This window comes from Notolepis coatsorum (assembly GCF_963971535.1).
Source record: "Notolepis coatsorum genome assembly, chromosome: 11".
Taxonomy (NCBI): Eukaryota; Metazoa; Chordata; class Actinopteri; order Aulopiformes; family Paralepididae; genus Notolepis; species Notolepis coatsorum.
The window spans coordinates 74,106,113-74,178,201 of NC_140175.1; the positions used below are offsets into that span (position 1 = coordinate 74,106,113).

The following is a 72,089-nucleotide window of genomic DNA, read 5'->3' on the forward strand; positions in this document are numbered from 1 at the left end:
TCTGGTCTGCATCCCCTTAACAATTGTATGTATTGAGCTGTACTGTACTGTACCCATTCTGCAATCTGTTAATAAACTTTTCAATCAATCAATCAATGAGTAGGGTAAATCTGCAGAGCCGCAAGCCCAATCGTGTAGACTGAGTAGGGTAAATCTGCAGAGCCGCAAGCCCAATCGTGTTGACTGGCCTTTTTGGAGGAGGCCGTACTCTACTGCGGAAGTTGTAATTTAAAACCTCGGCTCCGGCACACGTCGGGATGTGATCTTGGGGGGGGGGGGTGATCTTGAGGGAGGGGAGGGGGGAGGGGGGGGGGCAAGCAGTAAACCATGTAAACGCTGAAAACCTGGGAAAGCCTTTTTCTCCCCTCGGTGTGCTGACGCGGACAGGGACGCGCTGTGCAGAGTGGAGAAAAAGAAGAAGTCACCTCCACCATGTTGCTCCGGTTTCTACTTTTAGGGGCCATAGTTTCCCGAATAGAAAGTTACTTTTCGGAGGAGAAATTTCCAGAAGAGTCTAAAATGCAGCTGCCCACCATTGTCATCGCTGTTATAGCCAGGAACACGGCGCATTCTCTGCCCTACTACCTCGGGGCTTTGGAGAGGCTCAACTACCCCAAAGATCGCATCTCCGTGTGGTATGTGGCTGTGTGTGTGTGTGGCTGTGTGTGTGACTGTGTGTGCTATCATTCTAGTTCGTTGCTGAAGTCCCCTTACTTTCAGGTCGTTCTGGAAAAGTAATTTGCGTTTCTATTGGATAGTGAATTGAATGCAGCACCCTGCTCGCCCTCTTCTCCTCCTGTCCCCTCCTCTCCTCTTCACCCAGTGCATTCCACTCTTCCCTCCTCATACAGCAGGATATAGTTATATATTTTCCACAACCTACTATCAAACCTACATACCCGTATTGGTTAATTACCAAAAGTTGTATTTCGGCATCAACGTTTGTAAATGATGATATATGGTATAAATGGCTAAACCTACATATTGTTGGCTTCCAGACGATAATGGCCTTAATTATGGCTTTCAAAATATCTCTCTGAGTCTCGTAAGAAAAACGGATGCATGTCCTCACTACAAGTAGATACTCGTAATGTCTTCTCTGGCCTTTGGAAAAAGTATTTGGGGCAGCTGTAGGCTAGCTCATTCAGAACATTGCAGTCAGGGTACTGACTGGTAATAGATCTGTGCCCTGGCTTCCAGTAAGCAGTAGAATTGGTTCCCAAACTCTGCTGCTGGTCTACAAAGCCCTAAATGCCTTGCACCACAATACACTGTGTCTCTGATATACTTACTATGTTTGAGCCATCGCTCTCTCTCAGGTCATCTGGTACTGGCCTTCTAGGCATAACAACAAGAGTCAAAATTAAAAGCTAGAGAAGCTGCCTTTATTCTCAGTCTCTGGAATAGCCTGCCAGATGAGCTGGGATCTTCCCAGAAAATATATTTTAAATCTGGGCTTAAAACTTATTTTCTTATGATTTTCACTAGGTTTTTATCCTTGATATAGGTTCTGTGTGTGTGTGTGTGTGTGTGTGTGTGTGTGTGTGTGTGTGTCTTGCATGGAAGGGATGTTCTTTACATTTCAGATTTGCACTGTACAAAGATGGACTCTATTTTCTATTCTCTTTATTTTCATACATTTTGCAATATATCTTTGATCATTAATTGTAGTATTAATATTGCTGGTTTATTGTGAAGCACTTTGGGTTTCATTGTGTATGAAATGTGCTATACAAATAAATCTGACTTGAATTGTGGCTTCTGTTGGCCATTATCCTCACTGCATGTCTCATGCGTTAATAAAGGCTTGTGCATTTAGCCTATAGCCTTCTATGGAGTGCATGCCACAATGCCTATTATGATGGAGATTGAGAGACATATCCTCTGCTCTTATAATGTGTACTTGTTCTGTTGTGTTTGTATGTGTCCTTTATTTATTTTTTGTTGTGTGTTATGTGTTCTGATACTGTATTACATTGCACAAAATGTGGGACCCTCTCGAAAACGAGATACTGTATCTCAATGTGGTTTTCCCAATAAATAATTTCAATATAACCCTTTTTATACTACTAATTAGTTACTATCCAATATCCATGGCAGGTATATAGTATCTAGCCCACTAGTGCTTCTGCTGCTGCTACTGCTGCTCCATGTAGTTGTTATTATGGTTAGGGTAAATGGTTATGTCTCTACAATGAGCATGAACACATGGCTATATGTGTGTGTGTGTGTGCGCGCTACTAGGCAAGGAACCAGGGTTTGGGGCAAAACCGCCTCTACAATTGGGGTTACCAAGGTTAAAAAAGGAGAGAAGCTGTAAACAATGTGAAGCTTGTTTTCTACCCCCAACATTCACTTGTGGAGGCAGAATCCCCCCAATAGACAAGATTAGTGTCATACCTTCAATTGTTTACCTACCTTTTTTCATTCCACTTAAATATAATGAGTGTTCTGATGAACTACTAATGTTCCTGTACTCCCCCCCCCAGGGCAGCCACCGACCATAATTCTGACAACACCACGGCCATCCTGAAAGAATGGCTGACTGTCACACAGAAGTTCTACCACTATGTAGAATGGAGACCCATGGACCAGCCTGTGTAAGTTCACACATTCTTCGTCTATATTTCCACTGCTGTACGGAAATCTGCTCTGCAATGGAAAGTGTCTTTCTTTCCATGAAGCCATTTGGTCATATTATCAGGAAGGCACTGATGCCTCTTTCACTGCCGATACCAATTCCTAAACATTTACATAAAACATAAACATAAACACACAAAACATAAACACTCGGTCAATACAGACTTCTCATCCAAACCATTGACCATATTCACCCAGCAGCCATTTTATTCTTATGTCATGCTCTGGTTGGGATTTCTTTCCACCCTGTTCCCACTCTGGGTGAATATGGTCAATTGCTTGTACTTAATGGTATGAACTTAGACCATTCGTTTTGGGCCACTCGACGAACATTTTTGAGACATATTCCATTTTTCTACATTAGGGGGATATAACATGTGTTTGCCAGAAAATGCAGAAAATCAAGCCACATTGCTTTGATTTCTATTATTACTTTTTTATTGGATTTGAATGTTTAGGAAATTCTACCCAATACTAACGTTTTTTGACTGGTATTCAGTGTCAGTATTTATCTGTATTTGTTATGATCCATTTTGGATAAAACATTTATTTTAACCACTATTTATCCAGGGATGTTTGACGGTGAACACTTTCCCAGCAATACCGTCATACACTTCAGCCATAGAACACGAGAGGGAGAGTGTAGTAAATTACATCACGGCTGTGGTCGCAGGTACGAGTCATGATGTTAAGTACTATAACACACGTAGTGTTAGGGAGTAGTTAACTACATGTAGTTCAATAAAGTTTAACTACATTTCATAGTAGTTGGGTGTGGTAGATTAACTACATTAAAATCTCTAGCTTCTTCAGTAGTTATCTACTTTTGGTCATGTAGTTTAGGTAGTTAATTACAAACAACATATGTCCATTTTCCTGATTCCACCTCAACAACCGCTCCCTGTTCCCTCCTCAGGCTGCCTAAGTGAGGCCTACCCTGGTCCCTAAATCAAACACACCCACCCTTTACTCTGTGTCACTTCAGTTGTAGAGTACGTCTGTGTAACTATGAGATTCCAGACACAAATTTTCATCAATGTAGTTTACATGTAGTTTAACTACTTTTTCAAAATAGTTTTAATTTGACAAGCTACAGTTTTCTTGAGTAGTTGAGATTTAGTTGAACTACTTTTCATAGTGAAGTAGCTAGTAGTTTGGTAAACTACAGTTTCAGAGCAGTTTCCCCAACATTGAACACGTGCCCTTGATTATTCTATTGCTTGTATACAACACTTTTTATATTTGATTTCACACTGTGAACAAAACACTGAGGTAACAAGTTTTGATTTATTACGTTTATTCAGCGTTGCATGCGGTGCTAATTGGCTAAACACGTAAGACATTGCTCTCAGCCAATCAGATTGCTTGATCAGAACCAGCTGTTGTATTGATTCACATTGTTCCTTACTGTCGCACCTGGTGGCTGCCCAGTACAACTACAGTCCTCGACCGATGGTCACCGAGCAACTCCTCTTCATGTTCATTGCTCAATATAATATAATTTAGTTCTGGCTAGAAATAACACAATCGTCAACACTAACATGGGCGGGTATTGAATTAGAGGTCTTGTTTTTCTTTAAGTTAACTGCCTTCCAAAACTGAGCCGCGTTTGTGTAGGAACATGTAATTCAATCAAAATAGTAATCTGATTTTGACTTTGTCATAGCTGTGGTACATCTGTTTCTGAGCTGTTTAAAGGCAAGCCAGTGTTGTGGATCACCTGAGTTTCTACTCTAGCACGTGACCAGGCCTTATTCCTGTCATTAAGCAGAGTTCATGCAGGAACCAGGGTGCTATTCTATCTTTAACTCATTCAGCGCCAGGGATTAGACGGGTCCCGTTGTAGCTATGCCACTCTTTAAAGATAGGAGTTTGATTGATTGATTGATTGATTGAAAACTTTATTAACAGATTGCAGAATGGGTACAATACAGTACAGCTCAATACACACAATTGTTAAGGAGATGCAGACCAGAGAAAGACTTTCGTCTTGTTTACATCAGGGTCCCCCATTTTCAATTCATCAGGACATATATATACATGACATACAGATAGACAGTACTGCTACATCTATACATTTATGACATACCAGATTTGCAAATACAGTACTGTTTGTGATACAAAAAGAGTCCAGAAAAGAGAGTATATACATTTGACGTAAAAACTGTACATTGTGTACAAGTGCGTCACCTTGTTTGTAGAGTTATATCTATATTCTATATTATAGCTATGGGGACAATACTATGGTCATTTGACAGTGACTTTCTTCCGGCCAAGATGCAAAAAAGAGAGATTTTCCATGCATACGTTCGAGCCTTAGCCCGTGGTGAATATAAGTATAATTTCAGAGTGGTCTGGGGTAATTCCCGAAAGGCTGAGTTATAGCCTTATACATTAATTCTACTATAAGCTTTGGCGTTTCTTGCCTGGACACGCTACTATTCCCAAATCAAATGTATATAATGGGTATATAATGGGTATTATGTTGCATCATGAATGCATGAAAGGGGGGGGGGGTCGTTTCTGATTCTTTGACTGCCAGTAGAGGCATTCATATTGAACACTTAAAACGCTGATCAGCTGGATCGGTATAAAAACATTGCACGATCAAGCTAGAATTGACGTCAGATAGTCTTTACCTGTGATCGGGAGTATTCCAAAAATAATATTCCAATAGTTTGATCGCCATCTGGTCCATCTGATCTCCATCTGGTCCACGACATAACCCACCACGACATATGGATCGGGGGCATTTGACGCGCTTCAATGCAATCGGGACAACCGCTCGACTCGCCCGACCCAGAAAACTGCGCCCGGAGACATGTTACACTGAGTGTAACACAGGGTCTGGAACAGGGTTTACTGCACTCTTGATACTGCCACCTGGGAGGATCTGGCCGGTACTGCACCCTCGGGGTCGCAGTATGCCTTCTAGCGGCAACATACGGGTCCCTGACATTGAATAGAATATTAAAATCGGAAAAAAAATAACGAGTATACGCGTTGTTGGTGTTCAAAGGATGGCGTCCAATAACGAGTATACTCATTGTCGGCGGAGATTGAGTTAATTATGAGTCTCTTGAGAGGAGCATGTTTATTGATCAAAGAATTAAAAGTATTTGTGACGAGGTCAATGGTCACCTGAACGTCGGTGGACTCTGCCGTGCAGTGGATGTTGCTATGCATAATATCATTCATGAAATCTTGTTCATTTAAAATTGTGTAATTCCTTTTCATGACCATATGTGACCTAGTTTCTTCCATTTTTGCACTCCTCACACATGCAGTAGGACAGTGACTACTATTACCTAGATCAAAAACACCAGTGACCACAATTTTGTCAATTCTATTGGAAAAATATCAATTAGTGTGGATTTTGAGCAGTCTTTCAACTTGGTTCTGATCCGTTCTGTTATCATCTGGGTTAGGTTAGGGCCCTAACTGGATCTTTAAAGCAATACATTTAAAATTCTTTGGTATGGAGACTGCATCTAAAATGGATACCGATATACTCGCTTTGACATATGCGACCACTCCACCCCCTGCCAGCTCGATCCACCCTGTACATAATGTGGCACATTAGAGCTATATCTGAATCAGCAATGCTTTTCTTAAGCCATGATTCACCAAGGACAAGGATATCGGGGTCAGACTGTAAAATGGATGTATTCACATAATCTATTTTAGGCTTCTGATATTTAGGTGGATTATACCCAGACCGTTCCTGCCCTTAAAGCTGGCTGGGTCAAGTTGGGGCCTAGTGACAGGGACAGAAGTGGTGCTAATAGGCTGTAGAGGGAATTGTTAATGATTTGAAGCATTAACATTACGAGTGGAAAGAGGGGAAAGAGCATCGTGTAGCAGTGAATGTGTTGAAGTCCGAACTGTTTCTAAGTTAGGCATAAAAGAAAATATTGTTTGGTTCCTGTTTGTTGTCAGTTAAGGCCATGGTAGGGAATTTATTTAATTTAATTCTTTCCCACAGCGACTATGGATAGGGAATTTCTTTATTTAATTAAAATGTTCACAACAACATGGATGCATGTACTCTGCCAGCATGTTTAATATCCATAATACTAAAGGTTTGACTAAGATTTTTATGAAACTTTATTGTTTAATTATTATTTTCTTTTTTTAGCTCATAAAATAAATGGGGTCGCACCTAAATCTGCAGGGTCGGTCGGCAACCGGAACCAAACCATTGTTTTTTTTAGGCCTTACCAGGACATTTGTGGTCAGATTTATAGGACCTGTAGTGCCACAGCCATCACAATGGATCAGACTCACCTCGCTTCAGGCACAGATCAACTTGGCTGAGTATACTTCAGTGAGTCTTGGTTGTGACTAATTTAGTAGTCATCCTGGCTACACATTTTTAAGAATCCCTGCCAGAGAGTTTCACTTTTCTGTCTGCAATCATGCTGTACGCGTCCTTTGGTGGATATCTCACTCTGAGAAGAAACTTGTCAAGTAAATTTAGGAAAACAACACTTCCCCCCCCCACATTCACATGTTCTCATTGACAACAATACAGGGTCATAAAACTCACAAAGGACCATGTAAACATTAAACTTTAAAATGTTTTATTTAACCTTTATTTAATCTGGAAGTCCCATTGAGATACAAGATCTCTTTTGCAAGGGAGACTGCACAAGATAACAGCAATAAAAGGTGCGATAAATCACACAAGAACACAATAGAAGTGCATGTATATATAATATACAATACATCACATAAAACAAAAAAAAATAGCCTACATAATAGTAAAAGTGTATGACTGAGGGTAATACAGTAATTTTGCAGTGGGGACCGACTACAGAAAGCAAACATTCATACAATTGACAGCATCAATGTTTAACCCTTATATCAGGTAGGCAAATTAAGAACATTATGTATAGTATGTAAGTATGTATAGTGGAAAAATAAACTTTTCACAGAGATTCACCTGGGGGTCATCACAGGAGAGCATGAGATTCACCTGGCGGTCATCACAGGAGAGCATGAGATTCACCTGGTGGTCATCATATGAGAGTCAGCATGAGATTCACCTGGCGGTCATCATATGAGAGTCAGCATGAGAACAGCTTGCAGTTTTACCCTCCTTGATGTTTCCCGGTGCTCAAGGAATGATGTGGCACACATGTTTCTGCTTGCCTGCTCCACTTACTGTGTGTGTGTGTGTGTGTGTGTATGTGTCTGTTTGTGTGGTGTGTTACTAAATGTTCTTTTCTTTCTCTCTTTCTTTCTTTCTTTCTTTCTTTCTTTCTTTCTTTCTTTCTTTCTTTCTTTCTTTCTTTCTTTCTTTCTTTCTTTCTTTCTTTCTTTCTTTCTTTCTTTCTTTCTTTCTTTCTTTCTTTCTTTCTTTCTTTCTTCCTTCCTTCCTTCCTTCCACTATCTCCTATGCTGGTGCTATGGTAATTGTTGTCCCATAATATAGATACTTCTAGACCTAAGAAATGCCTCTGAGGGTGGCTACGTGGCGTAGTGGGCAAGGCACTCGCCACGAATGACGGAGACGCTGGGCTTGCCTGTTCGAGCCCAGCGCTCCACATTGCTTTCAGTTTAGCTGGTCGTTCATACTAATACACATTGGCCGTATTAGGGGGTGGGAAACTGATGGGTGGGGATCGGGCGTTGTGGACAGCGACTCCTACAGGTCGGTTGGTGCACCTGCGCAGTAGAATCAGGAAGTGTCGGGGGCAGCGTGAGCCTCCCACGCGTTACTCCTCGCCACTGAGAGATCGAGCTGCGCAGGTGAAAAGATGCGACTGCTGTTACCTCAAGTACCGGAGGGGACTTGTGCTATGTATGACTTAGTCCACATTGCAGCCGGCTTGTGGGAGGCAAGAAACGGCGTTCGTGACAGGGGAGGGTTGAATTGGATGATACGAAATTGGGATGGGAGAAAATATAGAAAAATGGGAGAAAAAGTGGATAAAAAAAAAATGCCTCTGTCTCTGCAGCAGCAGATCTCCACACAGTCCTTTATAGAAACCATAGAGAGCCGCATGACTGTGGCATCTGTGTAATTTGAACTATAGCATACAATATCTCTGCCACTGAAATAGAGAGTTAAAGGACAGGTTCACTTCTTTTGAACTCGGGGCCATTTTACATCATTTTACTGATCGCTTTAGTATTGAGAAAGTTAGTACTGTGCTGCATCCTCTCACCTGGCTCCAATCCAATGGGTGTTTCAGCCTTCAAAAACCACAACACATGTTATTTTCCAAAACAGGAAGCTCACAGTATAATCAGATGTTGATTTTCATGTGTTCTACTGTGGAAATGGTTATAATGAGTTCCATAGGCCTTGTACTGTCTTAGTAGTCCTGTTACATGCATAACTGGCCTACGAAACTCAGTGTTTCCCATTAATTACCTAATTGGTCCCGCCACAGTTCTATAATGAACAAAAAGAAATTATTAATAATAATAAAAAAAAAAAAACTTTAAATACTTTTTTAAATATAAAGTTTGCCAATAGGAGGCGGCTGGGTGGCGCAGCGGACATTGCGCTCGTCACCAACGCAAGAGACACCGAGTTCAAATCCGGCTGTCGGCGTTGCCTGCGGCTTGGTCTGGCCATCATACTGGCTCAATTGGCAGAGTCAGCGGGTGGAAGTCGATGGCTGGTAATCTGGACGTTGTGGACAGCGACTCCTACAGGTCGGTTGGGGGACGCCTGCACAGCAGAGACAGGAAATAGCGGGGGTAGTGTGAGCCTCCCACACGTTACACCCCGCCAATGAGAGTCCTCGCTGGCAGGTGAAAAGATGTGACAGGCTGCCTCCTCGTGTACCGGGGGGGACACGTGATGCAAGGCTTCTATCCTCCCTACGACCGACCTGTGGGGGGCATATGCGAGCAACGTTCAAGACAGGGGAGGGGAGAATTGGAAACAGCGAAAATTGGGATGGGAGAAAAATAGAAAATAAGGAGAAAAAGTGGATACAAAAAAAAAAGGTTTGCCAATAGGGATGTATCGGTAGTATTGGCAGTGGTAGTAGTCGTAATAGTAATCCAGTATATCCTTTTGTTTTCTAAAAAAATAAACCAGTTCAACACAGGTAACTACTTTTGCTTAATTTCTTTGATGGCTCAAATGTATGCTCTAGTCGATTTTATGTTTTGAGCACAAAGTTCATCATAGATCTAGCCTCTTTATTTTGCTCTCAAAGTGCACCAGATTGATTAATTTAACTTAAAAACAAAAAAAAACATGCATGCCCCCTGACCCCCCTAGAGGGCCAGAGGTTTACCCACCACAGTCTCACAAAATCCTGTGGGAAACACTGCTCATACCTTTGCTTCAATATGCGGTTTACAAGCATTTACACTTCATACATAATAGTATGAAGACAGATTCAGATTCCTTTTATTGTCACATAATTCGGTACCTTTTACAGCAAAAAAATAGTGACTTACTCTTTGTTGTGGTTCCTTGGCCGTAGAAGCATCCAATATAATATAAAATATACTCAAATAAAAATAGCATAGAATAAAATAAGATAATTATTAGGGCTGCGCGATTAATAAAATAAAATAAAACCCCCAAAAAAACAGATCTTGATTCATAGACCTATGCCATCTCATTTCAAAATTATGAGAATTAAAAATTTTCTTAAAATGTAAATAATATATATTTTTTTACTTTACTTATTATTATTATTGTTTTTTAAAACTTTTTCTCCTCCTGTTTTTCTCCCATCCCAATTTAGCCGTGCCAATTCCCCCCCCTCCCTTCCTGGTCGTTGCTCGCATGTGCCCCCCACTGGTCGTCTAGGGAGGGTTGATGGATACTATCACATGTCCCCTCCGATACATGCAGAGTCAGCCAGCCACTTCTTTTCACCTGCCAGCGTGGACTCTCATTGGTGAGGTGTAACGTGTGGGAGGCTCACACTACCCTCGCCATCTCCCTTCCTTGCTGTGCAGGCGCCCTGACCGACCTGTAGGGGTCGCTGTTTACAACGACCAGAGTACCACCCACCGGCTTCTCTCCCGCGTGTAGCTTAATCCCAGCGGAAGAGTGCAAGAGCGCTTCCGCATTCTTCGCCGCGCATGCGCATGAGGTCCCTGCTTAGTTCAGACGCCCCATTCAACACGGTTAATCACAGATATAATATATATACGCGATGGACGCAGCAGGCGATCTTCTTGCTGTCATTACATCCATGTATGTGATTGATTGATTTGATTGATTGAAAAGTGTATTAACAGATTGCAGAATGGGTACAGTACAGCTCAATGTGCATCTTCTCTTCTGTGTTTGTTTCCTTATTTGATCAATCGCAGAGAGTGCTGGGCACTCAGTTACCAGGGCGCGCGCGGTCTCCTCACCCGGGGAAATAACACAAACAATTATGCTGAAGCAGCTACGACTCCGAGTACCACATAACCGCATCGCTGCTTCAGCATAATTGTTGTTGTTGTTGTGTTATTTCCCCGGGTGAGGAGACCGCGCGCGCCCCGGTTACTGAGTGCCCAGCACTCTCTGCGATTGATCAAATAAGGAAACAAACACAGAAGAGAAGATGCACATTGAGCTGTACTGTACTGTACCCATTCTGCAATCTGTTAATACACTTTTCAATCAATCAATCAATCACATACATGGATGTAATGACAGCAAGAAGATCGCCTGCTGCGTCCATCGCGTATATATATTATTATTATATTATATCTGTGATTAACCGTGTTGAATGGGGCGTCTGAACTAAGCAGGGACCTCATGCGCATGCGCAGCGAAGAATGCGGAAGCGCTCTTGCACTCTTCCGCTGGGATTAAGCTACACGCTTCCCTCCCGCTGAATCTGCCAATTGAGCCAGTATGACGGCCGGCCAAGCCAGAGGCAACGCTGACAGCCGGATTCGATACCAGTGTCTCACGCGTTGGTGATGAGCGCTTATTCCGCTGCGCCACCCAGCCGTCTTACTTTACTTTTTTAAATGATGACAAAAAATAAGAATCGTGAGAGAATCGTGATCTCAATTCTTAGAGAGAAAAATCATATCATCACATTTTAGCAAGAATCGTGCAGCCCTAATAACTATACAATTCTAACAAAGGGAAAGTGAACACATTTGATTATACTGTGACATGTGTCATGGTTTTTGAAGGCTAAAACACAGACAATGTTTAAATGGGGCCTTCTTTAAAGGTTTACATCTCACCAGCATAGCCTGCTCTGCCTCTTTCTGCCCCCTCCAGGTCCTACGCAGGAGAGCTTGGTCCAAAACACTGGCCCAATAGCAGATATGAATATGTGATGAAGCTCAAACAGGCTGCACTCAACTTCGCTAGGAAACGCTGGGCTGATTACATCCTGGTACGTTAGGGCTGGGTTGATACGATATATTCTTGGAAAATACATGTTAATCCAATTGATCATCAACTCGGACTGCACAGTAATGGGATGTGTGATAACAGTATCAAAACTAAACTATTTTAAAATTTTGACATTCTCAAATAAATATTTTTAGACACCAATATGACTTTGGGTCAGATAACGTAAGGTTATCCTATAACCCACCTCTGTATCCTCCTCATGAAGAGGAGGCAAAGAGGGACCACAGCTTGAGCAGATGCCATAATACCGCGCAGGCATATCACGGTCAGTGCCGTAACCGTCCTGCCAGGACGGAACCTCCGGAGCGCGCTGAGAATATCCTCTCGCCGCCGCTCTGAGAGGGATGCCCATATAGACCTTGACCTTAGAAATAAGCCCAAGTACTCCACACGTTGACTGGGAAGAGAAGCACTCTTGATCCAGTCTACAGCAAAACCCAGGCTGGTGAGGAATTCCACCACCTGCCTGGTATGAGACCTGGCGATCTTCTCTGACCGGCCGAGGACCAGAACGTTGTCCAGGGTAGAATAAAATTCGTATCCCCTGACGACGCAGAGGCCCCAGTGCGGTCTCCACGCACTTGGTGAAGATGCGAGGAGCCCGAGAGTAGCCGAACGGCAGCCTCTGGTACGCTATGCCCTGAAAAAGGAAACGTAGGTATGTCCTAGGAGGGAAGATCGGGATGCGAATACGCATCCTTCAGGTCTATGGAGGTGAACCAGTCTCCCACCTGACAGCGCTTAACAGGTGGGTGACGGTCAACATTCTGAACCTTCCATGGGACAGGTCCGGTATGGGTCTGATTTCTCGTGCACCAGAGAATACCGGGAGGAAATGCCACTCATCGCGTCCTCCCATGGGACCATGACGACGGCCTGCTTCGCCGCCAGAGAACGAATCTCCTCGGCCAGGGCTGTCACTGATAATAGAGTCTGTACCAAACCCAAAAACGGAGGGCGGGGGTGTGTAAACTGTAACACAAGCGCCGCCCTCAGCGTTCTCTCCATCCACACCGACATATTGCTACTACTGCAGCCATACGTGGTAAAAATTCCAAAGCGCCCCCGCCGCCAACTGCCGCTGGTCCGCTAGGAATCGTAGATGGGTGGCCCGGTCCCTCCCGCTGTGCGTTGTCAACCCTGGTCTCACCAACCGCGCAAGCAGGGTGTCCTCTGAGCCGGGATATCGCACCCTGACTCTACCAACGAGGCAATCGCACCCAAGGGGGGGACCCCGACAGAAGGGGCGGTCTGATACGGGGGGAGCGGCCATCACCCCTGGTGACATAGGCTCCCCCGCTGAGCATCTTCCCGGCTTAGCTTGCTGAGGACAGCCTGCTCTGCAGCTGGACATGCATGGTGTGTGGTCCTCACACTGCCCGATAGGGTGGGTCTCTACACACCGTAGCCCTGTAGTGATATTACTACCACCCAATTACGCGTGCCTGACTGACCACCGCGGGATCGGAAGTCCAGACGGGGGAGGCACTAACGTAATACCCGGCCTGGCGAGGGCGGGGCTGGGGGGAACCCACGCTGCGACCTCCTGGGCCTAGAGTTCCCCCTCTGACAAAATTTTTGTAGATACAGGGAACCCTGCTCCGTCGACAGATACAACACCAGGCTCACCAAACACAGACGCAGGACGTGTGGTGTGGGAGCCGCTTGACAGCACAGCATTCTCATAGACAGACCCAGGCCTAGCTAGCAACTGGGTGTCAGCCCCTGTCTCCATGAGAAGTGAAATGTGGGGCCGCTTGCGCTTCCCTGGAAGAACGCGGCCCACAGCCAAAGGGGACAAATCAGAGCCCTAAGTCCCGTAGCGTAGCGGGGGGGAGTAACCGGAGAGCGTGCTAGACACAGCTAGATGGCAACGTTTTTTTAGGGCGTGCCCATCTAATATAGCCGATCCCTCGGCCGCCGAGGCTGTCGGCCTTGTGATCACCTGTTTTCTTTGTGTCCAGGGTATCTCAGGCGGGGGAAACATGGCCGGGGGCCTCGCCGCAGCCGCTGGCGAGGCCGTGCTCTCACCTCTGGCTGCGCGGTGTGGGGCGGCGTGGAGCCCAGGTCAAATACCGCCCGCGCCCCGTGGACAGACCAAGATCCACCCGCAGAGAGGCGAGCCCTGAGGAGACCCCTCCCCTCCTCAAGGGGAGATTGCTCCAACCAAAGATGCCTGTGAACAACCGTTGACCGCATCCTAGCCCTCCCTGCGGTTATAGCTTGCGGCTGGGTCAAAAGCTGAATAACCTCAAAACCTTGCGCGATGGTTTTGACGTCGGCTGGCCCTAAGGCCCCACCACCAGGCACCATTTTTGACAGAAAAGCAGCCAATTGAGCAATGTTGTTAGTTGCTGCTAAATTCTGTACTGCGGCGGTATAAGCTTCATCAGCCCACCAGCCACCTGCCGGGCTCTTGGACCGATGCCACCTGCTTCACTAAGCACGGAACACCAGTGGCGGCTGCTGACCAAAGTCTATTACTAGTGAAGCACTGCTCCACTAGTAGTCATGCAATAACCTCCACTGTGGCACATCTGTGCATGCACCCGTGTAAGGGCTAAATGATTGAATGAACGAAAACTTTATTAACATATTGCAGAATGGGCTAGCCCAATACACACAATTGTTAAGGGGATGCAGACCAGAGAAAACGTTAGTCCTGTCTACATCAGGGTCCCCCATTTTCAATTCATAGATTCACAAATGCACACCTGCCCTGAGCCCTTTCGTCAGCCCATCCACCCATGTAAAGGGTAAATAAGCCTCAGCTAAACCCCCAACATTAGACACCGATTGACCGTCAGCATGAATGGTTAAGAGGAGGGAAGAGTGAAGACAGCCCCGGCGGGGTACATGGGAAACGGTGCCCCAAACATTGTAGCATTAGCACCAGCTGCGCGCGCTAAGATACTTGGAAAAACATTCAACAATGAGTCATGATGACCACGTTTATCCAAACACCCACCCCCCCACGCTAATACATCGCCCCGTCGTCTCACGAGACAACGAGCAGTATCAAACATGCCAGTACCAATGCTTGCCAGCGCAGGTCCTACCTGAGCACGACGTGGCTCGACTGCCAAGCGCCGCGCGAAGTCCATCGGTCCGCTGTCAAGCGACGAGGAAAACACAGGATAGGACCGCCGTGCTGTCTGGACGTGCCGAGAAGGTTCCGGGGGCTGGCGTACTTCTGGCGAAAGCCCAACATTGCGTAATTTCTCCCTACGCTTCATAACAAAGTTCCACCTGTTTGCATGTGCATATGAGCAGCTTCCGCGTTTGGAAAAGAATGAGGAAGGGTGTAAGCATGACCACTTCCTGCCTATTGTAGAGGCACGCAGGGGAGTGGCGTGGTCACGTGCATGTGTTTGGTTTCCATGGGCACAATAGGTGCTGGAAATAATAATGATATCTCAGAAGGCAGAGCGAGACGCGATTGCCAGTAATGAGATATAACTATAAGTGAGTTAAGGATAACTTTAACTTTATTGTCTCTTTCTGACTTTGGGTCAGATAACTATAAGTGAGTTAAGGATAACTTTAACTTTATTGTCTCTTTCTCCCCCCCCCCCCCCCCGCCCCCCCTCTCAGTATGCAGACACAGACAATATCCTGACCAATACTGAGACTCTCAACCTGCTAATAAAGGAGAACAAATCAGTGATCGCTCCCATGTTGGATTCCCAGGGAGCGTATTCCAACTACTGGTGTGGTATCACTCCTCAGGTAAGGTACACTATGCAGTTTACACTAGAACCACCTCTTGAACAGGAATATAATCTATTCTCTAGAATAGGAATAGAACCTGACCTCTAGATTAGGAATATAACCTGTCCTCTAGAATAGGAATAAAACCTGTCCTCTAGAATAGGAATATAATCTGTCATTTTAAACAGGAATATAATCTATTCTCTAGAATAGGAATAGAACCCGACCTCTAGATTAGGAATATAATCTATCCTCTAGAATAGAAATAGAACCCGACCTCTAGATTAGGAATATAATCTATCCTCTAGAATAGGAATATAACCTGTTTTCTAGAATAGGACAGCACAAACCAATATTAAAAAATGCAGATTAAAGCCATAACCTCACATTTTTATACAGTAAGATGCCATTTGACTTTGCCCTGCATCTAATTTATTGCAACTTTTTATTACCCTATTTTATTATCTCATACTTTTACATTTCATGTATTATCGTTGAAGTGTGCAATATAAATAAAGATATGGTGATCGATTTGAAAAGTCATCCTGTTATGGTGGAAAGGCCTGAAACAGAAGTACGTATCTTCCAGGGTTACTACCGTCGCACAGCAGAATACTTCCCCACCCGTCACCGCCACAGACTGGGCTGCTACCCAGTGCCCATGGTGCACTCCACCATGCTGCTGGACCTGAGGAAGGAGGGCATGAAGAAGCTGGCCTTCTACCCTCCTCACAAGGACTACTCCTGGCCCTACGATGACATCATCGTCTTCGCCTTCTCCTGCCGAGCTGCAGGTACTACAGACTACACTTGGACCCAGGCCTACAAATTTAAGCCCATCCTCCCAACTGGCACTGAAAAATGTCAGCACCTGGCGAAGCTCTGGTTTGGCAATCGGTATAGATCAACCCCCCCCCCCTACTGATTTCACCTTTTAAAGGAAAATAGTTACCATCATTTTAAGAATTCACATGTTATTCCTGTGTCCCAGGACAGTTCAGTAAGTATTTATTTATGAACATACACCACTCTCTCCCAAAGCTTGAAATCAGAATAAAGAACTCTCAACTCTCTGGAGCCATTCCATACACGGGGAATGGGGAACTCATGTTGTGGAGTCATTCATTCCTCATTCATTCATTCAACCAACAGATGATTGAATTTATTAATTTATCTTCCATGGAAGTACTAATCCTACTATGTCACACAATAAAGGTCTCAACGAATCCTTCATTCATTCATTCATGTTTATTCATTCATGTTTATTCATTCATATGTGTTTCTGTTCTCCCTAGAGACTCAGATGTACTTGTGTAACAAGGTGCGTTACGGCTACCTGAACGTCCCGGCCAAACCACACCACACCTTAGAGGACGACAGAATCAACTTTGTCCACCTCCACCTGGAGTCCATGAGTAAGCACAGACAACAAATACCTTTTTCCTTCCTACGTATCGCTTTTTTCTTCTATAGCTTTTTTTTCTTCAACATTTCAAAGAATATTATCCACATGCAATAATGCAGGACGACTTCTTTAACACTTTGAATGCCCAACCCGAGTTTTCTCGGGTTTACCCCCCGCGGGTTGAATGCCCATAATGAGAATATTCGTTTTTTCCCTTTTTTGTTTTTTTTATTAGCGATCTGAATTCATATTTCATCAACCGAGTCTACCGTTGGTAAATCAGCCACCCCAGGTGCTCGGATGTGAAAAAAGCGCCCCCTATCGTCTCCCAGATGGTAATTCACCCTTTTGGATTGGACTCAATGAAAATGCATGGGGGAAAAAAACCCGGACTCCACATTTTACTTCTCACGCATGTAACCGGGGCCGATCAGCTTCATGATGGACCCTCAGCACAGCGTGTATATGCTGTTTTACAGTATACGCGTGGGATCAATAAAAGGATAGATTTTTGGAATGGTCGATCAGGAATTGGAATAATCCATTTGGATACCATCTGATCTCAGGTAAGGAATCTATTTTACCAGTATTAGGATAATCAGACCTTTTTTTGCGGAGATATAAGCTTTGCCCCTATATGGCTGTTTTGACTGTGCGAGTGATCAGGAAATAAGAGAATCGATTTACAGCTTGCGGCACCAGCGTGCATACGTACACATATACTATCGATAATCTAGCGTTTATTTGAAAACGATTCATAAATAGGCCGAACAATGACAACGTTCTAGAATATTACAGTACATCAGCGTTTATCAGGGATTCTTTTTTCTTCTTCTTGAAAACGAGGGCTTTTCAAAATGCTATAAAACGGAAATGAACCGATAAAAAAACAATCCGCTTCGACAATGTTGACTGGAAATGGGTCATTGATAATGCGACGGGCAGATTAGACACATAATTTAAAACATAGATTAGGCGATATTAACGTTCGGCATTCAAGGGGGTAAAAAGGAAAACACGGCCGGCTCTGAAAGTGTTAAAGGAACACGGCAACATTATGGGAAATGAACTTACTGTCTTCTCCAGAGTCAGACAAAAAGATAGATACCAATTTAATCTCTGTGCGTTCAGTAGGAAGCTATCCAGCTGCAAGCTTTTTTTTTTTTTTTAAACTTTGACCAGTCAGCTGGTTCTTTTTAGCGTTTATCGCTTTTTCTGGTCAAGCATGACCGACCGAAACAGGTTGAATAGGATATAGATCAGGGGAAAGACACTCTGAGAAAATACGGCGAGTCCGGGAGTCGAACTCGTGTACCCCAGATCCGTGACGCGCACGGTTGTCCCCGACGCCGAAATAGCGCCGAGATACGCGGTGAGCTACTGGAGCTCCCCATCCAGCTGCAAGCTTAACACAAATGCGTATACAGACCACTAGCCTACCTTAAAACACCAGGAGAGGTGTCGGTTGGCTAACGCCTAGGCTAGCCGCTATGCATTTGCCTCCATTCATTTCTGCTGAGCTAGGCTAGCTTGCAGTCGGGATGGCTTTCTACTGAATTTCCCATAATGTTTAATTTTTCAGGATATAATATCCAGCATGGAAAATAGCATATAAAACAACTAAAGGCTCCCACAGAGTTGGGTGGAACGTACCGGACTCCGCGCGGCATGTCCGCAGTCATTTGATGTTTCATAGTCGAGCGTACCACCGCGTACCAATTTCCTACATTTCTCGTGCCAGTTTACTACATTTCCCATTTCCCTATTTACACTTTCTGTCACGGCGTCGTCCACCAATGTCAAAATAAAGAGTCTAGGTTATCTCTGTTTCCAAGATTTCGAAATAAAACTGGCAGTTTTATACACTTTAGAAAAGCCATTCAAATTTCTCAAGTTTCTTCTTCAGATGAAAAAAAGACATGGTCAAAATGTATATGAATTGCAATGGATACCGATTAGCGATAGTAAAACAAAATTTTGCGTCATCTACCTGCCAAAGTTTTACCGGACCAATCCTACCCATATAACTATGATCCTGCCCTACTCTCTCTTGGCACGGAGTGAGTGTTCAGAGTAAAATGCAGATCGGTGTCACATTTAATGCAGGTCGATGTCAACCAACACGCAGAGCAGCCTTTTGTGTGACACCTACTGAGCTGATTCCGCTTTGAGTCTGCTTTGAGTACGCGCGGACCTCTGCGGAGTCCGTTCCATGTACGTTTCGCCCGACTATGTGGGAGCCTTAATTGACTAACAAAGTCTTGGTTGATTAAGACCAAACCGACCAAATCAACTAATGGTCTATGAGGGGGCAGTCCATGTAAACAGTCCACTGTTGTGACAGGGGCTAATTAACTATATAACTAAAGTAATTAGTTACACTACTTGTTATATGTTGTTAATATATATCATGTGTGGTAATGGTTTATTTTCGGCCAAAGTCTCTTGTGATACCAGCACCCATTGAGATTTCCTTTATATGTATATATTACCCTTACATCTTCACTCTGTGAGGTTTATTCATCTACGCAATTATTATTCCACACATGCAAGTGCAATGCATGCAGTATTTCATTCATTGTGAGCAAACCTATTTTCTGCTTTCTGGTCCCCTCTCTGTTCTGCAGTTGAAGGTCCTCCCATGCCCATGAGGCCCTCCCGTCACATCCACACCTTCCCCAAACAGAGAGACCTGATGGGCTTCAAAGAGGTGAGGCCCTCCTGGCTACGCGCGTGTTAAACATTTGCTTTGGATATCAATATTCTTAACTTTTATGATTCCTCCACATAAGCAATATATAGCAGCAGATAATGTTAGTGAGCAAGTTAGCAACCCATCGCATGTGGCTTCAGCTCTTGGTGTTAGTATTTTAATAGTTATAGAATGACGAGGACAAAATATTTACATTACATTTATTTGAGATGTTATTAAAGGGTAAATTCAGAATATTTCTTTCTTAACACTGATGTTGTAGAATGGTTCTGTTCTTCATGCTGGATACCGATAGCTCCAGCAAAACGACTGCAAAATCAATGGGGCTGATTACATGTCGTCCTTGGTGGAACACATAGCTCTTCCAGATATACACTGGTGACGACATATTGACATGTTTTACCTTCTGGCCTCCAGGTTTACCTGATCAACCTGCGCCGACGCTCAGACCGAAGAAACAGAATGTTGTTCTCTCTCAACGAACTGGAGATCGACGTCAAGGTGGTTGATGCTGTGGACGGGAAGTGAGTATGAGGAGAGAGAGAGACACGCATACAGAGAAACAGAGAGAGAGAGGGAGAGACAGAGAGAGAGACACACACAGGGAGAGAGAGACACGCATACAGAGAGAGGGAGAGACAGAGAGAGACACACACAGGGAGAGAGAGACACACACACGCATACAGAGAGAGGGAGAGACAGAGAGAGACACACACACAGAGAGAGAGAGAAATTGAGGTTAGGTTTGGGAAACTTGTGGAAAGTCAGTCAGTCAAGAAAAGCCTGGGATGACAGAAGAAAAAAGAACCCTCTAGGAAATATCAGAAGTAGCAATTTTTTGTAAACCATCTATTAATAGAAAAGTACTTTCCGTTCTTCCCTGTGTGTGTGTGTGTGTGTGCTTGTGTGTGTGCAGTGCTCTGAATGCCAGTGATATAAAGATCCTAGGCGTAGACCTGTTGCCTGGTTACTATGATCCGTTCTCTGGTCGAACCCTGACCAAAGGAGAGGTGGGCTGCTTCCTCTCCCACTACTTCATCTGGAAGGAGGTGAGTTTGGGAGTCTGTTTTGTTTTGTTTGTTTTTTTGCGGTGATAGACGAATGCTTTTACTTCGACACTACCTTCGCCGCACCAAGTTGGGAGTCTTAAAACTGTACCGTGTAGTTTTGGGCAGAAAAAAAAGGTTTGATCCTTTTCTATCATTTTGAGTGTAACCGACAGGTAGGGATCAAAATGGTTTGAATCGATCCAGTATTGAGCGAGTTCAGCCAGCTGCAACAAACCAGGCTGCAATATAATTTTTTTTTTTTTTTTTTTTTTTTTATATTATTGATCTTTTTCCCCCTCCTTTTTCCTCCGATTTTTCTCCCATCCCAATGTTAGTCGTTATGCCAATTCCCAATCCCCTTCCTGGTCGCTGCGCACTTACCCCCCACAGTCGGTCTGGGAGAGTGGAGGCTACCACGTGCTTCCTCCGACACACGTCCAGCCAATCAACCGCTTCTTTTCACCTGGCAGCGCGGATTCTCACTGAGAGGGCGTAGCGTGTGGAAGGATCACACTATCCCACTTAGATCCTATCCGCGCTTAGCAGGCGCCCCGACCGAACTGTAGGAGTCGCTGTTTACAACGACCCGGACCCACCCCGCCAGCTTCTCCCACCCTCTAATACTGCCAATTGTATTAGTGTGAACGGCCAGCCAAGCTGGTGACAACCCCGGAGCTGTGAGCTGGATTCGAACAGGCGAATCCTGCCGCTCCGGGGTTGGTGACGAACGCAATCTCCGTTACGCCACCTGACCGCTGCAATATAACATTTATGTATTCTTTATGTATTGGGGCAAATGCGTCCATCAAAGAACGTCCAACAAAAGAGCTTGTTTTTTGCTCTGACAGTTAATGAGAGCAGAGTCTTATTGATGATGATGATATCAATCCACATCTAAGCCTAACCCAGGGGTCGGCAACCTGCGGCCTCGAGGCCGCATGCGGCTCTTTAGCCAATCAGCTGCGGCTCACTGGCCAAAAAAAAAAATTACCTTTTTATTTATTTTATTTTCTTATTTTGGAGATCGATGTCATACTGTGACACTGAAATGAAAAAAATTTCATCAACTAAGATATTTAGTCAACAAAAGGCTTACCTGTATGCCTGATATGTGGTGCGAAATTTGCGAACAATGAAAAAATTATTTTATAGATTTTCCACAAATAAGGGAAGGACTCTAATAGAGCTGCATAGTTCAGGGTTTTATTTCAAAGTAGGTCTACAGATGCCAGTGTTTTTTCTCCTTTTCTGTGTTTTATTTCAAAGTAGGTCTACACATGGTATTCTTTTTTCAAAGTGGACTACTTTCTATTTTATAAATGTTCCACAAATAAGGGAAGGACTCAAATATACCTGAATAGTTCAGGGTTTTATTTCAACGTCGGTCTACAGACACCAGTGTTTTGTCTCCTCTTCTGTGTTTTATAAAAAAATAGGTCTACACAGCCAGTATTTTTTCTCCTCTTCATAAGAGTTTGAGGTTTTCCTTTGTTATAACAGGTAAAAACAGCAATTAAAAAGTCAACATTTTTCTTTTTGTTGCTTTATAATCCCATTAATGCAACAAACTGTGTGCTATAAGTATAAAGTATAATAAATCGCAAATTACTTTGGGTATGCAATTGTCAGGCGTTTTATGCTAAATGTGGGGTATGCTTGGGGATATATAAAACGTTATACACTGTGTTATCTTCATTTTAAGGGTAAATAGGTTGTGCGGCTCCCTGAGCATTTTATTTTGTGGGACGGGGGAAAAGTGGCTCTTTTGATAGTAAAGGTTGCTGACCCCTGGCCTAACCAGAAGTGTGGTTCTGTAATCCAGGGACAGTCCAGCTACCTCAACTCATCTGCCTGCAGCAGGTCTCTCTCTCTATACTCTTTGAACATCTTGAGAGAGATTCCTGAGAAGATTTCCTTTTTGGCAGTCATTCCATTTGAAATGGTCACCGCATGGCGGTCTGCACGGCGTAGAGTATAATGTTCTCCATTTGTAGTACAACGTTGTAGCTAACTAGCCACAACTTCTATGGGGCTAGTCAGAAATCAGTGTCCTCAAGTCTATGAAAGGAAAGTGTGTGGAACCACATTCTGTTGGTATAATTAGGGAATGCACAAACATGAAGCACCAGGCTATTCTAAAACACTCGACAACCAACAAACGCAGCTGGATCTTTGTATCCCTGGCTTTTGGTTGATGTAAACACATATTTTTTTATTTAGAGATTTTCCTAAATGTTTAGTACTTCTGTTAACATTTACAGGTTTAATCACTTTGGAAGTCACAGCCCAAGCATTTGTTACTAATTATTGTAAAGGTAATTATTTCTGCTGAAAGCGACACAGTGCAACGTAATAGCCTTTATAATACCTAACACATTTGAGTGGTTTCCATGATATAGAAGACATAATCAAGACGGTTGATCTTTGATCTCTCTTTCTTTCTTTCTTTCTTTCTTTCTTTCTTTCTTTCTTTCTTTCTTTCTTTCTTTCTTTCTTTCTTTCTTTCTATATATATATATATATATATATTTCTCTCTCTCTCTCTCAGATGGTGGACCAGGAGATGGACATGGCGTTGATATTTGAGGATGACGTGCGTTTCCAGGCCAACTTCAAGCGGAGACTCGTCAGGGTGATGGAGGAGGTGGAGCAGGCGGAGCTGGACTGGGACATTATGTAAGAGAGAGTGTGTGTGTGTGTATGTGTACGTGCAATGTATGTACGTTCTTTGCATAATGTGGAAGTTATTTATTCGATTCACAGGATAAACGCCTTGAGATGTAGCATCTCGTCTTCAAGGGGGTCCTGCAACATGAAACACAAAACAAAGAACAACAAAAACACTTAACATAACATATGACTGCCACAATGTTTTCCCATCTTTGTACTTAGTGTGCCAGCGCTGTAAAGTATAGGGATTTTCACTGTGCGTTGCAGTGTTTGCAGGGCTATATCGATATTCTATATTATAGCTATGGAGACAATACTATGGCTCATTTGACATTAACAATCCATCGTTCAACATGTGAAAAAGAATAATTTTTTTCATGTATACGTTCGCGTGTTATACCGTGGTGAATATTGTATAGTTTCAGAGTGATCCTGGCTAATTCCTAAAAACGGCGCTATGGAGCAATATGTGAATTTTGCTAAAAGCGTTGGCGTTGCTCACCTGTACACGCTACTATTTCCAGTTCAAAGGTATATAATAGGTATTATGTTTCATCATGAATGCATGAAAGGGGGGGGGGGGGGGGGTCGTTTTTTATGCTTTGATCGCCAGTAACGGCATTCATTTTTGAATACTACATACGTTGATCGGCCGGATCGATATGAAATCATTGTAGGATCAAGGTGGAATTGATGTCATATAGTCCTTACCTTTACTAGGAGGTATCCCAAAAAGAATATTCCAATTGTCTGATAGCTATTTCCAGTATTGATGTCGATCGGGTCCCTGACACGAAGTGGCACGGGATATGCCTCAAGTGTGCTGAACGCATTTCGAAGTGCTCGCATGAAGCGATCTAAATTCTGCGCCCGGACCATATACGATCTAACACAGAGTGTGAAATAAGGTTTCAAAGGGTGGGCGATACTGTCACCTAGCAGGATGCGGCCGGTATTGCGCTTTTGGGAATTCAGAATGATTTCCTATGGTAACACAGAGGTCCGTGAAGATATAATGAATAAAAAAATCTAATAAAATAAAAAACTACCAAAACCCGAGAAAGTCAATGTGTTAATCAAAAAGAAACAAAAAAATTGATATACACACACACACACACACACACACACACATACTGTATATATGGGAACAGGGAAAATACGATAAAATAAGGTGTTCTAGAAATGCAGGTGTCATAGCAGCATAGGGGAGGGGGATGGTAGGTACAGGCAGGGTACTAGAAATGAGTGAGTCTGGCTGAATGTGCTCCTCATCTTCCTCTGCAACCACTTCTCATTTGACCAGTTCGACTCCCACTTGGAGGAGCTAGCCTTCCTCACCAGCTTGTTCAGCATAGTGTCCCTTGAGTTGATGTTGCCCCCCAGCATACCATGGCAAAAATGAGGATGCTGGCTACTACAGACTGCTAAAGCGACTGCAGCAGCCTTTTGCACACGTTGAAGGACCAGAGTCTCCTCAGGAAGAACGGCCTGCTCTGTCCCTTCCCGTAGAGGGCCTCAGTGTTGTCCTGCTCTGTCCCTTCCTGTAGAGGGCCTCAGTGTTGTCCTGCTCTGTCCCTTCCCGTAGAGGGCCTCAGTGTTGTCCTGCTCTGTCCCTTCCTGTAGAGGGCCTCAGTGTTGTCCTGCTCTGTCCCTTCCTGTAGAGGGCCTCAGTGTTGTCCTGCTCTGTCCCTTCCTGTAGAGGGCCTCAGTGTTGTCCTGCTCTGTCCCTTCCTGTAGAGCAGGGGTGTCGAATACATTTTCACAAGAACACTATAAGGTCCAACAAATTTAAAATAAATTCTACATAAATTAATGAATGCAAACACTCCCAGACATACCCCACGCGAAGGTAAGGAAAAACTCACTAAAACCTAACAATAGGAAAAAATGCACCACAGGCAATGTGGAGGAGAGAAACCTTAGAAGGGCCATTCAAGGGGGGGATCTCCCTTCTTAGATGTCGGTGATAGTAGTGTTGCAGACGGACAGTTGGTAAGCATGCACGCATGTGTGTAGTGATTTGAAACACAGATGAGTGCATGCAATAGCAACTGAACATTTTGAAAAATTAAAGATAGAGCTGATAGCGGATCTATTTGAGGCACAGGGGCAGCGCAAACCTTGCAGAGGCCATACATCCAACTAATGAGAGATAGTTTGATTACAGAAAACATTTGTCTGCAAGTTCTCTGAAGTTTTGGGTGGGACTTGTTTGGATCCCTGCAACTTCTGATTCCTATGGGGCGAGATGCTCGGTTATGTCACACAACATAGCAAAGTCACACAGCCAGTTTGGATCCGACAGTTCAGACAATATTTCTTCAGCCACAATAAAGCTAGCTTTCACTGCTGCATAACTTATGGCTGTAGCTTTTGTGAACATGGACATGAACATACTCTTCTGCGATTGCAGTCTGCCTTTTAATTCTTTTAAAAGCCTTTTAAAATGCCTTTGTTTTTCTTGGAGGCTAAATTTGGCATGTGTTTGGTGTCAAAATGCTGACGTAGATTGTACTCTTTGACGACCGACACTCATCATAACACAAAAGACATAAAATTATTTGTATCCTTTAACCACAAACATGTATTCACTTTCCCATCTTTCTTGAAACTGCCTTCCAACAACTTTTCTCTTCATGGACATGTTGGAATCATTAATGAAGATATTTTTCAATTCGACTTGATGGTGAAATCGCCGTAGTTAATCACTGATGTACACTGCGATCTATACAGTGTCACTTCGAGGGTCACAAAAGAGGGCCTCATTGTTGTCCTGCTCTGTCCCTTCCTGTAGAGCCTCAGTGTTGTCCTGCTCTGTCCCTTCCTGTAGAGCCTCAGTGTTGTCCTGCTCTGTCCCTTCCTGTAGAGGGCCTCTGTGTTGTCCTGCTCTGTCCTTTCCTGTAGAGCCTCAGTGTTGTCCTGCTCTGTCCCTTCCTGTAGAGCCTCAGTGTTGTCCTGCTCTGTCCCTTCCTGTAGAGGGCCTCTGTGTTGTCCTGCTCTGTCCTTTCCTGTAGAATGCCTCAGTGTTGTCCTGCTCTGTCCCTTCCTGTAGAGGGCCTCAGTGTTGTCCTGCTCTGTCCCTTCCTGTAGAGGGCCTCAGTGTTGTCCTGCTCTGTCCCTTCCTGTAGAGGGCCTCAGTGTTGTCCTGCTCTGTCCCTTCCTGTAGAGGGCCTCAGTGTTGTCCTGCTCTGTCCCTTCCTGTAGAGGGCCTCAGTGTTGTCCTGCTCTGCCCCTTCCTGTAGAGGGCCTCAGTGTTGTCCTGCTCTGTCCCTTCCTGTAGAGGGCCTCAGTGTTGTCCTGCTCTGTCCTTCCCTGTAGAGGGCCTCAGTGTTGTCCTGCTCTGTCCCTTCCTGTAGAGCAGGGGTGTCAAATACATTTTCACGAGGGCCACATCAGCATTATGGTTGCCCAAAAGGGCCAAAGACTGTATAAATGTAAATGTAATGTAAAATAAATGTAGCTACTCCTTTACATATTGTTAAATAACTTTCTGTATTTATTACTTATTCAAGTTGCAAATAGTACATATGCATTTGCATAGATGTAAAAATATGTTAGCTTATTGCTCTTTTATTTTAACATATGTACATTTATTATTTTCTTAAAAAATGTATAGACCCCCATATTACTCCATCAATCAATGATTGAATTAAACTATTCAAGTAAATAACAAAGAATAATATCGTCAAATACAAGCTATGACCTTAACTTTGTTCAAAACCTTTTTGTCACAGTCAAGAGGGGCAGAACTATGGTGCAACCAACAATTGTGAGCTGCTAAGAACATGTGTGACAGATGTAGCATTTTACAAAAACAAATGGCTGCACACAAATCAAATACAATGTATTTGTAAGGCCCGACAACACACGTTAATGTCCCCATGGGCCGGACACGTCTTCTTTAAACAAGTCAAGAAGAAACATAACAATAAGTCAAGAACAAAACAAGAACACCATAAGGTCCAACAAATTTAAAATAAATGCAACATAAATTAATGAATGCAAGCACTCCCAGACATACCCCACGCGAAGGTAAGGAAAAACTCACTAAAACCTAACAATAGGGAAAAAAGCTCCACAGGCAGTGTGGAGGAGAGAAACCTTAGAAGGGCCATTCAAGGGGGGATCTCCCTTCTTAGATGTCGGTGATAGTAGTGTTGCAGACGGACAGTTGGTAAGCATGCACTCATGTGTGTAGTGAAACACAGATGAGTGCATGCAATAGCAACTGAACATTTAGAAAAATTAAAGATAGAGCTGATAGCGATAGCAACTGAACATTTTGAAATATTAAAGATGGAGCTGATAGCGGATCTATTTGAGGCACGGGGCAGCGCAAACCTTGCAGAGGCCATACATCCAACTAATGAGAGATAGTTTGATTACAGAAAACATTTGTCTGCAAGTTCTCTGAAGTTTTGGGTGGGACTTGTTTGGATCCCTGCAACTTCTGATTCAATTGGGCGAGATGCTCGGTTATGTCACACAACATAGCAAAGTCACACAGCCAGTTTGGATCCGACAGTTCAGACAATATTTCTTCAGCCACAATAAAGCTAGCTTTGACTGCTGCATAACTTATGGCTGTAGCTTTTGTGAACATGAACATACTCTTCTGCGATTGCAGTCTGCCTTTTAATTCTTTTAAAAGCCTTTTAAAATGCCTTTGTTTTTCTTGGAGGCTAAATTTGGCATGTGTTTGGTGTCAAAATGCTGATGTAGATTGTACTCTTTGACGACCGACACGCATCATAACACAAAAGACATACAATTATTTGTATCCTTTAACCACAAACATGTATTCACTTTCCCATCTTTCTTGAAACTGCCTTCCAACAACTTTTCTCTTCATGGACATGTTGGAATCATTAATGAAGATATTTTTCAATTCGACATGATGGTGAAATCGCCGTAGTTAATCACTGATGTACACTGCGATCTATACAGTGTCACTTCGAGGGTCACAAAAGAGGGCCTCAGTGTTGTCCTGCTCTGTCCCTTCCTGTAGAGCCTCTGTGTTGTCCTGCTCTGTCCCTTCCTGTAGAGCCTCTGTGTTGTCCTGCTCTGTCCCTTCCTGTAGAGGGCCTCAGTGTTGTCCTGCTCTGTCCCTTCCTGTAGAGGGCCTCAGTGTTGTCCTGCTCTGTCCCTTCCTGTAGAGGGCCTCAGTGTTGTCCTGCTCTGTCCCTTCCTGTAGAGGGCCTCAGTATTGTCCTGCTCTGTCCCTTCCTGTAGAGGGCCTCAGTGTTGTCCTGCTCTGTCCCTTCCTGTAGAGCAGGGGTTCCCAAACTTTTCAGGCCGGGGCCCAGAAAATAAGGCGTCAGAGAGCCGCGGCCCAATGCACATCGTCTGGCTTTTTTTTTTTTTTTTTTTTGCCATGTGACCGATTTTTTAAGCCAAATATCACTTCAATCCTATTAAGTTAGTTCAAGTTAGTTATTCATTTATATGTGCTATTTATGAGAGGGCTAACTTGTTGCAAAATAATAATGATAATAATAATAGCCTCATTAAAATACTATTGTTGCTTCGGTTGTTTTCAGCGTTTTATGTGCATAATCTGTTATTTAGTTTGAAATGTTCGTTGAAATAAGTAGATTTTTAGTTTTTGTTTATTTATTAAGTTAATATAAAACCATATAGTCACATTTTAGAATACAATAGAAAATAATTTTAGAATACAACTAGAAACACTGTCCTGGCCTGCTTCTAAGTTCAGTGGCCTGACAAAAAAAATTAAAATAAAAAAATAAAAAATAAAAAAATAAAAAGTTTATATTTTATTTTTTTTAATTTTTTTTTTAAATCATCTCGCGGCCCATCCGTGGCTGCTCGCGGCCCACCTTTGGGTCGCGACCCCGACTTTGGGAACCACTGCTGCAGAGGGCCTCTGTGTTGTCTGACCAGTAGTCGTTTTTAAAGTAGCCCTTTTACCAATTATGGAATTAAATTAATCCACACCACAGATGGCTTCCACAACAATCATACCTAGAATATTTGATGATCATTTCAAACACACAATGAAATAATAATAATAATAAATAAGTGTTATATCTGTAGAAGCTCTCAGATATGCTCTGTGTTGTGTTGCCATAGCTAGCAGGGGGGGGGGTATTCAGTGGCATTTGGAAAACATATGTTGCCAGAAAGAAAATGCTTTAGTTAAAGACATCCGACACAGTTCAACTTAGTCATGTCGCCACCATAGCAATAGGGAGGGAAAGAATGTTTTCTGATTGGACTGAATGGTTGCTATAGTAACGCTGCCTTTTGCAACCTGTTCCATGAAGTTGTGTCTCGTTCTTTGGCCGCTGTTTCCCCTTCAAAATAGAAGCCATTGATTGTGATTTAAGAATGAAACTCCTAAGTCATCTTGTTTCCATAGTTACCCGGAGGCGATGATGAATACATTTTCAAGCTGGTTGGATGCACTTATAATACTTTTATTTTCTTTTTCTTTATTTTTTACTATGTTTTGATTCCAATTCTGACCAAATTAGAATTTTTACAATATTGATTGAGCGGTATAGACTCAAACCATTTGTTTGGGCTCACTGGACAGATATAATAATTTGTTCCTCCATCAGATAATTCTACCCTCCTTCTTTCCTCGAAGAAGGTTGATTTCTGACATGGCGTACTACGCGTGGCTCTCAAATAGTTGTAATCCTCCTAATACAGTCCTCTGTTTTAGCCCGATACCGCCCCTGATATCTGATATCGCTCTGACTGGTTATGCTCTGCCTCCAGTCCTTTTGCTAGTCTACAATGCAACCTCCTCCTAACCGGTGTGTTTGTGTTGCGTTTCCATAGTTACCTAGGCAGAAAGCAGGTGAAGCCAGGTACAGAGGAAGCGGTGGAGGACGTGCGTAACCTGGTGATAGCCGACTACTCCTACTGGACCCTCTCCTACGCCATCTCCCTGCAGGGAGCCCAGAAGCTGCTCAACGCCGAGCCGCTCACCAAGATGCTGCCCGTAGACGAGTTTCTGCCCATCATGTATGACAAACACCCAAAGTAAGTGTTTTAAGCTCCAGGTTTTTCCGCTTCCTCTCTTCGAGTGAAACCTCTTGTTTTGGAGTCATGTACTTCAAATGGACGAAGGGCAGTACTTCTTCTACAAGATCAATGAGTTGAACAGACTTTGTCTGTGTTCATACTACACACATGCATCGTGAATGCGCACACTTATGCCTCGGGATATTTCTCTTGGATTTCATATTTTTCGTCGTGTATGTATTTAAATAGTAACACGGTGTACTGGAGAAAGGTTAAGTTAGTACAGCAACAAAAGCTGCCATTGTTGTTGTCTGGTCGACACATGATAATTCTTTCCTTACAGTAATCCCTCTGTACAGTATCTATGCGGCCTCACAGTGACTCTCTGTATTGGAATGCACTCTGTAGCCGCTCCTCGGGTGCCAGACTCACAGAGCCGCCACTCCTAAACATGGGCTCCGCCGCGGCCCCTTAAGTATAGTTTTTGTGGTAGTTGCATATTACAGGACAAGCTTGTGTGCAGATATGTGTTTTGGCGCCAAGTTCAAAGTTTGCTGTTGTTGAGTCTGTCCCTCTGCTAGTGTAGGTGAGTTGTCTTGTCCTCTGCTAGTGTAGGTGAGTTGTCTTGTCCTCTGCTAGTGTAGGTGAGTTGTCTTGTCCTCTGCTAGTGTAGGTGAGTTGTCTTGTCCTCTGCTAGTGTAGGTGAGTTGTCTTGTCCTCTGCTAGTGTAGGTGAGTTGTCTTGTCCTCTGCTAGTGTAGGTGAGTTGTCTTGTCCTCTGCTAGTGTAGGTGAGTTGTCTTGTCCTCTGCTAGTGTAGTTGAGTTGTCTTGTCCTCTGCTAGTGTAGTTGAGTTGTCTTGTCCTCTGCTAGTGTAGGTGAGTTGTCTTGTTAGTGTAGGTGAGTTGTCTTGTCCTCTGCTAGTGTAGGTGAGTTGTCTTGTCCTCTGCTAGTGTAGGTGAGTTGTCTTGTCCTCTGCTAGTGTAGGTGAGTTGTCTTGTCCTCTGCTAGTGTAGTTGAGTTGTCTTGTCCTCTGCTAGTGTAGTTGAGTTGTCTTGTCCTCTGCTAGTGTAGGTGAGTTGTCTTGTTAGTGTAGGTGAGTTGTCTTGTCCTCTGCTAGTGTAGGTGAGTTGTCTTGTCCTCTGCTAGTGTAGTTGAGTTGTCTTGTCCTCTGCTAGTGTAGGTGAGTTGTCTTGTTAGTGTAGGTGAGTTGTCTTGTCCTCTGCTAGTGTAGGTGAGTTGTCTTGTCCTCTGCTAGTGTAGGTGAGTTGTCTTGTCCTCTGCTAGTGTAGGTGAGTTGTCTTGTCCTCTGCTAGTGTAGGTGAGTTGTCTTATCCTCTGCTAGTGTAGTTGAGTTGTCTTGTCCTCTGCTAGTGTAGGTGAGTTGTCTTGTCCTCTGCTAGTGTAGGTGAGTTGTCTTGTCCTCTGCTAGTGTAGGTGAGTTGTCTTGTCCTCTGCTAGTGTAGGTGAGTTGTCTTGTCCTCTGCTAGTGTAGGTGAGTTGTCTTGTCCTCTGCTAGTGTAGGTGAGTTGTCTTGTCCTCTGCTAGTGTAGGTGAGTTGTCTTGTCCTCTGCTAGTGTAGGTGAGTTGTCTTGTTAGTGTAGGTGAGTTGTCTTGTCCTCTGCTAGTGTAGGTGAGTTGTCTTGTCCTCTGCTAGTGTAGGTGAGTTGTCTTGTCCTCTGCTAGTGTAGGTGAGTTGTCTTGTCCTCTGCTAGTGTAGGTGAGTTGTCTTGTCCTCTGCTAGTGTAGGTGAGTTGTCTTGTCCTCTGCTAGTGTAGGTGAGTTGTCTTGTCCTCTGCTAGTGTAGGTGAGTTGTCTTGTCCCTCTGCTAGTGTAGGTGAGTTGTCTTGTCAAGCGCCTCACACGTCAAAGTGTGACATCTGAAGATTCTTGGTTTTTATGACGTAATACAGATACTGCGTCCCTGTAGCGGGAAGGCAAATATATCCACTCTGGAGCTCGGCCCACCGGTCTCTCTGGCCTGGAGTGTTTGCCAGACCAACTAAATAGAAGCCAGATATAATGACCCAGTCAGACGGTATGCACTGAGGTCCGTTTGTTACTGGCCTGGAATGAACCGGTGTTTCAATATAATTTTATGTAATGCAGCCACACTTGGGTGAATCAGACGATAGGGAAGCAGGGCTTTTTGGCCACTGAGCAACTCCACTGGAGCAGTTTGGGATATTGGGTGCCTTGCTCAAGGGCATCTCAATGGTAGTTGCAGTCACTAGCCTGCTTCTCTAACCTTAAAGGTCACTTCATTTTCCAGACGTAACGTACACAGGTCTGTGCATGACTGAAAATTATGCAATAGTGGACCTCAGCATGCGTCCGCATAGGCATGTTGGTGCACCAGTTGTTCTGTCTGCATGTAGACCTGGCATTCGCTACACCATGATGCTACATTTACTTTGGGACAGTGATGTTAGAATGTGTGAAAATAAATAAGTGAGCACGTGTGTTTGGAGAGACTTTACTGAATGAAATGCCCCTCAGAGAGAGAGAGAGGCATGCAGACCAGAAGGCCCTGTGTTCAGCCATGTGTGGAAAACTGGCTTACAGCCAACATCAACCCCGGCCCCCCTCTCTCTCTTTCTCTCTCCCCTCCCCTCTCTCTTTTTCTCTCCCCTCCCCTCTTTCTCTCTCTTACTCTCTTTCCCTCCCCCCTCTGTTTATTTGTCTCTTTCTCTGACTCTGTCTTTCTCTCCCTTTCTATCTCTTTCTCACTCTCACTGTGTTTGTCTGTCTGTGTGTGTGTCTCTTTCTTTCTTTCTGTCCGTGTTTGTTTGTCTCTCTTTCTCTCTCTCTCCCTCTGTGTATGTGTCTATCTATCTATCTCTCTCTATCCCTCTGTGTATGTGTGTATCTCTCTCTCTCCCTCTGTGTATGTGTCTCTCTCTCTCTCTCTTGTGATTCTGATTCCACATGCTTGGTTGGTCCAGTAAGAAATCACCAGAACTCCTTGTGCTCCTGCTCCTCCTTGTGGAGAGGAACAGAGGGTCAGTCAGTCTCTCTCTCTCTCTCTCTTTCTCTCTCTCTCTCGCTCTCTCCCTACTTGATCAATCAAGGTTATAAATCACGTAAAGTTAATGAATAGATATCTCACTGGATACCAAGACGTTTTTGATTCCACCCTTTTCCACTCAGTAGAATCGCTCTGCCTCTCCACAAGGACTACAATGATTATGTAAAAAGCCTTCGTCCAACCTCCTTAAAAGGGCAGGTTCGCTGTTGTTGAACCCAGGCCCTATTTAAACATCTGGCATGATATTGACTAGTGCAGGCCATCATTTCACTGATTGAATCCAAGTGTTTTGGCACTTCAAATGGCAAAGCTATGATGCATGTCCTCAACAGGAAACTCATAGTAGAATCAGATGTCTTCATATGTTTTATTGAGGACATTATTCAATGTTTCATTATGATGAGTTGCATATGCCTTGTGCTGTCTTAAGCCTTTCATACCTACCACTGTAGGTGTTGCCTAGTTACATAGGTAGCTGGCCTAACTTTTATATTTTATACTTAAATGCATGTGAAATGTGTCTGTCCAGACACATTCAGTGTTGCCTAGTTACATAGGTAGCTGGCCTAACTTTAATATTTTATACTTTTGTGTTTTATACTAAAGCGATGAGTGAAACGATGGCATATCACATCATTATACAGAGAAGACTTCCCAATCAATCAATCAATCTAAAAATGCCACGCTGACGTCCTATCTCCATTCATTCTCTCTCTCTCTCTCTCTCTCTACAGTGAGGACTACAAGTCCCAGTTCATCAACAGGAACCTTCAGGCCTACAGCACGCACCCCCTGCTGGTCCAGCCGTGCCACTACGCCGGAGACCCCCACTGGGTGAGCGACACGGAGACCTCGACGCAGTGGGACGACGACTCTGTGCGCACCGACTGGAGGGGCTCCCACAAGACCCTGAAGGGAGCCCCGCCGGCGGAGATGCTGTCGAACGCCTACAGGGACGAACTTTAGACGGCCGCCGTTTCTCAAGACTTATTGGATCTTTTGCAGTCTTTTTTTTTTACTTGGGGACCATCGAGGAATACATTCGCCACGTTCACGGCCACCATTTGATTTAAGACCCATACTAGAGTGCCTCGTTTCTACACCAGAAGACCAGCATGGGGACGGCTCAGCAGTGTCCCAGAGCCGGCCACCCCAGGAAGAGTCGTGAGGAATACGGTTTCTGGAGAGGTTAAAGGTCAAGGGGTCACGAGGCAACAGCTGCTGAGAAAAGTAACAGGAAAGGAGAATGTATGTTTGAGGCTCAAACTCTCTCTCTCTCTTTCTCTCTCTCTCTCTCTCTCTCTCTCTCTCTCTCTCTCTCTCTCTCTCTCTCTCTCTCTCTCTCTCTCTCTCTCTCTAATCCATGTCCTGTTGGCATTAACTGACCTGACCCTGGGTTTTCCAAAAGCATCCTCAGATGGAGAGCACACAGACCAGACCATGGTTTTTAGGTGATTTGTCACAGGAGCGGACAACTACTTGTTAGATTTGCCATGCAGGTGTCAAGAGGTGTATGTCCAATCCAATGGAATTTCCTAAAGATTGTCACTGTGACAACTCAACAGTCCCAAGAATTATACCGTGCATTGGTTTTCTCCTCCATAACGCTAAGGGCATCTTTGTTCCTGGGTCTAATAGTATTTGCATAATTTAGGGATGCAACGATACTGGTATTGGATATTGGTCCCATACCAGGCAACAAAATAGGTATTGGAGAATTTCCCAGATACAAAAGTTAGATGCCAAGAAACCTGTCTAACATGCCAGAAATCAAAGCAAAGTGACTTGAGTTGCTGCATGTTTGACATGTTTGAAGAATGTTAGATCTCTCTAATGGATATGAATCCCAATTGTTTTTGTACAGTGACCCCAAACAGATGGTCTAAGCCGAGGGTCCACACTGCCAGTGGAACAGCTGCATGAGCGCCGCAGGACGTCTTCTTGTGGAACCATGTTAACAGGTTAGAGCAGTGGCCATGTTAATGAGTTAGAGCAGCCACACAGTGACCATGTTAACAGGTTAGAGCAGTGGCCATGTTAATGAGTTAGAGCTGTGACCATGTTAACAGGTTAGAGCAGCCACACAGTGACCATGTTAACAGGTTAGAGCAGCCACACAGTGACCATGTTAATGAGTTAGAGCAGCCACACAGTGACCATGTTAACAGGTTAGAGCAGTGGCCATGTTAATGAGTTAGAGCTGTGACCATGTTAACAGGTTAGAGCAGCCACACAGTGACCATGTTAACAGGTTAGAGCAGCCACACAGTGACCATGTTAACAGGTTAGAGCAGCCACACAGTGACCATGTTAACAGGTTAGAGCAGCCACACAGTGACCATCTTAACAGGTTAGAGCAGCTACACAGTGACCATGTTAACAGGTTAGAGCAGCCACACAGTGACCATGTTAACAGGTTAGAGCAGCTACACAGTGACCATGTTAACAGGTTAGAGCAGCTACACAGTGACCATGTTAACAGGTTAGAGCAGCCACATAGTGACCATGTTAACAGGTTAGCACTCTGTGAAAAAGCTCTGCTGACGATGTTGTCTGTGTGGACACCATCACGTGTGCGAGGCGCTGGCAGTGTGTCCCCGTCGAGGCTTAGTACTGTTGAGTAAAAGCAAGGATCGGACCAGTGCTCTGTATTGGCGGATATTGAAAGTGTGCGGTCCTGAATCTCTTATCGGCAGTGAGAAAGTGGTATTGGTCCATCCCTAGTATAATTCATCATGTCTGCTGTAACGTGCTTGAGGTGCCAGGAGGGTGGGGCTTGAGGTACCAGGAGGGTGGGGCTTACCACACCAGGACAGTTAAGACAGGCAAGTTGACCTTCAAAGAAAAAGAAAATTCCAAGCAAATTAAAACAAACACTAACTAATTGTTTGCAAATACTATTTGAGCCACGTCTGTTGTGATTGTGAATAATATGGAACAAACCTAATCACCGTCACGTGATGTTTTTGGGTAACCCAGTCCTCTCCTTAGTGCATTGAAGCTGGATCTAGAGACTTGCAAGACCTACTATACCAACGTGTGCCTGGACGTGCATGTTTTTCCTCAGACTCGTGCTGTTGAATCAGCGTTTCATTTCTCTCTTTTTTTTGTTGTTGCTCGAGGCATGTGTTCGATTTTAACTCTGCACAAGTTAGAATCGCAATGTTAGAATATTATGTGTAATAATGTGTACCTGTAGTGTATTTGTGGTATAATACCACAGTGTGTCTCCCACCACTGGGCCGGCTGCGAGTATGTGGTGTTGTTAGTGTTGGTACCAGTGGAGAGCAGCGCTGCAGCGTCTACATGCCGTCTCAGAAATCCTTTCCACCACGCCTACAAAAGACACCCTGGGAGTGAGGAACACTGGTATACTGTATGCGTGTGTGAATGTGTTTCTTATGGTGGTGTGTTCTGATTGGTACCATTAACACGGCCTGTACGAGGAAGAGGAGGGGAAAGGCCCTTTACAAGGACTATCGTTGTTGTATATCTGTATTATAAGGATAATCTTGGTTCTTTTATAATAGGGACAATGTCTGTAAATTTTCTGTTCGCCACTCCAATGCCTGCACTGTTCACAACACACACAATATGTATATTCAGTCAGTCAGTCACCCATTCATCCATGGACTGTTCACAGCCCTGATCATTTACTGTAGACAGTTTCAGTGGAATTGGACTGCAGTTGATTTCCTGCAGTTGTTTGACAGGAAATCAAATGTTTAGCCAATTAAAATAGCTATGTAGTCAAGTTGAAACCGTCTATAAGGCAGGGAATGTCTTTAGCCCCAAACCCAAAGGAGAAGTGAAATCTTCAGCGCAACTTGAGTGTCCTTGTAAATTAATGTGATATCAACCTGCAGTGGACCACAAGCTGCTCTTGCAGATCTAGAGCTACTAGTGTTGTGATTCTGGACTCCCGTTACGAGGGCAATCCAGTCGCATACTGCCCTCATCTGGTTTGGTTTAGGTTTGCGGCGGTCGACACGTGCCACTTGGTTGACACTTATTACCCAACATGCCTTGCAGTGCAGTGAATGCATAGCTGTTCAGTGTGGGTGACACTAGTGGGATGGGAGCTGCTGACCCTGGCTGTGTCAGCGCCACCTTGTACCCATTGACTACACATGGACTTTTTTCATGTGTTCATTTTTCTACTATAAATAAATAAATAGTGTGAAATATTTTTCTTCTATTCTGGTGTGTCCTGGAGTCACACTATGATGACAATCATGTTTTTTTTCTGCATGAAAACACATGGATTTTTAATCCAGTGTAAACTAGATGAGGTATTTTCATTGCTTGGTTTAACATCAACAAAGACTCACATGTTGAGCACATACTGTAGATCCTGGGGGCTCATTTTATAAAAAGGTTCTTACAGAACCCAATTTTATGGGAAACTAAAACAATCTATCATTACCTAAAAAAAGTATAGATATTATAGGCATGATTTCCATCTGTTCATCTTTGAAATGATGAGTGAATCTAGGATAACGTCAGAGCATTTAGAATAGATAAATGAGGCCCCTGGTTTCTTAACCGACAAGCCGAAACGCATCACAATCATGTTTCCGATGGATCCCCAGTGTAGCAACTTGTTTGAACCCTTTCACTACAGAAGGTTAACCCTTTACTAACCGTCTGTAGTGTGATAGTAAAGGGTTAACCCTTTGTCGTGTGGCAGTGAAAGGGTTAACCTTCTGTATTGTCACAGCGAAAGGGTTAACCGTTTAGTAGTGAATGGGTTAATGAGGCAGAACAATTAGACAATCGCATACTTCCGGCCGGGCATAGTGTTAAGAATCAGATTTTCTCTACCTGTATGAATCCAGCCATATAGATCCATTGTGGTCTGTTTTCATGTATTCATATTCAACTAAACACAACATGTATTATAGTCGCCTATGTCTAATTTATTTGCTGTGTCTTCTTTGATGTGGTTGACTCAACAGGCATCGATCATGCGATCGTCAGATTTCTGCTTCTTCCATCAAAAATCCTGATGGCGGGTGTTGTGGGTCTTCTGCCACAAAGAAATGTATACACAGGCGCACAAAATGTCAGTTTTTTAACCTTTTATGGCACAGATGCAATCTTATGGATATCTAAACTTTTAGACTGTTTAGACATCCATGTACCAGGAGTATGTACCATGTACCTTTTTTTTTTAGCAATCAATCATCATTCAGAAAAACTCATGTATCCCTTTAAGGGATGTGTCAGTGAGAATGTAGCAAACTATTCAATAAAATCTACCTTTTTCACTTTTTAATTTTCATTGTATGGGTATGTATGTGTGTTTCACTTAGAAATCTAATTTCAAAACATACAATTTCTGGAGTGAGAACGAAGCTTGGTTATGTCATCATGAGGGAAGATTTTGTAACAAATAACAGGGCTTCTTGTGATGACAAGAACCCACCACAAGAGGGCAGAATATGATTCTTCAGAAAGTCCTCGTTCTTTGCTGGGCCAGACAACAGCACTTTGCCTAGGAATACTGGGAGAATATTAACTAGTCGTCTGTCTATTTACATTGCCTCAAACTTTCAAAGGTACTGTCTTTGTGTGTCACAACTTCTGTAAGATAATTTCCAGAGTTTCATACGTCATCAGAACACACAAATGATATGAAACAAATGATGATTGTGTGAAATAACGTAGATTTGCCACCAGTGCTTGTTATCTAATCTAGTTTGCTCTAACTTGTGTGTTATTTGATTTGATTTATCGGGCATTTGTAGGAAATGCATGATAAAAAGCACAGGGAGCAAATGAGGCGAATGCCTGGACATTGGCCTGCTGGAAAGGTTTTATAATCAGGAATAGATTAGACAAGAACGGAAACAACATCAAGACAGACAACTTTACATCAGCAGTTAAAACTATTAGCTAGAAATGTGTAAAACATACAAAATATATAAGTACTCAATTTGATGGAGGGGTGAGATTAGGTTATTGGATATTGTAGTGTAATCAATTCAAATGATATTACATTTGGTCTTTGCACAATGTGGGTGAGTGAATAAGCACATGTGCTTGAAACAAGTAAAATGATCTGCCAGTGCAGTAAGCAAATTTGGCTTGGTAAGATTTCTTGAAATAAGTCAAACATATCTAGGGTTCTCTCTACTGATTGGATAAAGTGGGATGCGATACCAGAACATGTATTGTCTGTTTACTGCAGAGTGGAGGGACTGGGAGACCAATGTTATTGACCAAACACTATATCGGTGATGGCTGTTGGAATGTAGAGCTACTCAAAATGTATTTTAACAAAATAAATACAACTTACAGCATCTTTAAGAAGACACTTGAAAATGTTTGAATGATCCACATCACACACCTCCCAGCCAGCCAATACACTCATTAGTTCACTTGAGTCACTCAGTCTTTTATTCCTAATAATATTAAAGTCCCCAAAACCTTTTTATCCATAGCTAAACTTGAACCAACTTATAATAGAAAAAACACAATGTAATGAAAAATCTGTGCTGAACAGCTCAGACATATTTACATAGTTATGTACAGGGCTACTTATTTCGTAACCAGAGGTGCGTTGCTCATGGGACGGGGTTGCACAACGTGCAGCTTTTGTGAGCAGAAGCGTGTGCACGCAGGAATGCGCTGCACTCGACTGATTCGCCAACTCGCTAAGTACCCAATGGCTACTTTGCATATCAATAGCGCCGGTCGTCAGGTGTGTTCAAATACGTTCTCAGGCTGCGGTTACACTAGGGCCAGTTTCGTTTTCAGTTTCGTTTTTCAGAACGCTACGTAATGGCAGGCAAGTTAGACATCGTTTTGTCTCCTGACCACCGAGTGATGTATATACATGTAGTACAATGCCAAAGCAGTAGGTGGCGATCCAGCTCTTGGTACTGTAGCCGTGGCCCGTTCCTTGGTCATCGCGGGCCCTCTCTCAGGCGCACGGGTCTCTGTGGCTGTTCCCTGTTCTGGGACAGCCGCTGATGGTTTGGCTGTTGAGAGGGTGAGTCTGGAGGGGATGGGTCTTGACCCTTCTGTGGTCGACACCATCCGGAACGCGCATGCTCCCTCCACTATCACGGTTTACGCGGGTAGGTGGCATACTTTCCAAGAGTGGTGTAAGGTGGGGGGCTTGGACCCGGTGTCCTGCCCCCTGGACGCTGTCCTTTCCTTCCTTCAGTCTATTTTGGGTAGACTGTCGGCCTCGACGGTGAGGGTATATGCCGCGGCTATATCCTCTTGTCATGTGGGGTTTGAGGGCGGTACGTTGTTCAGCCACCCTCTTGTGAAGCGTTTCCTGCTTGGCGCTCGGCGTCTCAAGCCGGTGGAACGTTCTCTGTCTCCGAGTTGGGACCTCCAACTGGTCCTCGGCCGGTTGTCTGAGGCCCCGTTTGAGCCTCTTGAGCTGGCGTCTTTGGAACAGCTGTCCTTCAAGACTGCATTCCTGCTGGCCACCACCTCTGCTAAACGCGTGGGTGAGCTGTGTGCTCTCTCGGTGCGGCCTGAGTGCTTGTATATTCGTGTCAATAGCGGTGCGACTCTGAGGCCTAATCCAGTCTTCGTGCCAAAGAATATCCGGAGCTCTTTTCGCTCCAGGGATATTGTGGTTCAGGCGTTTCATCCGCCTCCTCACGCTGGTGAGTTAGAGGCGAGCCTTCACCTGTCGTGTCCCGTCCGGGCTTTGGGGGTTTACCTCAGTCGGACTCTGGACCTCAGGGCTACCGATCAGCTCTTTGTTTGTTACGGTGGCCCTCGCGCTGGTAAGGCACTGTCCAAGCAGCGCCTGTGACATTGGTTGTGCAAGGGCATTGCCCTTTGCTACACGTTGGCTGGGCTGGCCCCCCCTGGGGGTGTCAGGGCGCACTCCACTCGTGGTGTGGCGGCCTCTGCCGCCTTGTTAGGGGGGGCCTCGGTGGAGGACATCTGTGCTGCGGCCTCCTGGTTCTCCCTGGGTCCCTTCGTTAGGTTTTACCTCATGGACATGACTGGTGGGTTAGCGGGGGTGTGTGGGTGTGTGCCACGGGGTGATGTGTCACACGTGGTCCCGCCTGTGCTGTGCGTTTTTAGGGGTCTCTAGTTCCCTCTTTTTTCGCACTTTGGTGGAGTTGACTGCCGCACCCCCTTCACTAGGACGGGCGGGTGGACGGGACTCCCCTCCCCCCTGGTAGTAGGGATTGCGGGTCCTCAGGGGGTACACTTGTCGGGCCACACGTCTGCTCTGCCCCATATCTCATTATGGCGAAGAGCGAGACGCGAGGCCAGTAATGCTATAAAACGAAAGGTTATCCTATAACCTAGTTATATGAATACTGGCTGAGCGTCTCGCTCTTAGCGCCCAGAGGTCCCTTGGTTGGGTTTTCTATGTTGGAAACTTTTTCCCGAGGAGGGGGGAGTGTGACCATGTCTGGTGTCTTATAGGAGGACACTGGGGCGGGGCCTGGTCAGGTGCATGGGTGCATTGTTTTGTTAATGAGCACAGTAGGTGCTGGAGATAAGATATATATCTCATTATGGCGAAGAGCGAGACGCTCGGCCAGTATTCATATAACTAGGTTATAGGATAACCTTTCGTTACCAAATATGGTTCGCTGCCCGATAAAGGGTTGTCAACATATTACATGTTAAAATACCTCCAAACCATTTATTTGGTATCTCCAAAAAAAAATCATGGTCTTTCAATCGTTCTTTTTTATCACTACCATTACATTACAATTGGTGTCATGGTTTAAATTATATTATATTATGATATTAACATCAGGTCAGTACATGTATAAGTTATATTGGCGGCACAGTGGTGTAGTGGTTAACACTGTCGCCTCACAGTAAGAAGGTCCAGGGTTCGATTCCCGCTTGGGGACCAGGTTTCCGCGATTCCAGGTACCCAGGTGGGGGATCTCCCAGGCCTTTCTGTGTGGAGTTTGCATGTTCTCCCCGTGCTCGCAAGGGTCCCCCCCCCCCCCGTTAAGAGAAACCCAATGGAAAAACATGCACAACAGATCACTGTCGTGTCCCTGACGAAGACGGGCAGGAGCACTTGGATTGGTCCCCGGGCGCGGCCCTCGCCGACGCCCTGTCTGCTCCCGGCAGCCCTTGGGGGGAAGGACGACGGGATGCGTTAAGAGCAGAGCTCAATTGCATCGGCGACCCTGAGAAAAACAATTGCGTGTGTGTATTCCTCTGTGTGTGTGCCGCCCATTGCATGTCGTTGTGTCGTTGCATGCCGAATAAAGACCTCTCTCTAAAGAGGTCCTGCATTATTATTATTATATTATTATTGTGTTGTATTTGTATTGAGGTGTGTCACCTTTAATAATAAACCCCTTTTTGTTTCCCCCTTCTCAGGTGTCACCGTCCCTTTCTGTAGAATGTGCTGATTGCCAGATGATGGTGGCAGCTGAGGGCAATCACGCCTTAAGGGGCGGGTGGATGAAACCTGGGATGCTACACACACTCGGGCGCCTTTTGTCATTGGGCCTAACAAAATAAATTGTTTGGTTCCTGTTGGTTGTCAGTTAAGGCCATGGGTAGGTAGGGAATTTTTTTTTTTTTTTGGATGGGGGATTTCTTTATTGAATTAACATTTTCATGACAACATGGATGCATGTACTCTGCCAGCATGTTTAATATCCATAATATAAAATACAAAGACACTGTACTACAAAAGTACAATGTACAAAGATAGTAGTACATGCCACCCCTAAATACTACTCAATATCCTGACGTCAGAGAGCTGTGCAAATATTGTGAAATACTTGATTTTTTTTATATATTCTCATTATTGACATGGACTGCACTTTTTGACTAAGATTTAACTAAACTTTATTACAAAAAAATATATATATATATTTTAAATTCGTTTTCTTTTTTTAACTCATAAAATAAATTTGGGTCACACCTAAATCGGCAGGGTCGGTCGGCAACCGGAACCAAACCATTTATTTTTTGTATGGCCTTGCCACTGACCTGAGTGGAGTGTTGGGTTGCCTATTTGCCACTGTTGTGTGGAGCGATATTGTGTTGGTCATCTTGCTTGTGTGTGTAAATTCACACTGCTACTTATAGTAGCTTAATTGTGTCCTTCCTGGGGTTGCTAACCAGGTAAGGTTTTGTTGTGTCTTATGGCACTCTGCTGTTTTTGAATAGCCGTATTGTATTTTGTATTATTGCTGGGTGGTTCCCAGGTTGCCCCATGTGGCTTTTTGCTTGTGTCCTGTGACACTTCTATAACGTGTGTTTGTTTAGTGTTTTACCTTTGTTTAGCGTTTGTCTGTTTATCTTCATATATTCCTGCTTTGTTTCCCTTCCCTTGTGGCACTATTGTTGTGGGTTTCATTCCCCTTTTTGTGTAATAAATATAATTTATTTTGGAAAACGTATTGTTTATTCCTGCCGGGACTTGTGCTTAAAGCACTCACTGGACGGGTTGGCTTCACAACGACTCGGTCCAGGTATTTCTGTTATTAGAACTTTGTTTGTGACACATGATATCATCGAAGTACAAGATTGGTACCATGCTGATACATTACTTTTATCGTGACAATACCGTGGTAAATAACGTATAATAACTTGTACAATGGCCGGTACCATAACATGGCCGGTACCATGGTAAAAACTAAACGCAATATCAAACTACCATGATACCTTTTTGTAAGGTTCTGCTCTCTATATACTGTTTAAGATTAACAATGTACTGTATCATTAAACCATATCTTATATGTATCAGGTAGAATAAAAAAACACACACGCACCACTGAAAAAAGTTACTGTATGTCTTAAAACAATGCTTTATTGATTTATCTTTTATTAGATATACTTCTATGTTGTAGTTATATTTATTCTACCCTGTAGAAATGGTCAGAATACAGAAACGCACAATTTCTAACAGTTGACAACATGACAACACAAAGCCGTATGTCATTTATTATGCAGTAGAACAAGTGACAGCTGTCGGAGCTATGCTATGCTAGAATCTGACAGCTCGTAGTAGCCAAACATTTATCAATGAAACCCCAAACAGGGCGTCTCCTCTCAGCCCAACCCCAAAACCAACCTCCTTAAAGTGACAGTGCCCAATCAACACATCAATACAATACCATGGTGAATTATGTCTCTAGAACCCACTACAACCCCATATTCTAATTGAAACCTTGAAAGAACTGCCTCTACCCAGAGTTAACATTGTAAATTGTATATTGCATAGTAGTGTATATAAGAACCAGTTTCTCCGGAACCTAGCATGTCTTTTTTTTTACCATGCATATCTTGTGTCTTATCTATTTTATTTTTTCTATGCCTATTTTTATTCTATTTTATTATTGTATTTTGCACAATCAATGCGGGCATGACCACCCGCATTTCACTGTATGCCCTGGTATGTATGTGACAAATAAACCTCTTGATTCTTGATTCTTGTACTGTTCAGAAACAGCACCTTGAAAGAATTGCCTCTACCCAGACTGTTCAGAAACAGCACCAGTAGGTAAGCCGACCAGTTCAGCACCTTCATTGATTTACAAGACTCAGGGATTGTGGAATTGTGTACATGTGTGCTTGTGTTTATGTGTGCATACAGTGTGTGTGTGTGTGTGTGTGCGCGGGGGGGGGGGGGGGTTGCACATACATTTGTTTTTATTTTTTATAATATGACATGGTCCGCTCAACAACTACAACTTAGTAATGTGACATCTTTAATACAATTTATCTGAAAGCCGTTTAGTTTTCTGTTTTCACTAAATAGAGCTAGGTCTTGTGTTTTGTGTCATGTCATTGTTGTTGTTGTTGTTGTTGTTATTGTTGTTGTAGTGATGTTTATTGTGATTATGTCCTGTCAGACTGTCATGTAATGTTGTGTTTGGTGTGTCGACCCCAGGGAGAGTAGCTGCTTCTTCTGCTGGAGATACAAATATAAATGAATAATAGATTAAATTAAATGTAGCTACAGTATGTGCATTTGCTGACCTTTTTCAGAATAGGGGTCACTCGGCGGTCAGGTGGCGTAGCGGAGATTGTGTTCGTCACCAACGCCGGAGACGCTGGATTCGCCTGTTCGAATCCAGCTCCCGGCGTGTCACCAGCTTGGCTGGCCGTTCACACTAATACAATTGGCAGTATTAGAGGGTGGGAAAGCTGGCGGGGTGGGTCCGGGTCGTTGTAAACAGCGACTCCTACAGTTCGGTCGGGGCGCCTGCTCAGCGCGGATAGGATCTAAGGGGGGTAGTGTGATCCTTCCACACGTTACACCCTCTCAGTGAGAGTCCGCGCTGCCAAGTGAAAAGAAGCGGTTGATTGGCTAGACGTGTGTCGGAGGAAGCACGCGATAGCCTCCACTCTCCCAGACCGACTGTGGGGGGTAAGTGCGCAGCGACCAGGAAGGGGATTGGGAATTGGCATAACGACTAACATTGGGATGGGAGAAAATCGGAGGAAAAAGGAGGGGGAAAAAGATCAATAAAAAAAAATAATAGGGGTCACTTGATATGTACATAAGAATAGGTATTGGTCCGAATATAAGACGACCCTGATTATACGATTTTTGGACAAATACTTTATTTGGAGACCAAATCTTGTTTTTATAAAGGAAATAATTGTATTTGAAAATAATGATAATAAAACACTTTATTACATGTTTTATTCAATATAGGCAAGGTGCATTCAAAGTGTCGATGATCAATGTGCCACTGGTGCGTGCATGGGGAGACCAGGGACGTGCACAGGACTTTAGAGGGGCAGGTGCTCAAAGGCTGAAAAGGGCACTATACCTGTGTGTGTGCGAACTGAGCGAGCGCATGTAGCCCTTTTTGGGCGGGGGGCCCCCCTTTTTATGCTTTTGGGGGGGTTTTGGTGATCGAATATTGAACTATAATAATCAGTGCAGGAGCTCACTTATCCTTGAAAGACACTTTTATCACTGACTTAAAAGGCCCATACATCTCCATAAATGTTCAGGGGGGAGGGAATAAGTGCTTACCCTACAGACCCCAAGAAGTGCTGTATATTCTGTATTGTTTAATATAAATGATTTTTTTTTATTCCAATCCAGATTTGTATTTGAGATTCCCAAATCCCATCGGACTTGACTTCTTCGTGTCCCTCAGTGAGTGTAATACCAGCATTCAACTGTATGCGCCACAGCGGTTTCTATCATCAACATCATCACCACCCACACTATGCATAAAATATATAGGTCCGTGGAGAGGCACGCTGAGGAGGCCGTGCAAACTGCAATGGAATACGGGGCATCTCTCTCTCTTTACCTAATATTTTGATTCTATCCTGAAAATTTTCAGCTGGAAGGGCAGTCTATATGCAAAAAAAAGAAAAGAAAAAAGATAATAAAATAAAAATACATTTAAATGGCACTTTTTTATGAGGCACAAAAGGGCAGGTGCTCGAGCACCCCTTGGGCTCTATGTGTGCCTGGGGGAGACTATCGGGAGAGGCGAGTTGGGAACCCGACGGCACACAGGGCGCAGGGTGACACCTCCGTACTGGTTGGGTTTGGGTTGGACAGGCGGGCTCGCCCAGTCCTCCGCTCCGTCTACCTATACCCCCCTCCACTCTCGAACGTGTGGCAGCTGCGGCCGGAAAGCTGTAGGGGACCTGGACCAGACCTGTAATGCGACTATTTTAAAGTGACAAGTAAAAAGCCGCTGAGAGGGCTTGGGCAGGGAGAGCTGTCCGACACGCGAGTCCAATGAATGAGCCTGAATCCGTATAGCTGCAGTTCAAGGTTTTTTATTGAGCCTTCGGTTACATGCTCTTGCAGATGGTATATGGATTTCGATGGTAACTGAGTAACGTAGCGCGGTCAACAGAAATATAGGCACCCTGCCTCACCCTCTCTCTGTAACAAACAAACACTGAGTGGTTCCCAGGCACAGGTGATATTAATTACCCTTCTTCCCAGGTGACGCACCCACACCTCCAGACAGACACACCCACCACCACTGGTGACAAAATGACATACACCTCCCTGCTCCCACAAGACCCCCTGTCCATGTTCTCCTTGCCTATTCCATGGTGCATTGGAACTTGGTCACATCCACTCACAGCATGAGCTGGTAACAGTTTGAGGCATAGTTCTCCAAGTGTGTCTACTGTATAGCTCACATGTGAGACAGCTCTTTCCTGGCATGTATGAATGAATGAATGTCCTGGAGGCAGTGAGGGGTTGGCCGTAGTAGCAGCATAATGTAAACATCCATGTTGTCTGCAATGCTTCCCCTCCTCAGTTGCTGCATAAATAGCCTGCACTACTACAATTTCATCTGCCTCATCATGGATAGTCTTTAGATCCTGATATAGTGATGCCAGCTGCTGATATGGGGGTAGGGTCCTGGCCAGTAATGACTAGTTTGCTCTGGTATACTCCAGGAACAGTGGCTTCAGTCAAGCGTTTCTACTATGATCTGGGATGTTCTCAGAACTTGGTTCTGAGGGGGAGTGGAGAGTTGGAAGACAGTTGTAACACCTTGTAGCCACCAGATCCTCTCGCCTTGTGAATAGAACACTGTAATGATGTACGTGGTAAGACTTTGTAGTGATGTAGTAGGTAAGTAAGAAGACTCAGGATACTCAACTTGTCGCATGGTACACAGACTTCTTCTGTTCTAACCTGTATGCTCAACATGGCATTCTATGAACTGCGCCCCTAGCGGAGGCTTTAGGAAGTACAGCGTCAACATGCATTAAAGAACACAACAAACACTTTGTGCTAAACTCAATGTACCCATCAAACACAAGATAAACATCTCCAATTCTGGCCATGGGGCATCCAGAATAGTACAGTCCATCTGGTCAGCATTCCTTACTGACACCTCAACCTTAATTTTCTTCCTCAAATTTGCTTTGGACTTTCCTATCCCTTCCCCCAAGTCATCAAACAGAGCTATCAGGGTGGATTGGTTGCAACTCTCTTCTCAATAGTATTCCAGTATCCCTGAGGTAACGACATTAAATTCAGCAACTTGCTCCTCAGATTTTCTTATTGCCTTGTCAACACGTGGTAGGGGTGGAGCTGGACTCTCTAGCGGAGATGGCGGAGAGGAGGAGCCTCGCTAAGCTCCATGCCATCAGGGACAACCCCTCCCACCCACTATACACAGACATGGCTGACAGAAGGAGCACGTTCAGTGCTGCCACCTCTCATCTCCACCATTAGTTGGCTGCACACACATGACGGCATATTTTCAGGGTTTCTGGTTGAAAATAATGGGTTAGAATACTTTTATAAAATATGAGGATTTTTGGTCAATATTGCCTAATAGGGAAAAGATTGGCTCATCACATTTTTGTAATTGAGAGGCATCTTCATGTAACGGAGGTACCGCAGTCTATCCACAGTCACAAGGTACAAGTAGTGAAGTGGCTGTGGACATTAAGCGGTACTGCAAGTAAACTCACTCCCCAGAGGCATCCAGACCCAGTAGCAAGAAGTGAATTCACCTCTTGGTACAGTGGTCTGTGATGTCGCCCCCGGTGCGGGAGACCGGGGTTCAACTCCCACTCAGGGCAATCCCTTAACAGGGGTCGAATCGAAATACACAATGCAGTAAGATCACACCGGCTACATTCACATAATACCCCTGTAATACAAATTGATCAAGAATATAGACTGCATTTTTGGCCAATAAAAAAAACGTTATACCCTTGCAAGGTTCATCCAAAAAAGGCCCTTTGTCTGCCTGACTACCCGGGTTGTGCAAGACAACCCCTGTACAAGGCGTGCGACCAGAAGCTTGTTATTCCATCCTCGGAATGGCAAGAAAAGTATGGAGAAGTGAACGGATGCCGCTCTGCTCTCCCTCAACACCCATGATAGAAATTGCCTTGTTTTTTCAATGTGTATATAATGTAAATATCTGTAGATGACAGCATCTGCTATTAGATCTCAGATGAGGAGGACAGTATCAGTCGTGTGTGCTTTCAAGTTAGACTGGGAAGCCACAGGCTAATAGCAGCAGATGAGCCATGGGCTGGGCTCCAAGGTCGGCAGGTTGGTAACATCAACAACTGATAGCACTGGTGGGGGGAGGTTTGGTCAGAGAGAGAGAAGCCGTAGCTATGGGGAGAAAAGGGACATTTAGTGTGTCAAAGACCAGACTGCCGTTGCCATGGTATCATGTCACTTAGTAACGAGAAAAGGGGACGGGCCCCCGTTGCTAGGGGAAAGACGTTATGAGCTGTGAGTTTCTTCCGGGGTAAATTAGACTAAGACACGAGGCGGAGACGAGCAGACGCGTTGACAGAGACTTTGAAACTATCCCTCCTCCCCTCGCGGGGGGGAGGAAGGGAATGCCACGACATCGCTAGCTTCGGCTAACAGGGAAGGGTTTTGGCTAACGACGAGGCCTCAACCACCATTGTCTCTTTGTCGGATCTTCAAACAGAACCTGCATGCAGTCGGCCACAGGACAAGTGCTGGAACCTCTTGTCGCTCTTGTTTTGATTTATTCTCTCCTTAAAGTATATCCTCAGTTGACGCCTGGCGTCTGTTTTGTTATCGTTACAGTATCTTGCTCTGGTGATTCTTATATTAAAAAGAACACACATTTTGAGAAGAGCAACCACATCTCTGTCTCCTTATTCCTTCTACTATTGGAACTCAATTCCTACCTTGAACCGTAACACAGGGTGCTTTACACTACAGCATAACATATAAAATAAATGACACCAATAACAGACAGCAGTTAAAAACAGTGAACCAAATAAAATAAAATAATTTAAATAAAATCATCAGTCAATAACTAAAAACTATAGGAACACAGTGTTGAAGTCAGAGGTTCTGTGTAGGATTGTTAGTAACTGTCTAACTGCATATATAACTGTTTCCACTAGAGGGCGCTCTAGGCGGAGCCACTCAAGAACACCACCACGTGGCGAGTATAAATAGAGATGTCTCCTCCTACTCTACCTCTTTCCCCCCAGCCTCTCAGTGAGAGGAGAACTCTAGAACTGCTGCTCATACCATGTGAATAAATAAACCACGCCGGTTAAAGGCTAAAGATAGAAACTGTCGTGGAATATATTATCATGTCCTTATAGATCTGTGTTGAGATATCATGTTATACAGCTTGACTGTTTTCAGTGTGACCAGCTTGACTGGTTAATGTGTGTGTGTCTCTTTAAGGGACTCCAAGATACTAACATCTTCCCAGTCATAACAAAGTTGTTGTTGCTTCCAGTGACTGAGAACCATTTTGTTTACCTTCGTCATCATATCTGATATATTATGTTACGTCTGACAACTGTGTATTTAACATACGTGTGAACAGCGCTCTGGGTCAGTCTATGGCCAGACTTTACTGTGTTAACATGTTGTCTCTGACTGTAAACTGTCCTTTCATTGTGGCCACAGTGAAATAAACGTTCCTATTATTATTAATAATGACTCAGAATGATTTGTAAACGGCTCATTGTTTAGTCCTTTAATATTTCCCATTACAAAACCATGCCTCTTGACCACATTATTGTCGCCCTATAGCCGGATTCTGTCAACAGGTTATGGGCCCAGATAACGCCGGGGCGAAATAGTAAGGGTAGCAAGCTTAGCTAAAGTATAGGCTAGGTTAGCACCGGGAGCACCGCTAGGCCAACAAGAGCTAAAGCTATGCCTACCATCAACGAAGAGGATGGAAACCAAGGGAAGGGGCAAATGGCCCTCATTCAATGGAAAAGCAGAGGACTATGAGCTCTGGGAAGAGCGCAGGCTATGCTGCATGCACGGTGCGGGACTGAAGGAGACGATCCTGGCAGCCCCCACGGGAGACCTGACGGCGGAAGAGCAAGCCCTGGACGACCAGCGTAACGCAGACGCGTACTGTGAGTTAGCGCCACTGCTCGACGACACCAGCTTGGGGCTGATATTCCGCGACACTAAAGACAAAGGCAGAGAAAGCCTGGAGGTGTTGAGAGAGCATTACATCGGGCGAGGAAGACCCAGAGTCGTGGCCCTCTACATAGCACTAACGGCCCTGAGGAAGGGGCACACCGAGACTGTGACCGAATACGCCAACAGAGCGGAGCAGATCACGACGCCATTGAGGAGTGCAGGAGAAGCACCAAGCGATGGGCTAATGATGGCGATGATGATGAGAGGACTACCGGAGCTGTACAAACCGTTCACACTCCTGGTAACACACGGTTCAGCGGACATGACGCTGGGACAGTTCAAGGCCAAGTTAAGAAACTTCGAGGCCTCAGAAGATACCCACCCAGCCGCCGCGGAGGCGGGAGAGAGGGTGCTAAAGCGACGCCAAGGGAGAGGACCAGGGGAACTGGCGTGTTGGTGATGCGGAGAGAAAGGCCATCGGAGAAGCGACTGCACAAAGACTGTCTGGTGTAGCTTCTGCAAATCCACGGGGCACACAGTGTACAAAATTATATTTTTTAAATAAAAAGAAAATTGAAAAAAAAAAAAAAAAAAACGGTGGTTCAAACCCATTAATTAAGATTTGAATGCCAACATAACGAACGAAGGTCCGAACGTTTGGGCTCAGCCCTAATGTACAGTATTTGCATATTGTGGGAGCAGGTTATACCTGAATGTATTTGCTATACCTGCTCATTAACAGTGTCTGCCTCCCTCTGGCATGTTCTGAACACACACACACACACACACACACGAGGGTTTGCATTTAGTTGCTGTAACTCTGTTTCACACATGCATACGTACACACACACTGACACACACACACACACAGATATGAATGTTCAGAGTTGAGTAGACTTTCCTGTTGTGGGCTGTATGAACTGGAGGGAACCTACACAGTAAAGGAGGGAGTGGACTTCAGCATTTCACCTGATTGGCTAACAGCTCAGAGGTGGGGTTTTCTGAGGTCAGTGCAATAGGAAACGTCCTGTATCTGTGTCGGGATTGAAGGAAACTCCCACACTTGACACTTCACTATAGTATCTCACGAGATAAAGCTGGGAACGAGGTTACTAGTGAGCTGAAGGGAAACATGCACACAGCACGTTTTTAAAGCCCCAATCCAGAATATTTAGATGTATTATATATAAATGCAGATTATTTTCACAGACATTCTTGAAGAGTCTAATTTGTAGATAGAAAATACGCTTTTTGGAACTTTCTTAAACCATTGTATCAAGAGCTCAATCAAGTAGAGAATGAAAACATGTCTCCATAACTTTTTTTAACGTTGGAGCTGCCAAACTGTTTGGATCACAGATTGACCATTTCATTTGTATACAATATACAGTGGGGAGATACAGGAAAGATAATATGACAGTATGATAGTATCAATCAACTGTATCATTCTGAGAAATTTATTTAGGTGGTTTTGCTTGATATCATGGTGGGCGGATACACAGCTCTACAGCTGCTCACAAATAAATGGATGCAAAGGAAACACTGATTTGAAAAATTTACAAAAAATATTTCCGGTAAGGACTCTATGCTATGCACAGCAAGGATTTATGTAATTGTACTGTAGCTATTGTTACATATAAGAGTGGGTTATAGGATAATTCCTGTTATATTTTGCTGTGGTCTCTCTCTCTCTCTCTCTCTCTCTCTCTCTCTCTCTCTCTCTCTCTCTCTCTCTCTCTCTCTCTCTCTCTCTCTCTCTCTCTTCCTTTTTCAGATCATTATTAGATGTACTAGACTAAGTATGCCCTGCACGAAGCCCCCCCCCCCCCCCCCCCACACAGACAGATACTGTATATGAATGCAGTAATGCACATGCCTGGATGCGTCTATACTTCCCACAAGCCAGTTGTCCTTCCGCGTTCGCCTTTTGCGCTTTGATTGGCCACTGACCTATGCTAGTTTTGCCCCCACGCCGGTATGAGCGTAGAAATAATGCGTGGAGAGCGGAGAGCGAGCCTCGCACACACGCACTTTGAAATGGGTATCACAGTAGTACGCCCTACTGTAGAACATGACATATTAGCATGACATCCGATTTATTAATGGCAATACTAAAGATTAGGGACAAACGCACGCAATTGGCACAAATGTAAATCATGGATTAGTCACTCAGTTTAAACATCCGCCGACTTAGCTTAGCTGGTAACAACCGATGAGGTACTCAAAATTTAGCGCCCTCCAACCTAACAAGGGAAGGCCACTGGCCATGACAACATCCCCTCCAAATTTCTCAGAGACTCAGCAGCCGCCATCACCCCAGTCATCACACACATAATAAACCTCTCTATAAAACAGGAACACGTCCCCAAGGACTTCAAAATTGCGAGAGTGACCCCTCTGCACAAAAAGGGCAGCAAATTAGACCCAGGCAACTACCGCCCTGTTTCTATTCTTACCTCCATCTCGAAAGTCATGGAAAAATAGTCTACGAACAGGTCGAAAAGTACCTGGCGGAAAAAAATCTAATCTACAAATTCCAATCTGGCTTCAGAACGTCCCACTCCACTGACGCATGCCTCCTCTATTTGAACGACCACATCAAACAAGAGGTGGACGCGGGCAAATACTGCGGCATGGTCATGCTGGACCTACAAAAGGCCTTCGACCCTGTCAATCACTCCATTCTGATTGACAAGCTAAAAGCAATTGGTTTTGATAGTTTATCAGTGAGCTGGATGCAATCCTACCTGGAGGGGAGAGAACAGATGGTAGAGGTAAACGGTACTCTATCCCCCCCCCCTCACAGTGAGCTGTGGTGTTCCACAAGGAAGCATACTAGGACCGCTACTGTTCCTAATTTATGCAAATGACATGTCGTCAGCCTGTGACTGCAACTTGTTCCTGTTTGCGGACGACTCAGCCCTGCTGGTCTCTGACAAGAACAAGTTGCAGGTTGAAAAAACCCTCAGCTCGGAACTAGGCAAAATCTGCATATGGCTCGCTGATAACAAACTATCATTACATATGGGCAAAACAGAGTCCATTCTCTTCGGTTCAAATAACAAACTCAGCAAGACCGACGGCTTCTCAGTTACAGTGTTTCAAGTTTCTTTAATAGTTGTCATACAGAAGTACAGAATACTTTTATACAAAATGCTTCTTACTGTTACGCTCCAGAGACTGTGCAAGACAAGATAAGTATGAAATAAAATAACATAGTATAGCATGTAAATTAGAAGTAAAAAATGAGGTCACAGTGTTCAGTATAGACATATGTACAATGTTCGATGCAGAATAGACGTAACTGAGTTACCATATAATATACAATACTGTGCAGTGTACTAATATACAATACTATATAGTGCAAGGCAGAAATGGGATGAGGTGCAATTTAGGTACAATTTACAGTAGGTGTTTCAAGTTTCAAGTTTCTTTAATAGTTGTCATACAGAAGTACAGAATAGTTTTATACAAAATGCTTCTTACTGTTACGCTCCAGAGACTGTGCTAGTGTACGAGTTGTAGTGCAAATCCTTTATCAATAAATATAAAGTGTGTTTGTGTGCTCTAAAGTGTGGAGAGTGGGTGCTGCAGTGTGTTGTTTGTTTAAGTGAGTGTGTGCGTGTGGGTGTGCGTGCTGTGTGCATTTGATGGTTGTTGCATAGTGTTTATTGTTCGTTTAGCAGCCTGATGGCCTGGGGATAGAAGCTTCTTCTGAGTCTTTCTGTGCTCGCCTTAAGACTCCGGTATCGCTTGCCTGACCGCAGCAGTTCAAAGAGGCAGTTGTTCGGGTGGCTGGAGTCCTTGATGATTCTCTTCGCCTTCCCCCTGCACCGCTTGTTGTAAATGTTCTGGAGGGTGGGAAGCCCCCCTCCAATTGTGCGTTCGGCTGAACGTGTCACTCTTTGTAGTCTGCTACGGTCTTGTGCAGTGCTATTCCCAAACCAGGAGGTGATGTTGCCAGTCAGGATGCTCTCTATTGTACATGAGTAGAAGTTCTTAAGGATCTTCTGACTGACTTGGAACTTCCTTAGGCGCCTGAGGAAGTAGAGGCGTTGTCGTGCCTTCTTCACAACACTGTCAATGTGTGTGGTCCATGTCAAGTCCTCGGATATGTGGGCTCCGAGGTACTTGAAACTGTTCACTCTCTCAACCGGTGCCCCGTCGATGCTGAGGGGGCTGTAGTCCTTGACCCCCGACCTCCTGAAGTCCACAATCATCTCTTTTGTTTTTCTGACATTCAGGGAGAGGCAGTTCTCCTGACACCACTGTGACAGATTCTCTACCTCTTCCAGGTAGGCCCTCTCGTCGTTGGCAGAGATCAGGCCCACCACTACTGTGTCATCAGCCAATTTGATGATTGTGTTGTTCCGCTGTGCCACGCAGTCATGTGTGTACAGGGAGTAGAGGAGGGGGCTCAGAACACAGCCCTGGGGGGCCCCTATGTTGAGCGTGATGGATGAGGAGGTGCAGTTGCCTGCTCTTACCACCTGGGGTCTGCCCGTCAGGAAGTCCAAGACCCACTGGCAGAGGTCATAGTTCAAGCCCAGGTCCCCTGTGACAATATTGTCACAAGGAAAGACGAAATTACCTACCTGGGTTCCATCCTAGAGGCAAATCTTTCCTGTGACAAAATGGCATCCAATGTAATAAAAAAAGTCAACCAACGAACTAGATTCTTGTACCGGATCTCCTCTCTGGTAAACAAGAATACCCTGAAGACTCTGGCAGGAGCACTCATTCAAGGGTACTACGACTATGCTTGCACCTCATGGTACCAAAGCACCTCAAAGGCGTTAAAAACAAGATTACAAACATCACAAAACAAACTGGTCAGACTACTACTTGACCTTACCCCCAGAACCCACCTCACCTCTGCCCACTTTGACAACCTAGGATGGCTTAGAGTAGACGACAGAGTACAGCAACTTGCAATGGGCCTGGTCTACAAGATACACTATACGACTAAGGTACCCATGTACATGTCGAAAAACTTCCCAAAGGTCAGTGAATACCACAACCACTACACCAGAGGAAGCTCAACAAATCATGTTAAACCCAGATTCGGCTCAAACAAGGGACTAAACACGTTTCGCAATTATGCCACATCAATGTGGAACGCCCTACCCAAAGCTGTAAAGGAATGTGAATCCCTACCCACATTCAAAACCGCTCTCAAAGAGCACCTACGGGAGGCTGCAATTCGAAACTGGCCACCGTAAATGCCCAAACCCCCCACCACCTCCTAATAGACAGTCTCCTCCCCACCGCATGTATATATTCTCTCCCCGCCGTATGTATATTTCTCTCCCACCCACCCACCCCCTCCAAATGTACAGTCTCCTCCCCACCGTATGTATATTCCTCTCCCACCCACCCCCTCCTAATGTACAGTCCCCTCCCCATCATATGTATATACTCTGTCAGGATATATGGGTAACAGTGCTGTATATTTGAATACCGTTTATGTCACAAATGTATCAGTACTAAATACCTGTATGTCCCTATGCCATAAATGTCATGTATGTTGTGTATGTCGATATGAATTGAAAATGGGGGACCCTGATGTAAACAAGACAAACGTCTTTCTCTGGTCTGCATCCCCTTAACAATTGTGTGTATTGAGCCATACTGTATTGTACCCATTCTGCAATCTGTTAAATAAAGTTTCTCATTCATTCATTCATTCATGCAGCTCACCTCGTTCGTCAACAAGTTCAAATCACTCTTAGTTCATTTTTTTTTTTTTTTTTTACGTTTAATTAATTTATCATCTCTATATTAACGTAACTAGCTATTCATATCAATCGAAATAACATTCATCTCTCTATATTAACGTAACTAGCTATTCATATCAATCGAAATAACGTATTGTATTGTTTTCATCTCTCTATATTAACGTGATTCCATCCGTGCTCAATATTAAAACTCACTGCTCGTCCACCCAACGTAAACAGAGCAGAGATAAGCAATAATGAAGTCGTGTTTTGAACATTTATGTTGTGTTGATGGAATCACGTTAATATAGAGAGATGAAAACAATATAGAGATTAATTAAACGTAAAAAAAAGAAAAACTTGAACTAAGAGTGATTTTAACTTGTGACCATAGGCTCCACAGCCAGCTGACGAACGAGGTGAGCTAAGTCGGTGGACATTAAAACTTAGTGACTAATCCATGATTTACACTTGTGCCAATTGCGTGCGTTTGTCCCTAATCTTTAGTATTGCCATTAATAAATCAGATGTCATGCTAATATGTCATGTTCTACAGTAGGGCGTACTACTGTGATACCCATTTCAAAGTGCGTGTGTGCGAGGCTCGCTCTCCGCTCTCCACGCATTATTTCTACGCTCATACCGGCTTGGGGGCAAAACTAGCGTAGGTCAGTGGCCAATCAGAGCGCAAAAGGCGAACGCGGAAGGACAACTGGCTTGTGGGAAGTATAGACGCTGCCTGGATGGACCAACAGGAAGCTGGAAGGGGCGGAGTTAAGCGAACCAGGAGAAGTGCCGCTCAGAAGGTCGGAGGCAGTGCTTTCTTTGTTAGAGAATTTTTTTTTATCAGAGACAATTCATTGACAAAATCCAGAGAGATCAGTTGAAAAGATAACCGATGTACAATGTAATGTCCTGTGTGTTGCAAATGACAGGAGTAGGTTATTGTAAATCCTTATTGAGAATTAAGGTCTATATGTGTTAATTGATTGCCAATTACAGGAGTAGGTAATGATAACGAACCGACAGAAAAGCTATGGGCTTTTCCAGTCGAAGTCAGTTGGGTCTGGACCAGTGGTGCGTTATTGAAATCATCTGGGGTGACACGCACCACGTGCACGCGCGCTCCCGCGAATGCGCATTTAATGTCCCCTCGCTTGAGCACAGACTAAAGACAGTGCCTAATTGCCTCTACGAATGGAATGTAACACATGTCTTCACAACAAGTTAGGTGTGAATGCATCTGAGAACGTATTTAACACACCTGACGACCGGCGCTATTGATATGCAAATAGCGAGTACTTATGTGGGTGCAACCCCGTCCCATGAAGAACGCATGCCTGGTCTGGACAGCGAGACAGAGAACAATCGGATAGAGAAAGAGGCAACCCTCCTGATGGAGGGTTGGGGGAGAGAGTGAACTAGAGACAGTGAACGATGAGAGAGAGAAAGAGATTTCTGTTACGGATAGTGTTGTCGAGGACCCAATTGCTGAACAGGACGAGGAGAGAATAGGCAGACGAGACGTGGAGCCAGGGGTGAATTGTATCAAAAATGTCTTTACTTCAAAAGGCAGAAGCAAACAAAACAAGGAATAGCACGTACAAAAGCACAACAGAAAACCACAGCAGAGCTGGTAGGGTAAAAATAACCTAACTACAAATAAAACACTAACAAACAAGACAGACTGTACACGAAAACAAAAGGTGGAAAACAGACTAACACTAGGAACTTACTATAAGACGCACAGGATCACAGGAGACAGAACCAGAACATGGACTTGGAACACAACAGTAACAAACGATGAACCAACAATGGAGGGTAGGGAACACACACCAGATATAGGGGGAACAATTAACACTAGAGAGACAGCAGGGCAATTAGGAAATCGAGACGCACATGGGGTGAGACAACCAGGAAGGAAACACACAAGAAAAGACTGAACACCCTGGGGTAAAATACTGAATAACACCACAAAACACACTGGGGACAAAACACTAAAGACAATAATCACAAGCTATACCAGACAAGAGAAAACAAGGGGCAAGAGGTACACAGGGATAGACAGCAGGATGGTGAGAACACTCAGAAAGACAGACAGTTTGAGCAGACATAAATGTACAAGGTGCAATGTCGAGAATTGTCCAGCAGGTGGAGGAAGTCCATGGAAAAGTATGTGCAAAGGTGGGGGCTGTTGAGGAGGACGGAAAGGAGGGGAGCGTGATTACCAAACCAAGCCGCATTTCTCGGAGACGCTCTCTGATTGGCCACTGACGCGTTTGCCCAATCCGTGACGAGCTGTGTCTTTGCCCATTTCCACGTCAAACAGCCTGCAAACTACCTGGCGTTCTATCGCCATGCTCTAAGACAAACTCTAACCGTAACCAACTTCGAAAGAGTGCCTAAGCTTAACCGTCGAAAGAACTTGCCGTCACGCTCTAAGACAAACTCTAACCTTAACCAACTTCGAAGAGTGCCTAAGCTTAACCAGTGTAGAAACAGGCGTTGGCCAATCAGAGAGCGTCTCCGAGAAATGCGGCTTGGTTTGGTAATCACGCAGGAGGGGAGGGTCCTAGGACAGGTGGACCCTTACAATTTTCTTAGACTTTTGTTTTTCCTCCTTCATTTCATTCTGCATTAGACCTTTGTTTGTAAATAAACAATCCTTTATTTTAGTCTGGCTCCTCCCCCTTAATTCTCGGGTTCATCGGAGTCAGTGTATGATTGTTCCAAATGCACCAGGGGAATAGATAGTGGTGTCTCAGCCAGTAAGCCGTGGGAGTACGAATTCCACCACGAACGATTGCCTCGATAAAAAAAACGGCAGCTACGGCACAAACAGAGGCTGATAACGATCGATGACCAGGCTGAAACACTAGTTTCTAACAATATGCACATACACATACCTAATAAATCTAATAAATGATATGTACTTACACATCAATGCACAAGCATGAACACACACACACACACGGATACATTATATGAATGCACATACACACACTCTCTCACCCCACACTCTCTCTCACCCCCCCCTCTATCTCCATACAGACAGATGTGGCCTGATGTTCTACTTCTGCATGGTTTCTCTCTGTGTTCTGTGGAGCTGCCCCATGCAGGGTCTATGTAACACACACACACACACTTACATTTACATTTACATTTAGTCATTTAGTTGACGCTTTTATCCAAAGCGACCTACAAGTTCTGTACGACAAGACAGCAAGAAGGGTACAACTCTATCAGCTGAGTAACAATGTTTATCAAAGTGTTGCGTGTTACAACTCCTCGTCCAATCAACAGTCATCTCCCGCCTCGACTACTGCAACGCAGGTCCACTAGCTGGCCTCCCGGCCACTGCCACCAAGCCTCTTCAACTCATTCAAAACGCAGCGGCCCGCCTGATCTCAAACCTACCGAATTCGGCCCATGTCACCCCACTTCTTAGGGACCTGCACTGGCTCCCCATTGCTGCACGTATCCGCTTCAAGGCCCTCGACCTAGCATACCGTGCGGCAAAGGGAACCGCTCCCGCCTACCTCCGGTCAATGGTCTCTAACTACACACCCTCAAGACCCCTACGCTCTGCATCTTCTGGCCGCCTCAGACCTACTCCTATCCAAGCTTAACCAGTCGACTAAAGACTCACTTCTTCAACCATTATCTGAAATGATAAAAAAAATAAAAAAAATCTAACCCTGACTTGTCCTAATAAACTAACCTACACTGTACATTTACATTTACATTTAGTCATTTAGCTGACGCTTTTATCCAAAGCGACTTACAAGTTCTGTACGACAAGACAGCAAGAAGGGTACAACTCTATCAGCTGAGTAACAATGTTCATCAAGTGTTGCGTGTTACAGTGCAGGTTAGTTTATTAGGACAAGTGCATGACAGTAAGGTTAGTCAGGGTTAGATTTTTTTTTTTTTTTTTTTTTATCATTTCAGATAATGGTTGAAGAAGTGAGTCTTTAGTTGACGGCGAAAGATTGGACGGGATTCGGCTGTCCTAACTGGGATGGGTAGTTCATTCCACCATTGTGGGGCAAGGACTGAGAATAGGCGGCTTCTCTTTGATGACCCTCCGGGAGCTTGGATAGGAGTAGGTCTGAGGTGGCCAGAAGATGCAGAGCGTACACACACACACACACACACACACACACACACACACACACACACACACACACACACACACACACACACACACACACACACACACACACACACACCACACACACACACACCACACACACACACACACACACACACACACACACACACACACACACACACACACACACACACACACACACACACACACACACACACACACACACACACACACACACACACAATTGTTGCCAAAGCATTTCCAAGTCCCTGCAATGCAAAGTAGACTTACAATAAAACAGTGTAGGTTAGTACATTTTTTATCAGATTAGCTTGAACAAAATACTGCAATTTTGTTAGATTACCCAATACCCTGCATAACAACATGCAAAAACAAGGTTTGGGTTGACAAGCAAAAATAGACGGAAAATACACATCCAAGACAAAATCTTAGCTCTAGAAGATGTTCCAAGGGTCATAATTTGGTTTTGTAACTCTAGCTGCTTATCTTTGAACTGTCCTGGGGTCAAAGAGTAGAATAAACCAGCGTGGACCTGTCTGCCTGCACAGCCTCGGGTGTTTAGTGTTTACTAGAAGTTACCCTTCCACATATTTTGAATTCAATTCAAACGTGTGTAGGTGAGTTGCCTTCCAAATACGCACTTGCATCATCCCATTTCATCACAGGTTCAGTGAACCTTTTTCAGAGCCTCTGAAATGTTCTGTTTGTTTTTTTTAGTACCTGGATGCCAAGGCAAAGTATGGGTCCAGCACGCGTCTATGCTTTTACCAAACGGTTCGTGTTTCCGTGTTCCCGTTTTGCGCTCTGATTGGCCACGCACGTCTCTGGTCATGTGACATGTGCGCCCAATCGCATAACGCGCCCATTTCCGCCTCGACCAGCAGCAAACTACCTAACGCCTACGATCCACACTCTCCTTAACCAACTTCGAAAGAGTGCCTAAGCTTAACCGGCGAAAGAACTTGCCGTCACACGATATCGCCCTGCTCTAAGACAAACTCTAACCTTAACCAACTTCGAAAGAGCGCCTAAGCTTAACCGTCCAAAGTACTTGCCGTCACACGATTGGGCGCACATGTCACATGACCAGAAACGTCAGTGGCCAATCAGAGCGCAAAACGGGAATGCGGAAACACGAACCGTTTGGTCAAAGGAATCAGGCGTCCACTGCCGTCCAGCGCAATAGGGGGTATCTGCAGAGCCGCAGAGCCAGGCTGGACGGGTTGGAGGCGGGGCTTCGTGGTCTGGACAAGTATTAGTGGTCTGGACAAGTATTTGCACTACTGCGCACCATTTTCAACTTCACTTTCGTCTCGTTTACATAGATCCCCCATTTTCAACTTACCTTCCCCCATTTTCAACTTAACTTTCGTCTCGTTTACATAGGTACATAGACAGTAATGTTACATCTAGACATTTGATTTGATTTGAAGTCTTTATTTCGAACATGCAATGAATACAACAAACAATAACAAAAAGCAAAACAACTCAATCTGCATGTTCGAAAAGGAGTAGGAAGAAGTATACACTTATTTAATCCTACCCCTTTTCCACTACTCAAATGAGTGTACTATTTTAAACATAAAAAAGAAAAGAAAAAAATATATATATATGCAAACCAAAAAACAAAAGCTATATATGTATAAAATAAAATAAAATAGAAAATAAAATAAAAATGTAAACAGTAAACACCCGTGAATATCAAGTCCCTTCCTCATCCCTGTACCTTGTGAACATAATTTCCTTATACATCAGTTTGAATTGTCTCATGTTTGGACATTGCTTTAGCACCACATTTAGACTGTTCCACAGTTTCACTCCACATATCGAGATGCAGTGTTTTCTCATGGTAGTGCGTACGTTTAGCACCTTTAAATTGTGTTCTCCCCTCAGATTATAACCCCCCTCCCTATCAAAGAACAATTCTTGAATGTTTCTTGGAAGTGCATGACTTTTTGCTTTATACATTAATTGTGCCGTTTTAAATTCCACAAGATCATTTAACTTCAATGTCTTTGACTCCAAAAACAATATGTTAGTGTGATCACGATAACCTGCAATGTGAACTATCCTTATGGCCCTTTTTTTGAGTATAAAAAGTGGTTGTAGTGTAGACTTATAATTGTTTCCCCAGACTTCAGCACAGTAATTTAAATATGGTAAAACTAGTGAACAGTAGAGAATGTAGAGTGATTTTCTATCCAGAATGTGCTTTACTTTACTCATGACTGAAATGCTTCGTGAGAGTTTAGATTGGACATGTTTTATGTGAGGTTTCCAACAGATTTTATGGTCTATTATTACACCTAGGAATTTATTTTCATAAACTCTTTCAATAATCACATCATTTATTTTAACTTGTACGGTTGTACCTGAGTATCCAATCTACAGTTTCCAAACAACATAATTTTAGTTTTGCTCAAGTTCAATGATAATTTGTTTCTATCAAACCATTCCTTCAATTTCTTCATTTCAGATGTGATGACCTCTAAAAGCTGCTGGACATTCTCACCAGAAAAAAAAAGATTAGTGTCATCCGCAAATAAAATACATTTAAATATATTGGATACTTTACATATCTCGTTAATTAATGTATAAAGCAAAAAGTCATGCACTTCCAAGAAACATTCAAGAATTGTTCTTTGATAGGGAGGGGGGTTATAATCTGAGGGGAGAACACAATTTAAAGGTGCTAAACGTACGCACTACCATGAGAAAACACTGCATCTCGATATGTGGAGTGAAACTGTGGAACAGTCTAAATGTGGTGCTAAAGCAATGTCCAAACATGAGACAATTCAAACTGATAAGGAAATTATGTTCACAAGGTACAGGGATGAGGAAGGGACTTGATATTCACGGGTGTTTACATTTTTATTTTGTTTTCTATTTTCTTTTCTTTTATACATATATAGTTTTTGTTTTTTGTTTTGCATATATATATATATTTTTTTCTTTTCTTTTTTATGTTTAAAATAGTACACTCATTTGAGTAGTGGAAAAGGGGTAGGATTAAATAAGTGTATACTTCTTCCTACTCCTTTTCGAACATGCAGATTGAGTTGTTTTGCTTTTTGTTATTGTTTGTTGTATTCATTGCATGTTCGAAATAAAGACTTCAAATCAAATCAAATGTCTAGATGTAACATTACTGTCTATGTACCTATGTAAACGAGACGAAAGTTAAGTTGAAAATGGGGGAAGGTAAGTTGAAAATGGGGGATCTATGTAAACGAGACGAAAGTGAAGTTGAAAATGGTGCGCAGTAGTGCAAATACTTGTCCAGACCACTAATACTTGTCCAGACCACGAAGCCCCGCCTCCAACCCGTCCAGCCTGGCTGCGTGTAACTGTTCCGCAACAGTAAGTGACTTCCGGGGTAGGCCTGATTGGCCCCGACAAGGCACGTGACGCGCAACTTTCTCTGCCGCGCGGCACGCTCCGCGGAGCCGAGCGGCAGAGCTTACGGAATTACGTAACCGTCCAAATACGCTATGACTCTCATTCGGCGATAGCTCACCTGGCAGAGCAGTGGTCCTGCGATCCTGCGGTCCGTTGTTGGTGAGTTCGAATCCCATCAAAACTTTTTTTTTAACGTGATTTTTTTTTTAGCGTGTATTCTTTCGCCGGTTAAGGTTAGGCATGGTTAAGGTTAAGGTTAAGGTTAGGCATTGTTTCGGAGTTGGTTAAGGTTAGAACGGTTAAGTTTAGGCGCTGTTAAGGAGCTGGTTAAGGTTAGAGTTTGTCTTAGAGAATGGCAATATTCTTTCTATGGTTAAGGTTAGGCATGGTTAAGGTTAAGGTTAAGGTTAGGCATTGTTTCGGAGTTGGTTAAGGTTAGAACGGTTAAGTTTAGGCGCTGTTAAGGAGCTGGTTAAGGTTAGAGTTTGTGTTAGAGAATGGCAATAGACAGCCTATTTCCGCGCGACAGCGCTCAGCAGCCTCGTTGCGCGTCCTGAGTTTGCCGCGTCACGTGCCTGTCGGGGCCAATCAGGCCTACCCCGGAAGTCACTTACTGTTGCGGAACAGGTACACGCAGCCTGGCTCTGCGGCTCTGCAGATACCCCCTACTCGTCCAGCGTGCCATGGTGTGTGTGTGTGTGTGTGAGAGAGAGACTTCCTCTGAGTGTGTGTGACAGTGTGACTGCCTACCTAGATTGCCAAAAATGTGATGTGACATACATTCATGACTCAGAATGAATGACCTTTCCTTTGGCATTAAATAAACATTCTCATTTTCTGTTTGGTCAGCTGACATAAACACACAGTAAGGTCTAGCCTGCTCAGTGCTCATACAGAGAGATACTGGCTGTAGTTTCCTACAAGGTATGCAAAGGATAGCTACAGGGAAAATGTCTGTGCATGGAATTATTCAGTCAAATTCCTTGGCATATGTTTTTAGCAACATGCTCAGGTCTTTTTGGCAATATTTGTCATTTTGCAACATTTCTTCATAATACGATTGGGAAGTTGGCGTTGGCATTGCATTGGCAATGCCAATGGCCTCGTCCGTCCAGGCTACAGATGTAACAGTAGTAGTACGAGCCATAATATCTAGGTCATTCATTAGCGTGCGTCAGTGCAGCCAGGGACAGTCAAAGCTGCAGCCCCGTGATATCGTAGTGCCTGAAAACCGCACAACAGTGTACTTACTGCCCCGCTCGGAAGCTCGCACGTTTATTATAAGCTACTACAATATTCGGCCATTTTGAGCGGATTTCGCTCAAAAGGATCTACTTTATAGTTACTGTATATCTTGCAGTTGACTTTTTCGGAGACCGTCTTCTATCAAGACTCGAGGAGAACTTTAGTAAGTGTGTGCGCCGTGGCAACGTCTGCTTCGCAAGACCGATTGTGTTCCGCAGTGAAACTTATTTCTCGCAAGTCCAACTTTATTGCTGTAATGCATTTTTTTAGGTAATAATGAGCTTGTAACGACCCCACCATTGCCTGCTGTCAAGGCTATGTTTGGCGTTCGTGTTGTGTAGGCTCTTGCATGCCTATTAGTACATGTGCACTTAGGAGTAACGTGGCGATGCACTGCGCAATGTGCTCGTCGTCAGCAGGCATTAGGTGAGAGACACAGCCTGGACATTTGTATGTAATCGAATTGATCTGCAGGCAACACATTTAGGTTACCATGCAACCAGTATAAACATGCCGAGACATCAGCTTGTCGAACGTTGCCCAACAGTGTTGCCCAAAAAGTTGACCAGTGCACCACACCACCCGGCTAACATTAGTTATGTATGTTTGCGTGTGTGATATGACTAGAGATTTTTCCACATTGAATCTGATTCGCAATGAATCTAAGGAATGCTACTTTAGAGATGAACCTTTAGTTGTTAACCAGTTACAACACAATTATTTGGTCTCACACCTCATTGCCATTTTTATTATCATTGATACTATTAGACATTACTTAATGTCCAGCTATTTATTTTAAGTTGCTCAGGTAGTTTTCATTGAGGTAGGCTATGAAATAATAAGAGTTGCAATGTTTCTCACACTTTTTAGTCTGAGGATATTTGTCTTGTCAAATACTCCCCAACTCACATTCTCATTTCACCATGATGAGTCAGTTCAGGGGCAGGTGATTTCCTGTGCCCAGTTTTGTCCCTGTAATCATCAGGTCACCCAGCAGTGCCACCCATAATAGATATTGATTTACATAAATATAAATGTCTATCTACCTACGTTTACAGTCCAGCCTTTAGGGACCATTCTGCGACGCCCCACAGACCTGTAGCTGGATCCTCCTGGATCTGTTGAGACATGTTGTCCTGGGCCCCTGGGGGCTAATTAATTAGGGGTTGTGGGCTGTGTCCCCATCTGCTTAATCTATCTGCATGACTCAACCACATTAACTCAAGGTTTTCTACACCTGTCAAATAACTTTTTACGCAACTCATAGTATAGTGGACAATAAAACATCAAATTAAACTCATTCTCAATATTGATACCACATTACAGATCCTGATCTGCTGTGTGTTTACTGTGGTACTGTGTGTGTTATTATCCAGGTGTCAAGGTGGGATTTGGTAGGTGGGGGAACCCTAAATTCTGGTGTAGTGGTGCAGCAGGGGGAAATGACTTGTAGCCTACTGTGATCTCTGGTGACTTGCTGTCTTTATGGACAGGCTAGTATGCTGTGAGCTCTGGTGACGTGCTGTCTTTATGGACAGGCTAGTATGCTATGATAATGCAGCTCTGGTGGACTTGCTGTCTTTATGGACAGGCTATGCCAGTGCTTCTCAAACTTTTTCTGTCAGGCCCCCCTTTGGCGGACCAAAATATTTTGCCCCCCCCCCCTCGCCCCAACAAAATAGTCATGAAATGGGCCATGTTTAAATTGATTGAAATAACACCAATATCGTGACCTTTCAAATTGGCCCTATATTTTGTTTTCAGAGCTGTCATGCATGAAAAGCCAGCTTCACACAAATACTGTATGTGGTGCTGAATGGTATCAACACCTTAACTTCTGCATCATGAGATACTTGGTGGGCCATGAGATGAGATACTTGGTACTCAGCACCACACTCTGAAACTAGCTCTCTAGGTGGTATCAGATGAGATTTCAAAGAGTTCTTCCAAGAGTTTGGATGGAGATGTGTCAGGAAGCTTTGTCTCAATGTTGTCTGTAAAGTTTTTTTTTATCCAGAGTAACTTGGTGATCCTTTTCTGTGTTTTATTAAATAATGATTTTCAGATTTTGAGAAATGGTATTTTCATGGAGAACAGTGCAGCTGCAACAGATAGCACTTTAGTGATAATTTTCTGGAATAAAAAAAAAAAAAAACGTTTTTTTTTTAAATAAATATCAAGGCCCCCCCTGTCATGCCTCTGCGCCCCCCCTGGGGGGCGCGCCCCCCACTTTGAGAAACACTGGGCTATGCTATGCTGCTCTTGTGGACTTGCTGTCTTTATAGACAGGCTATGCTATGCTGCTCTGGTGACTTGCTGTCTTTATGGACAGGCTATGCTATGCTGCTCTTGTGGATGTGCTGTCTTTATGGACGGGCTATGCTATGCTGCTCTTGTGGATGTGCTGTCTTTATGGACAGGCTATGCTATGCTGCTCTTGTGGATGTGCTGTCTTTATGGACAGGCTATGCTATGCTGCTCTTGTGGATGTGCTGTCTTTATGGACAGGCTATGCTATGCTGCTCTTGTGGATGTGCTGTCTTTATGGACAGGCTATGCTATGCTGCTCTGGTGGACTTGCTGTCTTTATGGACAGGCTATGCTGTGCTGCTCTGGGCTGTGCAGTGCAGCTGCTCTCTACAATATATTAACAGATGCTGCTACATGGACTATCATACTATCATGCCATAATATAAAAGTGGAATTTGGCAAGTGATACTAAAGAGCATGATCAGCTTAAACTCACATTGATGACTGCTACCCTTGACCTAACTTAACCATGGATACCAGAGCCTGCCCTGCACCAGGCCAAGTTAGTCCATTCAGGGCTCTACAGTGCGACCATATTGCTCGCATATGCCCCTAAAAATATGTGCGTGCGAACATGCAAAATCAAGTACTCGCACGGCGTGCGAGTGGGGCCAGCGAGTGCAGAGTACAGCCTCTCATTCGTCCTTTTTTTCCCTCCGCTGCGAGAATCGTTAAAAAACTACAAGTCCCACAGTTCACAGTCGCATAAACGTTCCAATCACAGTAGTTTCCTGTGGTCACGCGACTGGAAACCGAAAGTAATGATCAGCGGCTGCGTCACTGTCTGAGTCAAACAATAATACAGCCATGTCGAAGCCCATTCATTTTTATTTTGCGCGAAAGATACCGGAGAATGAGAAGTCAGGCGAGGCAGCTCATGTTACAGAGGTGATGGTTAACGTTAACGTTAACCAAGATACTGACGCTAGCCAGCATGCTAGCGAAGTTGGCCAAGCTAGCGAGGCTACACCCACTGTAGCACCCAATGTAGCCACTGTAGCTAGCGAAGCTACACCCACTGGAGCCGGAGGGAAGACATACAAATTTAACGTGAATTGGCTAAACATTTCCCCATGGCTAGAGTTCGAAAACAATGTCATGTTTTGTAAATATTGCAAAGTAGGATCGATGCATTGCGATGCATTGTTACACCCCTACAACTGGCCCACTGTGTATGTGTGTACAGCTAACTTGGCTAGCGTTATCAACCGCAGAGGTGGGCAATGGGTCCAGCTGTAGCGCCGGACGGCCAGAGTGCAAGCGGTGTGGCAATAGGGTCCAGCTGCAGCGCCGGACGGCCAGAGTGCAACGGTGTGATGTCGTAATTGGCAGAATCGACTGTCAATCAATGGTCTACCTGACACGCAAACTACTGTACTGGAGGTGTAGAGTATTTCAATAGGCAACCCTGAAAGGATTATTTTTCTAAAAGAGCAACACTAGCTCCCCCCTCTACTGATGGCCCTGGTTGTAAAGCCAGTGTCTCCTTTTTGTTCAATATCACTGCCTTTCTTATTAGGCCTAGTTGTTGGCTACAACTTTGCCATAGTAGGCATTAATCACTTAATTAATAGTTCAAATGTCTGTCCCATTCCCGTTTGCACACGCAGATGATACACACACACGCACACAGTGGGCCAGTGACTTTGGTGGTATGTGCTATTGCACAGATGTGTCCCGTTTGCACATGCACGCACAGTACAAATAAATATACATTTATTTTTGAAAAAAAAAATAAACTCTGTTACTTGACATATTTTCACTGTGCTCCTAAATATTTTTGGGTGCTCCTAAATTTCTTTGTGTGCTCCTAAATTTTTTCATTTAGGAGCACCTGTGCCCCTAGTGAAAAAGGTTAGCGTAGAGCCCTGCCATTACTGTAAACTTTACCACAATACTGCAAACTACCCAGTTCCGTTGGCTGCACTTCTGTCCAGTATGCTCACACAGCCTTTGAATAACACAAATATTTTCATTATTTTATTAATTAATATAAATCACATTTCCCAATATGAATTAACCAGATAACTTCAACAACACATCATCGTGTCCATATTGTCTCTAAATCTAAAATGAATGACATACAAGCTTTAAACCTCTTCCAGTTTAGTCATTTGCTGAACAGTCCTGACTAATTTCCCTTGAAACTAATAGGCTACGTCATCTTTCTCTTCAGTCCTCTCTTTCCTCCATCTTTGAGAGTAAAGTTATCACATTAACCTTGATAATGTACAAATGAGAACATTTGTTATTGTAATTCAAATAGTATTTGGTAAAAAAAAGAAAAAGCTGAAAGCATAAGGAACAAACTGACTGACTCACCACCCCACCTGGACAAAGCCAGTTATAATTTGTCTTTATTCCTTTACCAATCGAAGGTACCGGAAGTTAGTTCTGGACCGTTCTTGCTCACTAACCCCTGCCATCTGCAACAATATAAAACATTGTAAAATTATACATATTAAAAATATTTCAAAATTGTTCCTTGCAGCAATATTACGAATATGTAATATGAATATGGCGCCGCGGACATTGCGCTCGTCACCAACGCAAGAGACACCGGGTTCGACTCCGGCTGTCGGCGTTGCCTCCGGCTTGGGCCAGCCGTCATACTAACTCAATTGGCAGAGTTAGCGGGTGGAAGTCGATGGGTGGTAATCTGGACGTTGTGGACAGCGACTCCTACAGGTCGGTTGGGGACGCCTGCACAGCAGAGACAGGGAATAGTGGGGGTAGTGTGAGCCTCCCACACGTTACACCTCGCCAATGAGAGTCCGTGCTGGCAGGTGAAAAGATGTGACAGGCTGCCTCCTCGTGTACCGGAGGGGACATGTGATGCAAGGCTTCTATCCTCCCTACAACCGGCCAGTGGGGGGCATATGCGAGCAACGTTCAAGACGGGAGGGGAGAATTGGCACAGTGTAATTGGGATGGGAGAAAAATAGAAAAAGAGGAGAAAAAAAAGAATGAATATGTTGGGATACAACTTTGATTAGAATATCCTTTTGTATGGATAAACACTGTGACAATTGTAATAAAAAACATAAACTCAAAAAGATGTCAATCACTAATTTGCATGGCTGGCCCAGCAGCAGCCCCACTGCATACTCGGTCAGCACCAGCACTCCTTTCTTCAAAGGGTGCAAACGCCTCTGAAACACCATGTGACACTAAATCTGACATGTTTCATGTTGGCCCCTGGTCCCTACATCTGAATAAAGACATTCCAGAGGTTTTAATTGACCCCCCCCTCTTTGGAATACAATTAATCCCTATAAATCCTGTTCTTTTGTTGTTGTACGTTTATGATTGGTCCATTGTGAGCTAGCTTTCCTTGGATTCTTTTTCTGAAAGGGCTCTGGTTTTGCGCGGTTAGGAAAGAAAGACGCTTGTTGTTTGTCGTTAAAGTTCATATCAGTAAGATCGCCTATTTGATTGTTTGAAATGAGAACCATGTGTAGACTCAAACCAAGTTTGTGGAATGAGCTTCATTTAATGTAATTTAAAGTAATTTAATATTTAATGGATGAGTCAAAATAGTCCTCCATGTTTGTAGTATGATGACCGTTTAGACTCAACCATTCGATTTTTTGTTTGAGTCTACAGTACATGGTTCTCATTCCAAGCAATCAAATATCTTACTGATTAGATCTTATACTAATACAATTATTAAAATGATTACAATAAATACTTTTGGAGCTGTCTGTCTGGCAGTCTTTATGTATTTCTGTCTCTGTCTTAAATGTTGTCACTCATAGTCACTGTTGACACGGGGTCGGCCTGCAGTACTTTCATTGTGAATGTATGTCCTTGTTCTGTCCTCTTTTTGTCCTCTTTTCATCAGGTCTAGACTGACAGATTCACAGATCAGATTATTGTGTCCTATACTGATTA

General features: G+C 44.0%; 2 protein-coding genes across 5 annotated transcripts in view; both read left to right on the forward strand.

Moving 5' to 3' along the window:
• Positions 1 to 330: 330 nt before the first annotated feature.
• On the forward strand, positions 331 to 43,009 carry cercam (cerebral endothelial cell adhesion molecule). 4 transcript variants are annotated; one of them, XR_014620287.1, is made up of 13 exons: positions 331 to 635; positions 2,490 to 2,600; positions 11,855 to 11,972; positions 15,587 to 15,721; positions 16,293 to 16,497; positions 16,999 to 17,118; positions 19,736 to 19,818; positions 20,239 to 20,345; positions 20,738 to 20,870; positions 23,419 to 23,546; positions 30,351 to 30,554; positions 34,297 to 34,810; positions 42,899 to 43,009. XR_014620287.1 is itself a non-coding variant. In XM_084325438.1 (12 exons), exons 1-12 carry the CDS (start codon positions 433 to 435, stop codon positions 34,526 to 34,528), a joined length of 1,779 nt encoding a protein of 592 aa, XP_084181564.1. In that variant the 5' UTR covers positions 331 to 432; the 3' UTR covers positions 34,529 to 37,751. The 4 variants fall into 4 exon arrangements, 1 of the variants encoding a protein (XP_084181564.1); XR_014620288.1 differs by lacking the exon at positions 42,899 to 43,009 and adding an exon at positions 35,979 to 37,751 and having other exon boundaries at positions 34,297 to 35,755; XR_014620289.1 differs by lacking the exon at positions 42,899 to 43,009 and adding an exon at positions 36,012 to 37,751 and having other exon boundaries at positions 34,297 to 35,581.
• Positions 43,010 to 65,905: 22,896 nt separating this feature from the next.
• Positions 65,906 to 72,089, forward strand: part of sardh (sarcosine dehydrogenase) — a 64,676-nt gene continuing 58,492 nt past the window's right edge. Inside the window, 1 exon segment of the mRNA XM_084324959.1 lies at positions 65,906 to 66,048. The gene's annotated coding sequence lies outside the window, so the exon portion shown is untranslated.

Bases quoted from the DNA above. Each gene is read 5' to 3' on its own strand.
- cercam (XM_084325438.1), top strand. From the start codon at position 433: ATGTTGCTCCGGTTTCTACTTTTAGGGGCCATAGTTTCCCGAATAGAA. The intron at 15,722-16,292 runs GTAAGGTACACT...CGTATCTTCCAG, and splicing joins GGTGTGGTATCACTCCTCAG to GGTTACTACCGTCGCACAGC. The intron at 16,498-16,998 runs GTACTACAGACT...TGTTCTCCCTAG, and splicing joins CTTCTCCTGCCGAGCTGCAG to AGACTCAGATGTACTTGTGT.